General features: G+C 37.7%; 1 protein-coding gene across 1 annotated transcript; it reads left to right on the top strand.

Annotated features, from left to right (window-relative positions):
* The first annotated feature begins 21255 nt into the window (after nt 1–21255).
* NKX2-8 (NK2 homeobox 8) lies at nt 21256–23444 on the top strand. Its single transcript, XM_072641150.1, has 3 exons — nt 21256–21364; nt 21665–21886; nt 22879–23444. The coding sequence occupies exons 1-3, from the start codon at nt 21256–21258 to the stop codon at nt 23442–23444; spliced, it is 897 nt and encodes a 298-aa protein (XP_072497251.1).
* Nucleotides 23445–67054: the final 43610 nt, after the last annotated feature.

Genomic DNA, 67054 nt, shown 5'->3' with positions numbered 1-67054 from the left:
GCTCTTCATTTCATTTTATTTTTTGATCATGGTCTTCAGGTAGTCCCACAATTTTTAAATTCTTTCTGCTAGATCTATTTTCCAAGTCAGTGGTTTTTAATGAGATATTTCACCTTCTCTTTTATTTTTTCATTCTTTTGGTTTTATTTTATTTTTTCTTGATTTTTCACAAAGTCATTAGCTTCCATTTGCTCCATTCTAATATTTAAGGAATTATCTTCTTCAGTGAGCTTTTGGACATTCTTTTCCATTTGGCCAATTCTGATTTTTAAGGCATTGTTCTCCCCATTGGCTTTCTGGATTTCTTTTAATATTTGGGCCTAATGACTAGTCTTTTTCCTTTACTAAGCTCTTGACTCCTTTTTCATAATTTTCTTGCATCACTCTTATTTCTCTTCCCAATTTTTCCTCTACCCTTCTTACTTGATTTTCAAAATCTTTTTTTTAGTTCTTCCATGGCCTGAGACCAATTCCTGTTTTTCTTGGAGGCCTTGAATGTAGGAGCTTTGACTTTGTTGTCTTCTTCTGAGTGTGTATTTTGATCTTCCATGTCACCATAGTAACTTTCTATAGTCAGAGTTTTTTTTCTGTTGTTTGCTCATTTTCCCAGCTTATTACTTGATTTTAACTCTATGCTAAAGTACAGCTTTCCTTCCACAGTGGAGGGTGCATTGTCCCAAAGTTCAGAGCTGTTTTCAAAGACACTTCTAGAGACCTGTAAGTTTTCAATTCTTCCAAGGTGGTATGATTTAAGGAGAAGTGTTTACTACTTTTCTGGCCTGCGAGTGACCACAAGTACTCTTCTCTGCTCTGAAATTGTGAGGAAGGCCCCCACTCCACTCTGACCACAAGCTCTGCTATTCTAGTGCTCCTCTTGGCCCTGGGACTAGATTCCATCTAGGACTGCAACCTATATCTGAAAATGGGCAAAACAACAGAGCCCTGCCTCAATTCTAGTAAAACTACTCCTGTAATCTAGTTTTGACCAGTTGTTTGATCCCTTACTATCTGTGGACTGAGAGCTCCAGAAGCAACTATTGCCACTGCCACTGCTGATTCAGTCACTTTCAGGGTCCTCTCCTGGGTTGCTGTGGCTAGGGATGTGTTGGCATGGCCTGCACTGGTCTATGCTCGTATTTCAGACTGGTACAACAAACTTTTCCTGCCACTATCTTGGGCTGGAAATTTGTTTCACCCCGCATTTTTGTGGGTTATCCTGCTCTAAAATTTGTTTAGAGTCATTTTTTAAAAATATTTGGAGGAGTTTGAAGAGACTGTAGGGGAGTCCCTACCTTTACTCCACCATCTTCAATTTTCACTTTTTCTCCTTTATGGAAGGGGGAAGGCAAGGCAATTGGGGTTAAGCGACTTGTCCAAAGTCACGCAGTTAGTAAGTGTCAAATTTCTGAAGCTGGATTTGAACTCAGATCCTCCTCACTCTAGGGCCAGGGCCTGACTCATTGCATTGACCAGTTCCCCCTACTTTTTTTTTTCAAGAAAGATTCTGGTGGATTTTTTTCTATTTCCACTTTTCTATCTGGCTATAATAGAAAATTCAATTATAGTTTGTTGAAATATTGTTGCTATTGTTGAAATTTTGAAGGATTATACATTACATTATCTTTCCCTTACCTTTTTTTTTGTTTATATCAAAAGATAGGCAGTATATTATATTTTTGCTTTTTTTTTCAGTCTTTCAATTTTGCTTTAGTACTTATTTACCAATAGTCTCACTTGTAGCACATGATCTGAGGTCCCTTAGTCCACCTTCCCTTCACTCTGATGAGCTGGTTCTCCAGGGTTCATCTAGTATTTATTTTAGGGTTATGGAGAGGACCAAAATGACATCACTGTGATAAAGTGAAATTTCAGTGTGTCTGACTGTGTCTGATCAGACCAATACGAGCTCAGTATGCTCTACCACAGGTTAGGCACAGATAGTCCATGTGACTATTTGGGGTGAATATCTCAAATTTGTGCATCCTGTGTTTACTTTGTGCTGTCTCAATTCTCCTTTGCTCAAAGAGCACAGCACCCTTTCTGATGTGGGCATGCCATGCTGAGCAGTCCTGTGCCAGTGTCTCCTATGTTGCACAATCAAATCCAAAGTTCTTGAGAGAGACTTTGAGAGTGTCCTTCTATTGCTTCCTCTGGCTATCATGTGATCACCTGCCCCATGCAAGTTCTCCATAAAAGTCTTTGACAAGTATACATTTTTCATTCAAACAACATGGCCAGCCCATCGGAGTTGTGCTCTCTGAAGCATAGTTTGAATACTTGGCAGTTCAGCTCAAACAAAGACTTCAGTGCCTGGTATTTTATCCTGCTAGGTGATCTTCAGAATCTTCCTAAGACAATACATCCAATGTATCAGGGATCCCAGTGCTGACGTTTCTATTAGGTTCAACTGTCCTGCTGACAATGCTAAGATGTGATGGGAAACTTCAACAATATGGGGGGGGGGGGTAAAGGAAAGAAGAACAAGGCCAGTGTTGCCAGTGAGCAAGGCCACCACCACCACCCCAAGATTCCACAGGAAGAATCTGATAGTTTCTATCTCCATTACTCACTAGGAATCAACATTTTTTTTTTAATTACTTGGACCATGAACCCCAAGATCTAAGCTATTGGGCAAGAACTCACAAGTTTACAAAAATCTCTGGGGAAACTAGAAAGTAGTCTGGTAGAAAGTAGGTAAGCCAAAGGCTTACACTGTATACCAATGTAAGATTAAAATAAGCACATGTTTAAACATAAAGGTTGATTGTTGGGGGTGGAAGCTCAATTCCATGTGGACAGTCTCGGGTGGGTAAAGGTGGGAACTTCTAAATCTTAGAGTTCTCATGAGGCCCCCCAGAAAACAGCAGGGAATCGAGGAGTGAGACCGAGCTATCTCGTGTATTTCCGCCTCTTCCCGTGAGAAACGTGATGGGAGGAGCATCCCCGCCCTCAAGACTGACCCAGATCTGGGCACACCTATTGTTATCTAACAGGCACGGTATTCAGGTGCAAACTATGCAGCCGGAGAGCTTAATTAGGGTCAGGAAAGCCTGAAGGCGCTCTTAGCGCTGGAGGGGTCCTTACAGGACAGAAGGCCTCTCCTCCCTTTTCCTCTCTTCGCTCTCCCCTCCCCCTCTCTCCCCACTTCCACTTCTGCTTCCAATCTCTCACTGTAAGATCTTTGCCTCCTTGGGAGACTTCTCTCTCCCTCCTAAGGAAGAGTTCCCCCTGCACATGTAACCAGGACCCTGAATAAAGCCTAACCCTTGTTCGACTCTGGAAAGTCTCTTCTCTCATACGTTTATCCGGTTTGGCCAACTGAAGACCTGGGACGGGTAAGGTAAGACTCGGGTAGCCCTCAGGCCTCTAGGCCTGGCAGTTGATATCATAGGCAAATTAAGGTAGCATGGGAAAAAAATTACCTTATCTATGGATAAGGGAAGGGTTCATTACCAAACAAGAGACAGAAAAAATGCTAGGAGGTTAACTGGATAATTTTGATTACATTAAATTAAAAGAGATTTGCACAAATGAAATCACTCTAGCCAAAATTAGAAGGAAAGCAGGAAACTGGGGTGTGATGGGTAATAGTTTCTCTGATAAAGGTCTCATTTCTCAAATATACAGGTAACTGATATTTATATTAATATATATAACGTATATTAAATATATATATATATATATGTATTTATAAAACTAAGCGCCATTCCCCAATTGACAAATGGTCAAGAGATATAAACTGGCAGTTTTCAGAAGAAGAAATGAAAGCTATCAATAGTCACATAAAAAAAAAAACTGTCTAAATCCTTGTTGATTAGAGAAATGCAAATTAAAACTATGATATCACTTGATGCCTATCAGACTGACCAATGTGATAGAAAGGGAAAATGGCAAATACTGGAAGGGTATGGGGAAAAAAAAGACTCACTAATAACACTGTTGGTGGTTTGTGGAACTGTGAACTGGTCCAACCATTTGGATAATTTTGAACTGTGCTCAAAGGGCTATAAAACTATGCATGCTCTGTGACCCAGCAACAACACTACTAGGACTTTATGCCAAAGAGATCAAAGAAAAAGGAAAAATACATATGATTTATAGCAGCTCTTTAAAAAAAAATTTGGGTATGTATAATGTAAAAGTGAATGTTGAAAATTAATATATGTGTATATACATATACACACATATTAGTTTTCAACATTCACTTTTATAAGATTCTGAGTTCCAAATTTTTTTCTCCCTCTCTCCCTCCCCTCACCCTTCCCCAAGATGACAAGCAATCTGATGTAGATTATACATGTACACTCATATTAAAAAAAATATTTCCACATTAGTTATGTTGTGAAAAAAGAATCAGAACAAAAGGGAAAAATCATAAGAAAGAAAAAAAAATGAAAATAATATGCTTTGATCTGCATTAAGACTCCATAGTTCTTTGGATGTGGATAGCATCTTTCACCATAATTCTTTTGGAATTAACAGGCCTTCTTTTTTCTTTTTGGTGGCAAAGAACTGGAAATTGAGAGGATGTCAATTGGGGAGTGGCTAAATAAAGGTATGGTATATGAATATGATGGAATATTTTTATGCTATAAGAAACGATAAAGGGGATGATTTCAGAAATACCTGAGAAGACTTATATGAACTGATGCAAAGTAAATAGAGCAGAACCAGAGTAATGTATAAAATAACAATAATACTGTAATGGTAACTAACTATGAAAGACACATTGATCCATGACAAAGAACTCATGATGAAAAATGCCATTCACCTCCAGAGAGAAAACTGATGGACTCTGAGTGCTGATTGAAGCATACTTTTTCCTTTTATTTTTCTTACATTTTTTCACAACATGGCTAATGTTGAAATACATTTTCACATGTATAATGGGTATAGTATTTCATGCTTTCTCAATAGTTGAGGATAGAGGGAAAGAGAAAATTTTAAACTGAAAATTAAAAAAACACAAATTACCTGTATTCTGAACTAGTCTTCTATTTTATAGGTAACTCTAAGGCAAAACTATTTCTTCAGTTAATTCAAATACTTCTTTTCAATTGACTCCAATTTATAAAAGGATATTTCTGACTTAACCTGCAGTGGTTGATTAATTCATTGGAATTTGGTCTCATTTCATCAACATATCTGGGCGTCTTGCATCTGACTTTAAGTAGAGCAAGATGACTTGATTGATTTACTCATTAACTATATTTATAAATTTTGATCTCTCCCTGGTTTAATTTAATTTTCAAGGAATATTTTGAATCTGTTTTCACATTTACTCTGCTAAACTGTTTATCCATCTTCAGATTCTTTCCTCTGGTGCTGTCAGTTTTCTCTCATTTTTCCTCTTGGTGTCTCATTTAATGGATGTGATCATTTTCAAACTTCTGCTTAATTTATTCCAAGAATTTCAATAGAACTAGTAAAGAATCCATATTTTTTGAGGTTTTAGTTGTAGATGATGTGGAGTTATTCTATCATTCTGAGTTTGTGTCTTGAAATATCTCTGGCTCCATAATATTTCTTTATCCTTACTTTTTTTTTTTTTTTCAGTTTTCCAGCCTTATTTCCCAAATGTGGACTTTGGGTCAGGGATAAGCTACGTGAACTTTTAAAAGACCAGACAAGGCTTCTGTTGGTGCCATTCAGTATTACCTGCTATCACTAATGAATAACTACTATGTTCTTCAAGGAATGACACCAGCCAATGCATGGAGTAATCAGCACAGGGTACCTACTCCTGATCTATCTCCTCTGATGAGGGATAATATGCACTGGCATTGCCTGATCCAAAGCAAACCTTGATTGTTTCCCTCTCAAGCCTAGGTCTATAAGCTTCTGATGGTATGCCAGGGTCAGAAAAATATAGCGACAAATTTCAGATATCTTTAGCTAGACCCTATTCGAGGCTCCCATCTTCTTCTCCTGGTGCACATCTCTAGGCAGCATGTTAGCCTGGTCTGTGTGCAGGACTCCTAGACTGTGTTTTTCTGTTTGGACCCCTTCCCTAGTACCTAGAGACTGTTGGACATTGATCTATGTTGACCTGGACTGTCAAGCTGTCAAATGCATTTGCTGTAGTTTCTCCTTGAAATTCTTTATTAATTCTAATTCCAGTTCTCTGCCAGTCTGTCTGTCTCTCTTTCTCCCTCCCTCTCCTGCCCCCTGTCTCTATCCTAGCTTCTCCCTGCCTCCTTTTTAATCCTTATTAAAGTGATTGTGATAGAGCTTGGCTCTATCACTCTCACTCCATCATCTTCAGGATACCCCTTCACATTGTTTCAAAATGTACATGCAACACCTGACATCTGAGTTATTAGAACAGCTCTACATTCTAAGAACATGTTTACACACACACACATATACACACACACACAATTACAGAAATCTGTTTGACCACCACCATCCAAATGTTTATTTGCTGTTTTACTTTAGAATAGACTATTTAAAAAAAATGAGCTCTTGAAAGCTAATAGTAAAAAGCATTTAAAGGAGACAAAAAAACTTTTCATAGGGCTTACATTCCCACTTTGCCTCTTCCTCCCTACCCTGTGTGGATTCTCCTTTCATTGAGGCAGACCGCAACCAATCTATAACTCATTTGAAAAACTGCTTGCAGTTTAGAGCTGTCCCATAGTCACATAGTTATTATGTGATTATAGGTAAGAAGCAACTTTTGAACCTAAGATTTCCTAGCTCTAGTTTCATCACTCTACCAACTACACCATACCATCTCTCATTATTTAGCTTAAAAGTCTTGATGATTTATATTCCAGTTCTATAAACAGCAACAACAACAAAAATCATCATACTTAAAGTAAAATTAGGTAAAAATTTTACACTACTGACTGAGATACTGAACTACTTGGACATTGGAGTTTAAAAGTTCTCATACGTCTATTTCCAGTACTATGATAAATTGGGAAAGGCTGAGTAATTTAAATGAGGTCTTATCAAGCAGGTGACATATGAAAACTAAAATATGACTTCCCAAAATGCTTGTGTAAATAGCCTTGAGCTGATTTGGGGAGGCAAAATGTTAATTTTTAGAGAGAAGGCCATAAACAACTGGATGGACAAATCTGGAAAGTAAAAAAAACAACTAACAACAACACATTATTGTGAGAGGGATTTTTATTTCGTCATTTTAAAACATTAAATCCCTGTAATTATTCATGTTCTCATGGGGAAGTTAAAAATGTCTTAGAATCCTGCTTCTGTAGGACATTATCTTTTTTGGAATATATTTGGAAACCTTGGAAAAATATCCTTATGTGTGATTGGATTTTTTTTTCCTTTTTTTTTCTTATTTGGATCAGGCCATTGTATTTCCTCTTAGATTGTGAGACAAATATAAAAATGAATTGCTCCAGAAATTCTCAACACCTTCCCCTCCCCCTCCATCTTTTAGAAAAAAGCTAAAACCTTTGAGAGAAAAGATAAAACGTAAACTACCCGGTACTCAGCTTTGTCACTTATACATTTGTCTGATGGTTCTGATGGTTGTTTCCATGGTAAGCTCTGGACACACAGGAAACAGGGTGAGGGGAATGTCTATGACCAGAGCACAACTGTTCACCGTGACAACTTTAAATGCCAAGAACCTCCTACTGAACAAATGAGTGAAAAACAGCAAAGTAGGCCTTTTTTATTTACTTTCTTTTGTGTCATGTGTGTATGTGTTGGGGGGATGGTGGCTTGATCTCAAATGTCGATCTAATCAGCGATATCAAGATAGTTACCTTTGCTGTATTAGTTTTTACAAGACAGCCTCTCATAATCTTTTTTTAAAAATAGTAGGAAGTTAAAGGTTTTCTCTTCATAAATATTATATAAATGTCCAATTTTATTTAAAAGTGGGGAAACAGATATTCTGTAATTGAAAATATGAAGAAAGATAGCATAGAGTGGAAATTCTTGAAGAGGTTATATCTAAATATACAATATGCCTTTTAAAATGTAAGAAAATTTAATTCTATTACTATTTTTTAAAATAATATTGCAATAAATGACTATGTAATTATTGCTTTCATATGTGAATACATGGGCAAATGCATAATATAATTAAAGGCCATGGATTTGGATATTTATTAGAGCCATAAGTAATGAAAAATTTTCTCTTTCACTTCTTGTCATTAATTTAAGCTTGAATTTTAATAAATTTTGAAGACCTTATCATTCTGCCATCTAGTTTTAAAAATTCTCTTCCCTCCTCTCCTCTTCTTCTGCTTTTCTCCATTTGTTCCTTCACTCAAACATTTCCATTCCACATTTTCTCATCTTCTTATATCCCTATACAAACTTCTGCCTACACAGTCCCCTTTGCTCCTATTGCATCTTTTAATTCAAATCAGCTAGAAATTTGAACATGCTATTACCTTCCTTCCAGCAAATCTTGGCTAAAGCCTCACTTCTCTTAGAAAGTTGATGCTGAAACAGGTAACGATTCTTTAAAAAAGATTTCTCTTTACTGGTTCCTGTTCCCAAAAATAGAGCCGTAATTTCTCCACATAGTTATTTACTATATCTGATTTAGATGGAGAACTCTCAAGAGAGAAGTACCAACTAAATGGCTTCTAACTGAACTCTCAATTTCATACATGAAAATTCAGATGCTAAGTGACCATTGAACTGAGATCATTGCTTTGATCTTCCCACACAAAATGAACCAAAAATTTAAAAGACATCTGGGCTGCTGTTCAGATAGCATGAGAAAAGAAAGTGATTTGGACTGAATAAATTATCATAATGTATATTTACTTTAAAATATTTGCTATTTATTTGTGGGCAAATATAGGTATTTTGGACAGTAGATTTTTTTTCTTTTTAATGTGTGGCTGCTGAATGATGGTTTTCTGCACCTGACATTCCATGTGGCTTTTTTTTTTAGCCTGGACTCCCTTTGGAAAAGGTAGTGAATAGTAAAAAGAACCAAGAAATCCTACTCTTTTCTATACTACATACATATTGAACAATAAAATAAGTACAAGTTCATAAAGCTATGGCCTGAAAGAAAGAAAAAGTAGGTTATGAAAAAAGAAAAGAAGGAGGGAGAAGAGAGAAGAGAGAAAAAATGGGACAAATGAGATTGTGTGTGTCCCAAAAGTCTTAGTGCATTTTAAAATACTTAAAGCTACATTAAGAATCTTAGAATATTCTGTGTACCTACTAGTGTTATCTTTTTGACAACTGTTAGTTGAACATAGAAGGTGCATAATAAATACACACTGGATTTAATTACACTGAATTTTTTGTCATTGGGTTATTCTCAGAATCAGAGGAAGGATCAAGAAAGTTTGGTGAGCTGATCAGAGAGAAGCCTTTTCATTTAGAAAAGGAAAATTGACTTGTATATCTTGGTGTGCAAAGGCATTATAAATAAAATGATGTATGCAATACTTGGCACCAGCAATAATTTTGATGTAACTTCATTTTGTGATAGCCATAGTCATGTATGTGTGCTTCTATTGATAGTACGTTGATTGAGAAGTCTGACTCTGGGCATATAAACCATATTTAACTGGTTTCTCCACATTTAGTTAGCACCCTTTCAGATGGTAACTAGATTTCAAGCAATACATATATGTTTTATTGCTCTTTTTTTTTATGTTTTAGTTGCATTTTTTTTAATTAGGTGTTACTCCAAGAAAATATGTATAATATTGGCTATTGGCATGGGAAGTCAAGTGTTTCAAGGATCATTTAAGGCCACAATGAAACAGGATTAGAACAGCCGAAAGGGAAGTTGAAAATGAAAAACACCAAAAAGTAAACAAAGAACTTCAGAGGGACTTTCAAGCCATGAGGTGGTTCGCTGTTATTTCCTCTGTAGTATGGTCTAGGTTTCCTGAAGTTGGAAGGACAGAAGGAAGACCAGTACAAAAATCTGCAAACCAATGCTGAGAAGACAAAATTCATTATGGCTAAGACAACACAAAAGCTGGAAAAAATAAAGGTTATGAAAAGGTAATTTTTACCCATAAAATCTGCTTTTTTTTTTTTTTTAAGATTAATCTGTTTATTGACATTTTTTTTTTATTTAGCTTTTAACATTCATTTCCACAAAATTTTGGGTTACAAATTTTCTCCCCTTTTATCCCCTCCCCCCCCAAACGCCAAGCATTCTAATTGCCCCTATGACCAATCTGCTCTCTCTTCTATCATCCCTCTCTGCCCTTGTCTCTGTCTTCTCTTTTGTCCTGTAGGGCCAGATAGCTTTCTATATCCCTTTACCTGTATTTCTTATTTCCTAGTGGTAAGAACATTACAGTTGATCCTAACACTTTGAGTTCCAACTTCTTTAGCTCCCTCCCTCTCCACCCCTTCCCTTTGGAAGGCAAGCAATTCAATATAGGCCAAATCTGTGTAGTTTTGCAAATGACTTCCATAATAGTTGTGTTGTATAGGACTAACTATATTTCCCTCCATCCTATCCTGTCCCCCATTACTTCTATTCTCTTTTGATCCTATCCCTCCCCATGAGTGTTGACCTCAAATTGCACTCTTCTCCCCATGCCCTCCCTTCTATCATCCCCCCCCACTCTGCTTATCCCCTTATCCTCCACTTTCCTGTATTGTAAGATAGGTTTTCATACCAAAATGAGTAGGCATTTTATTCTTTCCTTTAGTGGAATGTGATGAGAGTAGACTTCATGTTTTTCTCTCACCTCCCCTCTTTATCCCTCCACTAATGAGTCTTTTGCTTGCCTCTTTTATGAGAGATAATTTGCCCCATTCAATTCTCCCTTTCTCCTCCCAATATCTTTCTCTCTCACTGCTTGATTTCATTTTTTTTAAGATATGATCCCATCCTCTTCAATTCACTCTGTGCACTCTGTCTCTATGTGTGTGTGCGTGTGTGCATGTGTGTGTGTAATCCCACCCAGTACCCAGATACTGAAATGTTTCAAGAGTTACAAATATTGTCTTTCCATGTAGGAATGTAAACAGTTCAACTTTAGTAAGTCCCTTATGACTTCTCTTTGCTGTTCACCTTTTCATGGTTCTCTTCATTCTTGTGTTTGGAAGTCAAATTTTCTTTTCAGCTCTGGTCTTTTCATCAAGAATGCTTGAAAATCCTCTATTTCATTGAAAGACCAATTTTTCCCCTGAAGTATTATACTCAGTTTTGCTGGGTAGGTGATTCTTGGTTTTAGTCCTAGTTCCTTTGACTTCTGGAATATCCTATTCCATGCCCTTCGATCCCTTAATGTAGAAGCTGCTAGATCTTGTGTTATCCTGATTGTATTTCCACAATACTTGAATTGTTTCTTTCTAGCTGCTTGCAATATTTTCTCTTTCATCTGGGAGTTCTGGAATTTGGCCACAATGTTCCTAGGAGTTTCTCTTTTTGGATCTCTTTCATGCGTTGTTCTGTGGATTCTTTGAATATTTATTTTGCCCTCTGGTTCTAGAATCTCAGGGCAGTTTTCATTGATAATTTCATGAAAGATGATGTCTAGGCTCTTCTTTTGATCATGGCTTTCAGGTAGTCCCATAATTTTTAAATTGTCTCTCCTGGATCTATTTTCAAGGTCAGTTGTTTTTCCAATGAGATATTTCACATTATCTTCCATTTTTCCATTCCTCTGGCTTTGTTCTGTGATTTCTTGCTTTCTCATAAAGTCCTTAGCCTCCATCTGTGCCATTCTAATTTTGAAAGAACTATTTTCTTCAGTGAGCTTTTGAATCTCCTTTTCCATTTGGCTAATTCTGCTTTTGAAAGCATTCTTCTCCTCATTGGCTTTTTGAACCTCTTTTGCCAGTTGAGTTAGGCTAGTTTTCAAGGTGTTAATTTCTTCAACATTTTTTTGGTTCTCCTTTAGCAGGGAACTGATCTGCTTTTCATGCTTCTCTTTCATCCCTCTCATTTCTCTTCCCAGTTTTTCCTCCACCTGTCTAACTTGATTTTCAAAATTCTTTTTGAGCTCTTCCATGGCCTGAGCCCATTGGGTGGGCTGAGATACAGAAGCCTTGATTTCTGTGTCTTTGCCTGATGGTAAGCATTGTTCTTCCTCATCAGAAAGGAAGGGAGGAAATGCCTGTTCACCAAGAAAGTAACCTTCTATAGTCTTATTTCTTTTCCCTTTTCTGGGCATTTTCCCAGCCAGTGACTTGACCTCTGAATATTTTCCTCACACCCACCTCACCTCCTGATCCTCCCAGCCAGTGTTTGGGGTCTGAGATTCAAATGCTGTTTCCAGCCTCAGGGCTTTGGGCGGGGGCAGGGCTGCTATTCAGTGTGAGATTAAATTCAGATGCTCAGGTGAGGGCAGGGCTGCCTCTCAGGCTCAGTTCCCTCAGGGAGTTTATGCACAGACCTTCAACAATGGATCCAGGCTCCTGCCTGCTTGGAGAGCCCTGGTCTGCCGCTGCCCCTCAGCTTCTGTCTCCCGAGGGGGCCCGAGCCATGGGGGCACCCCACTCCCCCCTCGACCTGCCAAAGGGACTCTCTCACCGACCCCCGTCACCTGTGGGTGGAGGTACTTGTGCGGCCGCTGGAGATCCCATCCCTGAAGCCCGCTCGGATCTGTTCCTCTCGGTGCCGCGGCCACGGCAGGGCTGTACTCAGCTCCCAGTCCCGGCGCCCAGTCCACAGCACGAAGGACCTTTTACGAGAGGTTTGCAGGTCTCTCCGGAACAGAAATCTCCCTCGCTCCAATGTTCTGTGGCCTCTGGGTGCAGAATTCGCCGTGAGTTACTTCTTTGTAGTTGTTCTATGGGTTGTGGGTTCGGAGCTATGTGTATGTGCGTCTTTCTACTACGCCATCTTGGCTCCGCCCCAAAATCTGCTTTTTAATGAAAAAAATAACCATTGTCAGAAATCCAGATAAGGCTATGAGATCGGGGCGTGTTTATCAGGCTATATCACATCTGCCATAAAAAGAAGTTTTGAGAAATTTTTATTTCCAAGGCACCTGGAAACATCTCCGTGGAAGAAATGGTGAACTTATATAAACAATATGTTTGTCACATCATACATATCAATATATGCCTGTATGTATATTGTATGTGTATACATGTGTGCATATACATGTCAAACATTTTATATGAAACATCTTAAAATTGGCACAATGTACACAAATACACACGTACATATAGACACACACAAGGTAGCAGTTCTGTGTTTTCTGATGGATCAAGTAATGAGAAATTTTATGTAAATATGTTTTTTTAAACCTTCAAAAACCCTTTAGAAGCTTATGCTATTGCATAGAAATACAATAACATTTATACATGTGCATATATAAATATATACGTAGAAAGAGAGAAAGAGAGAGAGAGAGAGAGAGAGAGAAGAAAGAAAAAAGCAAATTGTTCTGGAATTATAGATATTCCCAAATGGAGATAGAATTCTGTGACATGAACTTGCACCATGCCACACATCACAAAAAGTTCAGAATTTTATGCGATAGAAATAAACATTCTTTTTTTTTTTTAGTGTTTAACAATCACTGCCATACAATTGAGATTTTATCCCCCCCACACCTACCCCCCACTACCCCCCTCCCTCCTCACAGCTGCATACAATTCTGTATAGGTTCTACATATACTTTCCTATTGAGTATATTTTCACTATAGTCATGCTAGGTAGTCAGACTAAATTAAATGAAAGAAATCATATAACAAATCAAAACATGATACACAAAAACATGCACATACACAAACATGATCTGCTACAAGAAATAAACATTCTTAAGTGACTTAGGAACTGATGTGATTTACATTTTATTGAAAAAATATCACGTACCCCATAATCTCCAAATTCTGGGGAGACTGAGTTTGGTGATTCACTTAAACATGTAAATTCTGAGTCTAAAGTTAATTCAATGTCCATCATAAATACAGCCCTTAATACAGAAAACCCCAGGAACAGGGGGCCACCAGGTTGCCTAAGGATGGATGAACTTGCCTAAGCAAGAAAAATGGAGCAGATTAAAGCTTATCTGATGATCAATATTAGGAGTAGTTTGTGCTGGACTTCTAGGCTAGATGAGGTTGAAACAGGGAAGGAAAGAATAGGAGAGGAGAGGAGAGGAGAGGAGAGGAGAGGAGAGGAGGGAAGGGGAGGGGAGGGGAGGAAAGGAAATGGAAGGAGGAAAGGGAAAGAGGAGAGGAAAAGAGAGGAGAGGAGAGGAGAGAGGTGAGGAGAGAGATTAGGAGAGGAAAGGAAAGGAAAAACCAAACCATATGCTATATATAATTTAGGCTGCAATTGCAGGGGGGAGGGTAGATGAGGATGAACTGTTCTTCCGATGTGAGAAAATTGATGAATTAAAGAATATGCATGCAAATCTTGTGAATTCAACATCAAATCATGTCAAACAAGTGATTGCATCAAAAGACTGACCTGTTACATTAAAAGTTTGTCTTTAAGATGTTAAATGCTATAAGGTTTATTGCATAAAATAAATGTATTTATTTTACTTTGTCCCAGTTAATTCAACCCCACTGTATCAAATACAATTATTTCTGAACCTGTTTATTCACAGTTCACATAAGTTTTGTTATATGTTTCACATATGTGTATGTAGAGGCATGGAAAACAGTTTTCCCTTGAATCAAGTAATGAGAATGTCATATATGGAGATAGTTTTAAAAGCCTTCAATAAGATCTTTATAATTTTATACTTTTGCATAGAAACACAATAAAAGCTCAATTCATTGAATAAATGCACCACATGTGGAAGCCTTGGCCTGATTTGTGTTACTTTCACTGTGTATGCCAATATAACCAAGTGAGACAGCAGTCTTGCTTGAACCATGATCAAGTAATTGATTATGCCATTTACTTATTCATGGCACCGGTTTTCAAGAGGAAAGGTAAAGGGACTTGATTTTAAATGCTGCTTTTTCTTCCCATCCTAAGGCTAATCAAGATCATCTACTTCTAAGAACCATTCAAAAAGCCCATTTTATTTCCTTTCACCATTTTAACTAGAACACTGATAGAGTGGGGGGAGCAGTTGCTATGAGGCACAGAAAAATTTCCTGGCAGTTGAGAGCCCTCCATCTATCATGAGGATTTGAAATGCTACTTCTTTTCAATACTGTATAGATTCTGAGGATTTTGTGAAACTCTCATCTAAAATGGAGAGATTTTTAAAGGGTATTCAAGCAGTAAATGCATATTGCAATCATTTAAAAAATCATGGAACCACCATTTGATTTCAAATTTTTCTGTCTCAATTTTTAGACTGAAAGTAATGGTAATAATCCAAAGATAATGTTTTGAAACTGATTAAAGTAGAATATTTTCATAAGTTCAGTGTCCTTGTGATGTCTGAGAGCTAAAATAATACCATTTGAATAGCAAAAATATTATTTTGATGATAATAACTGATACACATAGGGTTGTTTGCAAAACACTTTACATGAATATTTAAAATTGAGTCTTACAAAACCCATGTGGTAGTTACCACAGGTAGTGTCATTTTACATATAAAAAACTGAAGGTTCAAGAGCTTAGGACACTTGGCCATGGTCAGACAGCAAGTCAGAATCAGAGGAAAATTCAAAAAGAGATCTGCCCTCATTGCTAGTGTCACAGGACAGTATGATGTAATACTTCTCATCGTAATGTAACTAATGTTCAAAGATTTTCATTAACTAAAGCTTAGAAGTGCTTTTCATTTTCTCTCCATTTTTGGATAAGAGAAAGAAAAATCAACTAAATTATTCTATGGCTACAAATAAATGAATGAAAATTGCTAGGCACTGGGAATATAAATACAAAATCCCTACCCTCAAGCAGCTTACATTCAAATATGGAGGCAGCATATCCAGTGGAGTGGTAGCCTGGTAATAATGCTTTAATTAGGGTAATTAGAGACAGTGAATAGAAGAAAAGGAAAAATCACAATTGTGCTCTTACTAGAAGCAATGGTAATATTGATTTGAATACAGTTCCCAGAAAGAAATGAGGGAATTAGAGTTAGAATTAGACTTCCTATGGTAAGAGTTCAAAGCTGAATGGCTTAGGTTCTCTAAGAATAGACGTGGTCATTAGAGGTTCAGTCTGGGATATGGAATGACAACGGTAGGGCAAAAGATGGGTGCGGCAAAGAAGAGTATTTTGTGAATTTGGAAAATAGTAATTTAGTGAATATCAAGAAAATAGGTAAAATCTAGAAACAGTATACAAATCAATGTATAGTGATGGGTGATTGTATTATCATATTAGAAATTGTAATTAAATGAACTATTATATTTATTTACATTTATATTAATGTGATCTGTATATCTCTCTCAAAGATAGCCACTATACATGTATGTGCATATGTGTGTAAAAATTCAGACAAATATTAAGTGCACAAAAGACTATATTACATTCTTTGTAAAGCATGCATATATATATGTATACAAGAATATATGCATATGAATGCACACAAAATATAGAGTCTGCTAAATTAATCATCATGTAATCAAGTTATTTGGTATCCTTCGACAACATATGAGAAGAATATATGAGGATAATATATAATAAAGAAAGGATTTTTCTTAAATACACCAAACTTACCTCAGTATGCTTTTCAGTTTTTATGGAAATATTGAAGCAGAATTACATCCAGAATTTTCAGATGTGTCTTAGAGTGGGGAAGGGAGAGGCTAGAAATGAAAGAAGAAAAAAGATATAGATATCTACCTCTGCCAGGCACCTTGCATATTGTGTTCTCTCCTTTCAAAGTAGAAATCAGAGGAACTTAAAAGGAGTAAGAAGAGTGGAGATAGATTGTGCTTATTAATAAGAATTTCAAAAATCAAAAAGTGTGCCTCCAGGAGGCTCATTTTGTGACCAGAACTTCTATGGTTATTATATTTCTGTTCAAAAACAATATATTCTAAGTTAACCCTAAAACCTAGTTATAATTCTGGAGTATAAGGACTAGATGAGGAATATTTCTCCTGCTTTGGGAGCCAAACTTTAAGAGAAAGAGCAAATATTTGATGCTGAAGAGCTCTTAAGAGATGAAGAGTGCCATTTACTTATTTCTGCTTCTCACTGTGGGCTTAGGATGTTAAATAGATTAAAAGGCTAAGAGAGGTCAGTCACTCAAGGGAAAACTTTGTTTTCTCTTCTTCTGATTTGTTTCTCTTCAAAAGTTTATTTTTTCCCCCTTGAAAGATCCTGCTGAAACTTAAGATGTGAAACCCCTTGATGGAGGGCCTGTACTTTCAAGGGTAGATGGGGTCAGTCTTCAGGTGGTAGCAGTGAGGAGTGGTGAGACAGAGACCCAGATTCACCAGGAGGCTTACATATTTCAGATCATGATAGTTAATCATTCCAGCCAGAATTAAAAAAAAAAAAAAAGCTGATGTCATGTAATTTAACCTCATCACTTCAAAATGAGTAAACTGGGACTAGAGAGCTAACTGTTTTGTCCTAGGTCACACAGCTGTCTACTGGAAGAATGTGCACTAGAACTTGTCTCCCAGGCCTGTAGTGCTTAAAGAGTCTGAATTTTGTTTCCTGTTTTAACAATGTTGTCCTATAATATGCCTTAAGTCTTTACTTAGGCATTTGATTTATTTTCCACATATCCTCTAGTGCTGTCTCAGTAAGAGATGGAGAGTAAAAGAAAGATGGACTGTCTTTAATATCACAGTATGGAGGAGTTGTCATCCATGTGACCCTAAGGGATATTTATATCCACCCCCCACAGAATAGCAGCAACAAGACCTGAGAGGGGAGGTTGTGGGGTTAACTTGGACTCTAACTCTCCTTCACGTTCCTCACTTGCCAGCTCTTTCCCGAACCTGGCCTCAGAGAAGACAGCCTAGTCATTTCCATTTAACCTCATTTAAAAAGGCATAACTAATAAATCTGTATGGCCTGGGCCTTCGGGGAGATGGCCAGCAGAGTCGATCTTGGTACAAATCCTATTGAACCCTATTCAAAACCATGACAACACAGGACAAGCTCTGATTTATCCCAGTGAGTTAAAGAGCATTGTAAAGACGTGTCAATCATGCATTATTCTCCATCTGAACAAATGCAAAATCCTGACTGGAACAAATGCTTCCAACAGGTCCAGGGAGTCGAGCTCCATTTCCCCTTTGTCTGAAGCCTAGCAGTTGGCCTGTACTGATTTTCCCCTCTGCCCGACCACCCAGCATGCAAGTAGCAGAGAACCCCTGTCACCAGGCACACTTGGAAGTAGAGGTTGGGTGGTGAGGTTGGGAATGTTGGTGAAGAGGTTTGGGAGGAGGGGAAATACAAAAGGGAGAGGAGAAATGGAGATACTGTAATTGCTCCTTGGGAATTGAAGGGCCACATCTGGAGCTTTGCCCCACTGTGAGCCGGGGGGCAGCCCTTCATTGGGTTCAGCTCCTGTCCTGTTTCAATTATCTGTCCGCTAACCCTCAGGCTTGGGGAGTGTTATTCCAATTGTCATTGCTTTCCTCACTGTGCATTGACAGGATGACTTCCATTCCTCTTTTTCCTCCATAAACCAGTGCCTCCAAACAATCTGGGTAGAAAAGTACTTTAATGACAATAATTCTGCATATTCAAACATGGAGAAGTGTCATTTGGCTACTGTTTGGTACATATTGGATAGAGTACATATTAGATAGTGCTATCAGTATGATAGATGGAAATTTAAATGTAAAAATAATTACCTGCTGCAGGAACTGAGCCTTTCCACCTTTTCCACTCTGCTTTGGACCCAGATGGACATGTACATTAGGTAAAACCTAGGGAAACTTGACTTCTGAAAAGGGAGTTTAGGACTTTTCTCAAAAAATATGTATTTCCTTTTAACAAAAGAAATGTTTAATATACCTGGAACCCAGAAGCATGCATAGATTAAAAAAGCAAACGAACAAACAAAAAACCTTGAGCAACAATAAGAGAGCTGTGAGACTCTCCCAAGACATAAATACTTAAAACATCAAGACAGGATGCAATTTGCAGAACAGCTGAACAGACATTTTATATTTATCATCTAAGCTCTATATTATATTATCAAATCCCTTCAGGTCCATGTTTTCTGGTAAACTTAGCCAGGGTCTGAACTCCTCTCAATGCCATGGAGGGGGAGGCGGGGAAGAAATAAGTTTTTATTAAGCACCTACTATGTGCCAAGCACTGTGCTGAATGCTTTACAACAATCATTTTTGATCCTCACCACAATACTGTAAGATAGGTGCTATTATCTCTATTTTACAATAGAAGAAAACTGAGGCAGAGAGAGGTTAAGTGACTTGCCCAGAGTCACACAGCTAGTTAGTGTCATGTCCTCTCATATGTAGGAACTCCCCCTTGATATCAGGGAACTCAGATGAAGGGACTAGGGATCTCTTGATCTCTCAAATTCACAAGGTTGCCTCCAAGACTAAATGAGCATCCAATTTATATCTTGATACACATTCAGTCACCAGTGTTGAGGGAAGGAAATATAAAGCAGAAAATGTTGGAGAATCAGGGTCCACAAGGCTTGGATTCAACTGGCTCATTGCAAAGCCTGCTCTGACCTCCGTGTGGTAGCCAAAGCATTCTCAGTATTCCAAAGGTGGAATGTCTAACCTGCCTTTCCTCTCAAAGAAAGTTCTAGAGTTACAAACTTCAGCCTAGAGAGTCAAAGAAAAGAATTAGTCACTGTTTTTTTTTTTTTGTTTTTTTTTTTTAAGGTCCACTGAAAAGATCACTCCCCTTAGTTTACAAGTAAATCCTATCTGCTTCAGATAGGATTTTTTACCCTCCTTGCTTCTCCCTACTTTAGCCTTCAAGGAATAAGAGACCATCAGGCCTTTTTTTTACTGTGTCATTCCAAAGCAAGTCTTTTGGAAGTTAGCACTTGTTTTCTTGAATTGCCCAATGAGGACAACTCATTGTAAACTCCATGGGATGTCTCCCTTTATATTAAAAACAAACAAACAAAAAAACAACCACCACTAAAATAATGTAAAGCAAAGGTATCAAACATATTAGCTGCTGGCAACAGGAGACCCATAACACCCCAAGTGCAGCCATAATCAGATTAAAATGTAATAAGGAAATATTAAACAAAATATATAAAATACATTAAAATAGATAACATTAAATTTTAAAACTGAGTCAATCTGGTCTGCAAGGATCCGTGTTTATAGATTCATGCCCTTTCCCTTTTTGATTTAAGTTTGGTGCTGGTGCCTTACAATACCCTCACTTTTCTTTTCCCTAATATGATGCTGCAGGGTCAAGAATTCCAGGATAGTTTCTTCAGGGGAAAGGGGACTTCTGTAGTGCAGCTGCTGCTGAAGTGGGTGGGAACCCGCCTTTCCAGAAGTTAGGCTTGTCTCTTTCCACCTCTTTCACCACAACTCTGCTGCCAAGCAAGTCGAGAAGAGTGGCCCTCTGATGAAAGCTGGGGTATGTGGCAGAGTTGTAGTGCTTTCAAAACAATATTAGCATTCTCCAAATTGATTCAGTTTAGTGTAATCATCAGACCTGACTGGCTCTGGAATCCCTGAGATGGAACACTGTCGTCCTAAAACCCTGGGCTAGGCAACCTGAAATGGGGATATCACACTCACCTCTGTTCCTTTTTTTCTGAAATCCCTAAGGGTGGACAGTGGGGAATCTGTCTAGACAATTTCAGATGCATAGCCATCATCTGAGATGAATAGGGATGTGTGGGGGGAGCAGACAGATAAATGGGTGACCAGTAGATGGTTGGACAGTGAAACTCACCAGTTCAAACAAGAGCATAAGACTGAACCAACTGAATTAGTAGATCAGGAAAGTGGGATTTTGGTCTGGGTTACCCGGATGGTTACCTCAACCACTCTGTACTTTGCTGATGGAGCCCCCAAGACAGGTCTGGAGTTGCTGTGTAGCCATGAGGGGCTTGGCCCTGCCTCTCAACATTTCTGTGAAGCCACAAATATAAATATGAACTGAAATTCAGTTAATAATGAAGGGTCAGAATCTGAGACCATTTCAACTAACGGAAGAAAGATTCTTCATTCGGTGTGGCCTGTATCGGCAGAAACAGAAATGCCAATGTTTTGTGGATGTACAGCTACATCGATGAATGGCAGACTGTTTCCTTAGTGGTGAAGTAGAGTAGGGAGGGGAGAGAAGATGGAGGAGGGCCTTTTAACTTCACCCTTGTAAATCACTTCCCAGATAATTGCGGGGAAACTAACAAACCAGCAAACAACCTCAATGAATAAAGCAAACAGGGAATAAATTCCTGGATCCTCGTAAAACACACCCATTTCACCCTCATAGCCACCCCCACCCTCCTCCAGACTTCAGGAACTCTGATGAGGACCAGACTGTGTCAGTGGAGGAGAAGGAAGGCTGGGGGGATGGGGAATAGAGGAGGTGGGCGGGTGGTGGACCATCGCTTGCCACCCAAGATGTTATTCACTGGTAAGAATCCCCATTATCTGTCCTCACTTTAGGCTAATCAGACAGAATCTCTAAAGCTAAAGCCTGTTTCCTGCTGTCTCTGGGAGGTAACGGGGAGGGGCGGGGTTGAGAAGAGGACTGAGGTGGCACCTTACTGTCTCCTTTTAAGGTTAACCCCCCCCCCCCCCCAATTTAATTCAGGTACTTATGCTATAGACAGAGACAGTTTTCAAAGCAACCAGAGTTGGGAGAACTGTTTATATAAATAGGGATCTTCTTGTAAATGACACTAATATTCCTTTGGTCACTCAACATCAGTAGCCTCCGTGTTTCCAGCTGCCCCACAGCACCCTTTCGCCCACCCTTTGCAGAGCAGTGCAACCATGGGCACATCTGGACGTATTAGCTTCACTGTGCGCAGCCTCCTGGATTTACCAGAACAAGATGCACAACACCTGCGGAGGCGGGACCCAGAACCGCCAACCCATCACCGCCCCGGCCCTTACTCCGAGTGGATGGAGACTGACCGAAGTCACTACCCCTGTGAGTGAGTGGCGATTTCGGCTGGCTCCTTGGGGGATGCGGGGAGGGTAACCTGGGCAGGGGAGGTGTATTCCAGTCTGGGTATTGACGGGGTTCTGTGGAACCCTGAAGGAAAGAGTCTCTAACCCAGAAACACAAAGAGGGTATCCTTTTCCTGGGCAGCTAGAAAGCAATTTCACTGAAGATCCCCATGTGGAGCTTTGCGAAGCCGCTATTCCCAGAATAGTTCTCTTATTTTAATCTCAAACTCCCAAACCAAGAACTCTGTCCTTTCAAACTTAACATCATGTCAGGCAGGGAGAAGAATAATATATTTGTCAGCCCTGCAAAACTGGGGCTGTAGGTCTGAATGTGATTTCCCGATTATTAGAATTTCGTTTCCTGATTATAAACCAGCAATTTTAAAAGTCCAATCTATTCCTTTTATCCATTCACTTCGAATTTTCTTCTTCCTCCCCCCACATCCTGGTTTTAATGTCCATTTTAAACTCTGGAAAAAAACAGCTCGTCTCTCCCCAGGCCAGATCTAGGAAATTATCAGCAGTTGGATTTATGGGCTCAGTCTTCCTCCCTTGCAGACTAGAATTGGGGAAGGATGGGGAATAGGTGAAGTTACAGCAAGATCATCTACCAGTGGCTTCTCAGAGGTACATAATCCAAATTCGGTTAGATGCCAGTAGTTTCTGTAGATATTAGTGAATTTATATGAATATCGACACAGAGCACATTTATTTAGGTCACGAACTGTGTCTTTTATGAGTTCCGAGAGGGCTGGTGCCTTGGCTAGAGCTATAGAACGCGAAACAAAATATTTAAGTCCTGCATTGTTGGGCAGGCTATCCGAAGGGAGAGTATGGAGGGATGGCTGTATCTAATTCAGAAGCCCTTAGACAATCTTTCTAGACCTACGAGGGTAGTTGAGTAGGTTGGTAGGACTCCGCTACTCTGTGCCGCGCCCTCAACGTGGTGCATCTCCTTTGCTGTCCTCTCAGCTTCAGACGAGAGCAGCCCAGAGACCAGCCCTTCGGATTCCGTGCCGCGGCTGCGGGCCCTACCTCCCGTACAGTTGCCTGGCTCTGACCCTGAGAAGAAGAAGAAGAGACGCGTGCTGTTCTCCAAAGCTCAGACTCTGGAGCTGGAGCGGCGCTTCCGGCAGCAGCGTTACCTCTCCGCTCCAGAGAGGGAACAGCTGGCTCGGCTCTTGAGTCTGACGCCTACTCAGGTCAAAATCTGGTTCCAGAATCACCGCTACAAGATGAAGCGTGCCCGGGGTCATGGGCCTCTGGGTCCTGCCTGTGCCGCGGATCTGAGCCCAACTCCTGCGCTGCTACGACGGGTGGTAGTCCCGGTGCTGGTCCGTGACCGAAAGCCTTGCCAAGGTTGCGAACCTAGTCTGGCAGCAGTTCCGGACAAGCCGAGTTTGCCTCAAGCTGCCACTGCCTCCGCTTGCGTCCTCCAGGGCTACCCTTCTTTCCCCACCAGTTCTACGGCTGCACTCAGTCTCTTTCAGGCTGATCAGCACTTAGCGCACCCGACACTTGTCTCTTGGAATTGGTGAAATAAAACTTTCCAGTGCAGAGAGAAAGGGATGTCTTGGGTTTCTCTCCCTACTGATTTCCACCCTTCAAGTGGATTTACTTCAGAGAACCTGCCCCGTTGTCCCAAAGCATATTTAGATTGTAGGGGCATTGGATGACTGTGGCAGCTCTCTGCCCTCCTTACACCTGCCCTTTCTGGGACCCCTAGTTCTCTCCAGGTCACATGCCTAAGTCTCGGAGAAAGCCAGGAATAGAATTCACCAATATTTCCTCTGGCCCTCTCCCCAGCTGCAAATTTATCAGTTAAATGAATTGTTCAAACCATGTTTGTATATTTTTAAATAGTGATGATAAATGATCTATTTTTTAAAGAAATAGATTTTTTTTTTGTAGTAGAATGTGAATAAAATGTATTTGAATGTCTTCTTTTCCCGTTCCTGCAGAACAGAGTAGAGAAGGCCCCATTTTGAAGAGTGTACATTACCCTGCTGCTTGTTTCTCTTGGCTTTTAAAGACTTTGCTCTTTCCCTCCTTTCACTACTCCAAAATGAGTGCAATCGAAATCCACACTCAGCATGAAGGAGATGGTAATGGAGGTGTGGAGAACAGCTAGCTGTTGCTGGAAAGGACCTGGATGTACAAGTCTGTGGGTCCCCTTCCCCCCATTCTGGAAGCTGTAGTTTCTAATTTTAAATTCAACATCACAATCTTGTGTAGAGACATATTTCTCCTGATCCCTCCCTTTTGAAATTTTTAATAAAAACTTTTCTTTGCCCCACATGGTTCCGAAGGATTATAGAATCATAGCTGAAAGGAATATCAGAGGTTGTGTAGTCCACCAAGCTCATTTTACAGACAAGGAAAGGAGTCCAAAGGTTGGATGTAAATTGTTTCTTCATTACCACACTATCTCCTGCCTCCAATCTAAGCAGATCCACATATTTATGCAAAAACATTTAAACTGGAGACCTGAACTTAGAAAGACAAGTTCAAATTTGACTTCAGATTAACTATGTGACCTTGGGCAAGTCAATTAACTTCTATTTGCTTAAGTTTTCTCATCTATAAAATTGGGATAATAATAGCATTTGTTGCAAGGATAAAAACTTTAAAGCTAGCTATATAAATGTTAGACAATGGTGTTGATAATGATAATGACTGGGCTGTGTCCTTGTTCAGAAAGTACAACATTTGACTATTTCATACAAACTGCTTGTGCATCTTGATTCCAGGTAGGTTTTAAAAGTGTTTTTTTTTTTCCTTCCTGATATTTAAATTGACTTAAACAAAGATGTTTTGGATAAGTGGAAAAATATGAAAAGACAAAAGCCTACAGAAATTCCTAGGAGGAAGAGGAGTCATGAGCTCTTGATTAAAAGAACGCAGTTTACATTTAGGTAACTGAGACGATTCTCTGATTCCCACCTCTCATAAGGATGACCTGGACTCAGGAGAAGGATCCAATATCTGTCACCAGTCCTCTCCATTATGATAGAAAAAAAAAAAAAAAGCCTTTTTCCTTTTCACCCGGTCTGCCAGCAGCCCAGCCCACTTGTCAGAAATTACTGTCTCACTAATAGGATCATAAGATCACATATTTACAGCCTGAAAGGACCTTCAATGCTATTGTGTTCAATTCCCATATTTACAGATGAGGAATCGGAGGCACACAGAGGTTCAGTGATGGCAACATCATACAGCTAGCATGTGTAGGAGGCAGGATTTGAGATGCAGTCTTCCTGATTCCAGCCCACTACTCACTACTTTAACTAGCTGTCTTTACAAATTTGAAATCCTGCCTCTTACCGAGCCAGAAAATGGGGAAACTTGAGTTTTGATGCTCTGGGTGGGAATGTTAACCTGATGTGTATTTCAAGACTTTGACTCAGGATCCCAAGAGGACAATCCAAAACATAAAACTGGGGAGCAAGAAAAGTCCAAGTAAATTCAAGGAGGCAGTAGTTTGTAATAGTAGCCATTAGCTTGAACAGATTGTAAGAGAAAATTGAAAAATGTTGGTCCCTATTCAGAGGAAAATGTCCCAGGATTTATCACCTGTGATGGGGGCATGTGGCTAAAGAAGGAAAGGAAAGAGGAGGGAGGGATTCCGATATTTGGGTCTCAGCTGCTGGCCACCTTGTCTTCCATATGGATGGGGTAATCTTAGCAGAATCTAGATCCTTAAACCTCTTTTTGTCTTGGGAGCTGAAAAGTGTATTGTCAAGCCTGAAAAGGACCTGGACAAAATCAGAACTGTTTCAATTCAAGACTGTTTAATCAGTCCCTGGTGACAAAGTAATGGGTGTTAGGCAAAACAATGGTATCTTTTAAAACCTTGTGGCCTTCAGGAAGACAAAGGACCTGAATTTTATGAGTTTACAACTTCAATTAGAATACTGCCATTGTGAGTTGGAGATTATCAAGTTGGTATCATAAAATTCTTTTCCAATAAATGATTGCTGGGGAAGTAGCCCTGACCTTGTAAGACATAAATTGGAACCTAAGAGGTTGCTTTATAAGTTAACCTTAAGTAAAAAGGTTATGGAAGTGTGCATGTGTGGGGGGAGTTCCCTTTAAAAATCACCAGTGATCTTGTCCATTCTTCATATTTTCCAACTTCTAGAAATAGAGTGTTTTCTCTATTCATAAGAACAAAAGTTCAGTTTGCTTCCTGCTATTGTCAATAACAAAGCTTTCCATCATTTTCTGTAGAAGGGCATTGGAATAAAAAACATCTCCCCTATCCAGTTCTTCTTGATACTTTTATTCTGGGAATGACTCATCCTCTCTCCTATCTTTTCTTTTCCTAGAACTCCTGGTAAATTTGGACTGAATGGTAGTTTAATGTATTAGAAATATTATCAAGAAGGCAGAAGAGTATAGACAACAGGAAAAAAAATTCCTTTCCTAATTCACTGAAAAAAATAGTTATTCATTCAACAAATGTTTATTAATCACTATTATGTGCCAGGTACTGTGCTAAGCACTGGAGATATAAAGAAAGATAAAAGACAGTCCTTGAAAAGCTCACAATTTAATGGGAAAGACAATATGTAAGCAATGGTGCATAAACAAGCTGTATGCAGATAAATTGGAAATAATCAAAAAAGAGAAGGCAGTAGAAGTAACAGCACTAAGAAAAGACTTCCCATAGAAGGTAGGATTTTATTTGGGACTTGAGGGAATCCAGAGAAGGCAGGAATTGGTACAAAAATAACTTTTTACTTGTTCTGATTCTGACCCTAATGGAAACTCAGGGATTCATGAATCACTTTTTTTTTTTTTAACTCAAATCCCAAATAGTACTGAATTTGGAGCTGATTGACATAGGTTTTAATCCTCTGCTTACTCCTTCTGTGACTTTAGGTAAGTTTATTTTCCTCTCCTTCAGTTTGTTCAGATCTAAAATGTGAATGTTGAACTTTGATAATCTTTAATATCTCTTCCAGTTCCAAATCAATTATTCTATGAGCCCATGGGTTTGTTTCCTCCTATCCTATGACCAGTCAGTCAACATTTATTGATGTTTCCAGTACTATGCTAAGTGCTGGAGAGAAAACAAAATGCAAAACCAGTCCCTGATCTCTAGAAGATTCTATTGTAATCTGGAAAACAGCTATGCATATAATTAGATATATGTAAGATAAATACAGTGTAGAAGGAAAGTCATTTGAGGGGGGAGAAAATACAAGCTGAGGGGACAGCACAAGACTGGAAAAGGGCTCCTGTAAAGGATGTCATTTCAGCTGAACCTAGAAGAAAGCTAGGGATTCTAAGAGGTGGAGATGAGGAAGGAAAGCATTTCAGGAATGAATGAAGGATAGTCAAAATAAAAGCAGAGACAGAAAGTGTGTTGTTATCTGTGAGAGCAAGTGAAATGGATGGTAGAGTGTGTGGAGTGCAAGAAAACTAGTAGGGCAGGCAGTAAGGAGATTATGAAGATCTTTAAATATTAACTTATATTTGATTCTGGAGGTTATGGGCAGCCACCAGAGTTTATTAAGTTATTGAGGAGGGGGGGAAGGTGACATAGGCAGACTTTAGGAAAACCATTCTGAATACATGGGTTCTATGGGAGTCTTGAAGTAAAGAGACTAACAAGAGCAGAAGATATAGGGGGCTGAACTAGTGTGGTGCTTATGTGAATGGAAAGAAGTGAAAGAGAAAGATTACAAATGTAAAACTGCAAGATTTGGTATTGGATTGGATATGTGATTCTCACATCACCTGACGGTGTGGAATCCAGGATGGTACTACCATTTTGGACCTAAATGACCGGGAGAACAGTGAGCTCAACAGTAGTAGGGAAGTTGAGAAAAGAAGAGGGTTTGAGAGTAAAGAAAATGAACTCAGTTTTGGATACTCTGAGTTTGAAATGCCAAAGTTATAGCAAGTTAACATTCAAAAGTCAGTTAGTAAAGCAGATCTGGAGTTCAAGAGAGAGACTATGACTGTATGTATGTGTGTATATATATATACATACATACACACACACACACATATATAATATATATATTATATATATATATATATAGGTTCAGAAATGGTGTGCATAGAGATAATAACTGAATCCATAAGGAACATATCAGTTCACCAAATGAGATAGTATGAGGATGTTTTTAAGCTGTCTGTAAATTTGCTTTAAAAAAATATTCTGATAACTGTAAAATTGATAACCAATAATTGAGTTCCTTTGCAAACTTATGCATTTTATGCATTTAAAAATATTATTATGATAAGGGGACTATAGGCTTCATGAGACTGCCAAAGGAGTATATAAAAGAAAATAGGTCAAGAACCCCTAGTGAAGAGAAACAAGAGAAAAGACCCAAGGTAGAATTTGGGGAGACAACCATAATTAGCTGATGTGACATGAATAAAGAACCAACAATGGAAACTGAGAAGTGATCATCTAGATAGGAGGACAATCAGAGAGAACAGTGTCACAAAAAACCAAAGAGGAAATAGTATCCAGAAGGTGAAAGTGATCATTAGTGTTAAGTGCTGCAGAGAGGTTAAGAAGGATAAAGACTGAGAAAAGGCTGTTAGATTTGGTGGTTAAAAGATCATTGGTAACTTCAAAGAGAGTAGTTTCAGTCGAATGATAAAGTCACAAACCAGATTGCATATTACTTAGGAGAGAGGGGAAAAGAGATAAGAAGTGGAGGCTTTCTCAAGAACTTTGTGTTAAAGAAGGGGTAGAGAGACATAGGATGATAGATGTTGAGGGTAGTGGGATCTAATAAGGATTTTTAAAGGCTGAGGAATATTTAGATCTCTTTGTGGATAGCAGTTCAGTATATATACATATATACATGTATATATGTATATATTTGGGGAGAGAGAGAGAGAAAGAATGATAGTGCAGGAAATCTATAACAGAAGATAAGGGGATGATGGGTCTAAGAGGACATGTAGAATAGTTGGTCTTGCCAAGAAGAAGGCATATTTTTCCAATTGGAGACTGGAGGAGAAAAGGAGATAGAGGGAGTGAGATGAGAAAGGGAGAAGGGAGAGTTCATGACAAATGGTGTTAATTTTTTTCAATGAAACATGAGCTCAAAGGATGAGAATGGGAGACTGAATAGAGAAGACAAGGTTTGGAACAGACTGTAGTGAATATATCAATTAGGAAAGAACAGAATAATTGCCTTGCTGAAGTGAGGGTCCTGTTGATTTTGGAGAACATAAATTTGTCAGCATATTCTGCGGTTTCCTCTAGCTCTGATCAGTAGCTCATGACAGAGGCGAATAGTGGGAGGTGAAAGAGTTGTGTGGTGGGAATGATCTGGTGTTGTCGTTTGGCAAGGTGTGATTGGTGAAAGGACAAAGTGAAAAAGATTTTAGAGTGAAAGGTAGTGTAGAGTTAGGTGGTTTACCATGAAGTAAAGATAGGAAAGTGGAGCCAGTACAGAGACAATGGCCTGGAAAAGTATTGAAGAGTAAAAGAAATGGAGGTCAAGGCGAGAATGAAGATAGGCTTATACATCATAAGTAAGTGGAAAGATGGAAGGATAAAAGGTTATGATCATATAAAGGAATTTCAGAGTTCAAGAACATGGAAGTGGAACATATATAAATGATGAGAAGATGTATGAAATGTAGTTGAAAAAGAGTAGGGGAACAGGTATGGAAATTGAGTAGACTGAGGAAGGAAGTTAAGTATTTGTGAGTACTTATCTATCCTTCTATCTATATTGAAGTCATCTAGTATGAGGGCTAAAGAGGAGGGTGAATAAAAAAATTTAGAATGTCACTGGAGTCATTGAATAAAGGAAAATAGCCTGGGGCTTGATAGATAATGGCCACCAAAATCTACATTGAAAAATAAATAAACATGAATAATATGAACCGTGAAAAAGGAAAGGCTGCTGAATAATGGTGATTTAGAAGTGGTTTGGGGATTAAGCAGCATCCTGAGTCTTCTATCATTATCAGAATTGGAGTGGATGTGATGGTGAAAGTATAGCCAGTACTGGAAAATGTGATGGGAAGCAATGTCATTAGAATATAACCTGTTCTTACTGTTAGAAGATGGAAAGAGTGAAAACAGAACAGGCTTTAGATGAAAGGAAGTTTATGAATTTTTGTGCAGGCTTTCCAGAGGGTAGAGAGGAAGGAGCAGGTGGATCTGCAGTGTGAAACTTTAGGGAGTACGGTTTAGGTGGATGGGGAATAATGAATGGGGAGTAGATGGTTGGAAACTAGATTTATGTCAGAATCCCAGGGATAGGGAAAGTGAAAATCAGCTAAACATTGAGAAATAAGTTCGGACAGAGTGGTTAGAGGGAGTGCTGTTTGAGAAACATGATTAAAAGGTTTAAGTTTGTGGCAAGTGGTGATGTTGCATTCTGGGAGGCCTCAGAAGACCTCTCTTAGAGCAGGAAGGACTAGGAGAAAAAGAGAATTAGATCATGAGGTGGTGATGCATTTGCATAGAGAAGGCCTTTAAAAGTAAGAAGCAGATCTGTTCTTGTTCTCTACTCCTACCTTACCAACATGGCCCTAGGACAGGACCTGAAGTCTAAAGTATGAAGGAGGAAAAAGAGAGTCCCCTGTCACATCAATGACAAACATTTATTAAGTTCCTACTATGTGACACTGTGTATATGCTCCAAGGGATACAAGAAGAGACCAAACAAAAACCCTTTTCTCAAGGAATTTCCAATCTAAGGAGGAAGATACCACGCCAACAAATGCATGCAAAGTTAGATATATCCTAGATAAATAGGAAATTATTAATAGAGGGAAGGCACTGGAATTAAGAGGGTTTGGGGAAGGTTTTCTGTACAAGGTGGGGTTTTAGATGGAAGTTAAAGGAAGCCAGGGAAGTTAATACTTGGAGTAGAAGAGAGAAAGTATTCCAGGTGTAGGGGATGGCCAAGAAAGAATGCCTGGAGCTGAGAGTATTTTTTTCAGGGCACTGAATGCTGAGTGGAACAGTGTGTGTTAGGGAGTGAGGTGTAAGAATTCTTAACAAAGACCTTTAAGTGTTGGAGATTTCTCTTACTCTTTTGACTGTAAAGCATCTCTAGGCTGAAGTAGCAGCTGACTCAAAAGACAACTCAAGCAATTACTTCCTTTACTACTAATTCACTGCGAGACTCAAATCCCTGTTCTTTCTAATTTTACTTATGAGAAGTCTGAGAAGAGATAAATTCATGTTTTTGGTAGTCCTAAGGGACAGTTACTTGGATGCTAGTAATAACTAAAGAGACAAAAGGATCAGAGAATTATTTATTTGGAGCTCTAAGGTACCTAAGAATAAATCTAGTCCAATATCTTCATTTTACAAGTGAGGAAAATGAGGCCCAGGGAGTTTAAGAGACACACTCAGGGTCACATAGCTATCCTGAGTGAAGATTCTAATTCAGATCTTCATGCTTTTAAGTCTAGTGTTCTATTCATTCAAACAGAGCTGCTGGAAAAATTCAGTTTATTTCTGTAAAATGGAAATATTGCACATTTAGCATGCTTTACACAGAGAAGATTTATTAAAATACAGATGTCATTCTAGTATACTGCATTGTCTTGTTAATACATAGTCAAACAACAAATCTGTTAAGTATCTATTAAGCTGGACATTGTGGAAACACAAATATGAAAAATAGTAGACTGACATTAGGGACTATCCACTTGGAAAGACAAAATATACGGAGATGAAGTAATAATAAACTACCTAGTTTTCTAACTAGGTGGTAAATTAGGAACAGACACTAACTAGTACAGAATTCTAGAGAAAGGAAAGAAGTAACAAGTGGTTTGGGGTCACCAGAAAAGGGTAATGACATATCATTTCAAAGAAAAATTTCCCTTCAAAATAAATTTCATTTCTTTTGTGTCTGCTGTATCAGTTAGTTTAATTTTCATGATTAGCATTTTCTTCATCACTTTCTTAAGCCCAGAATCAACAGCAGCAAAACAAACATAATCTCAGCCCAGTTGATTTATATTTGCTGATAGTAAATGCTCACACTAAAAATCTAACAACTGGTTCTTTGCACTAGTCACTAATAGGAATGTTCACCAACTTGTCCTTTCCTTCATCCCTTTCTTCCCCTCCCCCAAATACCCTGCTGCCGGACACCAACCCTGTGTTTCTTCTGTGTTTGTTTAGGTGCATTCTTCTCCAGCTGCTGATGAAACACGACTGTTGTCCATAGGTCACAATATTCTTCTTTGATAATCATTCTACCATTATTTTTCCACAAAAACATCTGCTGTTACTGCCTTGACACCAATTGTCAACTCTGGTTTTCTCACTAGAGCCTCATAGATCATGTTGCTGTTGTGTTTTGGAGGTTCATTCAAGCTTTTCTCGTCTTCCCTGTTCCCCCACCTCCCCTGAGCCTTACGTGCTCTGACATTCTTGACCTTTATCTCATTCATGCCCTTTCTTTCTCTCTCTATTTGACCCCTATTTTTTCATTACATCAAATAGTATTTTCTTTATATTTTCCCTCTCTTCTTTCTACCATTGCAAATATATTCACTTCAGCTCATTTAAGTCTCTTGCTATTGAGGATTGCAACTTTCATTTTTCCCCATTGTGGTTCAAAGAATATTACATCTCTTTAGCACAGCTATTATTTGACCACAGCAACTTAGTGTCTTAGCAACATATGGTTGGTGGAGGAAATTATTCAGCCATTATAACTTTGTCTTCTAACAAGTATGTTTGTGATTCTTAGTATTTTCTTGACACAACATGTCTTCTAAATCAAAATACTAAATTCAGCATATTTAATTAGATGGATAGATACAAAGATATATATATTGTCTCTTCTTATTAAAACAGGAGCACCTTGAAAGTAGCAACTGTCTTACTTTCCTATTTGTGTCTCAGTACGGAGCTGGTCACATACTATTTAATAAATATTCATTCATAACTTCATTTAGATAGAGATATAAAGCCAGAGACACTATTATATATAAAAGAAAACCTAGTCTTAGAATCAAGACCACTTGGGTTCAATTTCCACTTCTGATATATTGGAGATATATACACACATGCATATATGTGCATGCATGTATATACACATATATATCAGTGTCCTAGGCAACACTCTGAATTGGTGGAAGTAGTGTCCTCATAGAGAATTCTATTCTCTCGTCAACTCTTGAAAACTATAGAATGAAGAGAAAAAATGGTGACCTATGGTGTTAGAAGGAGTTTCTTCTCTTGGGAGTTCCTTTCATCAATTAAATCATTGTTAAGTTAAATCTATATGTTGTATATAATGTATAGAAAATACGGTTGGTGAGTTTTTTGTTTGTCTATTTTGAGGACCTATGATTTCATTGATGTGGGAAGCTCTTGATGAGGAACTTTCTCTGCTAATGCAGGTTGGCATCTTCTTTGCTACTTAATCTTAGCTCTTTAAAAACTAAGCCTCCTGGGCACTGAAAGATTCAATGACTTTGCCCAGTACTCAAGTTCCAGGTGATTCCGTTTTCCCTAAACTTGGCTTGTTTCTCATCTCTTTTGGTAGTTTGCTTTCAGTGGGCTAGATTTGTTTTAGATATGTATGGGGTGTTGAGAGGTCTGTCTCTGATGTGATGGCTACTGAGCCCTTTTTAGAGATGCTCATCCACCTTTGGTGACCTGCCACTCAGTTTTCACTTGTGGCTCCAAAAAGCTGTAGTTTACCCAGTGGCCACATGCTGGTAAAACCATCTACACAGATGAGAGAAACCAGGTTGAGGGTAATGATGAGCCTCAAACCTATTGGTAAGCTGGGGGATATCCTTCCCAAGCATGTGAAGACTTGCCTGAAGAGAATAGATGAATGTGAAAATTTTCTTTCAACATCCATAAAGACAGCTGATGCCAGAGCTATGGAGCACTTCGAATTTGGTCAGATAGTGAAGACACCAAGGTCATCTACTGCATCTCTATCCATAGCCAGTCATCTTGACTTTTGTCTTACCACTGGACACAGATGATTCTTGAAGAAAGAGGGAAACTGCAGATTTCATGCAACTCTGCTTCATTTCAATTCATGCATGAATGAAAAGGTATCATCAATACCATTTTACTATTAAATAATTTTATAATAATTACATGATTTTATAATTTTAATAATAGATTATTTTATTGTTTTGATATGTTGTAATTTTACTATCTTACTATTTTACCTACCTTAAAACCTTGTGGTGATAGCCTAGTGACAAAGCAGCAGATGTGGATACATTGGGAACTATAGGCACAATCCTGCACACAGGCCCAAGACAATAGAGTTCCAGACCATAGAGGCACCTTCTCACTGGACTGAAGCAGCAGTGGGATTTGGTAGCCCCTTGGGTTTCTGAGTAGCCTTATTAAGGACTATGCTGCTCACTCCCTGGCATGAGGAAAGGGCTAGAAAAGGTGTCCTAAAGATTGTCTGCTTCACCTAATCCTGGCCTGCTTACCATAGCAGGTGGGGATCTCACCTTATGGTCAAAGCACAGTAGCATATACAAATACTTGCAAAATTAATTCCACTGAAGAACTGGATAATAGCATGGTGGAAACTCCACATAGATCAATGCCTGACACTGTACTCAAGAATAAAGTCCTAATCGGTACACAATCTAGGTATAAAGGCTGATACTATAAACAAATGATGGGAGTAAAGAATAGTTTATTTTTCTGATTTATAGAGAATGGAGAAATTTATGATGAAATAATAGATAAAGACCATTATGAAATGCAAAATGGATAATTTTGATTATATTAAGTTGAAAAGTTTTTGCACAAAGGAAATCAATGCAACCAAGGTTAGGAGGGAAGCAGAAAACTGGGAAAGATTTTTTACAAGTAGTGTCTGTGATAAAGGCCTCATTTCTGAAATATATAGAGAACTGAGTCAAGTTTACAAAACTACAAGTCATTCCCCAATTGATAAACCATCACAGGATATGAACAGGGAGTTTTCAGAGGAAGAAATTAACCTCTCTATAGTCATATGAAAAACTGCTCTAAATCACTAGTGATTAGAGAGATGCAAATCAAAACAACTCTGAGGTACCATATCACACTTATCACATTGGCCAACATGACAGAACAGGAAGATGATAAATGTTGGAGATGTGGGACAGCTGGAACACTAACTCATTATTGGTGGAGCTGTGAGCTGCTCCAACCCTTCTGGAGAGCAACTTGGAACTATGCCCAAAGGGCTACAAAAATATGCATAGCCTTTGACCTAGCAATATTGCTTCTATGGCTATTTCCCAAAGAGATCATAAAAATGGGAAAAGTTCTTACATGTACAAAAGTATTTATACCAGCTCTTTTTGTGGTGACCAATCAAGGGAATACCCATCAATTGATGAATGCCTGAACAAGTTGTGTTATATGAATGTAAATGGAATATTATTGTGCTAGAAGAACTGATGAACAGGTGGACTTCAGAAAAACCTGGAAATACTTATATGAACTGATGATGAGTGAAAGGAGCAGAACCAGAAGAACACTATGCACAGTAACAGTCACAGGGTGCAAGGACAGTTTCTGATAGACTTAGTCCTTCACAGCAATGCAATGACCTAAAACATTCCTAAAGGATTCAATGCAAAATGCCATCCACATCCAGAGAAAAAACTATAGAATCAGAACTAAGAAAGAAGCAGATTATTATCTGTTGTGTTATGTTTTGTTTTGTTTTTTCTCATGGTTTCTTCCATTTGTTTTAATCCTTCTTTGCAACACGACTAATATGAAAACCTGTTTAATAAGAATGTATGTGTAGAACCCATGTAAGACTGCATGCCATCTTGGAGAGAGAAGGAAGAGAAAAGGGGAGAAAATTTTACACTTATGGAAGTGATGGTTGAAAATTGAAAACAAGTAAATTAATTTAAGAAAGAAAAAATAATAATAATTTCACTCACCATTGGTACATGGAATGTGTGCATCCTTATGGACTACAAGAAATCTGGTAGACCTGAAAGATGAACTACTCTTGTTGCAAGAGAACATAGCAGACATTGCATCCAAATAGCCATCCTGAGGCTAATAAAATTTAGCATGCCAAAGCTGGAGCTGGATTAAGTTTTTTTAGAGTGTCTGCAGTGATGAGAAGCACCAGGAAGCTGACATAGTTTGCTCCATCAAGACTAATCTATTCAACGGACTTGTATGTCTCTGACAGACTCATGATGATGCAATTGCCACTAGTGTGAAAGTGTCATGCCGCTACCATCAATGCATATTTCCCATCATGACAAACCCTGATAGCATCAAATAAAAATTTTGTAAAGACCCAATGTGCTGAAAGAAGACAAACTTGTAATTCCAGGTGGCTAATGGAAGAGTAGGCACAGACTATCAGATATGACAGGGAAACCTTGAGAAGAATGGAGTCACAAATAACCACAGCAACACTCACTTACTATTGAAGACTTTTGTGTCTCATAACCTTCTTACCATCGAAACTGTTTTTCATTTACCTAAATGCAATAAAACTTCAAGGATGTACCTTTGCAGCAAACATTGACATGTCATAGACTTTGTAGTTCTAAAGAGAAGCGACTGGCAGGGTGTGAGAGTGACAAAAGTGATGGGTGGCACAGAGTGCTGTACTGATCATAGACTTATTCTCTCCAAGTTAAACATTTTCATTCAATAAAAGCAGGAGCCCCAAGGGATGAAGACTATCAGAAGACTCAATGTGAACAGATTAGAGTGCTTCCATGTATGTGAACAGTTTGTCACTGACTTGGAGGGAAAGCTGACCCAATATAGAGTGGAGCAGAAAAGGAGTATTCACTTTTCAGAGATTTAGCATATAGGCACTGCATTTATTCATCTGGGACAGAACACTTGCAAATATCAGTTTAGTTTAATTTAGTTTAGTGAAAATGATGAAGAAATTCAAAAGCTACTAAATGAAAAATGAGAACTCTACAGAGATGGTTCATCTCTAAAAATGCTGCATTTAATTCCATCAAAAGGAAAGTGAAACAAAATTTAAAGAGATGCAGGAATCTTGGTTCAGTAAGCAGACTGATGGAATTCAGTTTTATGCTCATAGTAACAATCCAAAATGTTTTTTTTAAACAATACCTTAAGGATATTTATGGGTAAAAAACAAATTTTAGTGCATGTCTACTACTCAGTGCTGACAGAAACGCACTGATGGTCAGTGACAAAGATATGATCCTGGAGAGAGGGCCTGAGCACTTCTATAGCATTCTGAAGAAACCATCATCAACTAATGCTGAAGCCACTGACCATTTACTTGAGGTTGAAATGAATCCCTTTCTAGCTGAACTTCCAACTGAAGAAAAGGTTTTGAATGCCAGTAGATTCTTTTCATGTGGCAAAGTGCCTGATGCTGATTCCTTTCCAGCAGAGAGCAACAAGGCAGGGGATCCACTGCTCATATGAAAGATGGACTAAAATTTTCCAGGTTATATGGCAGGATGAGGTAATGCCCTCAGAACATCAAATATGTCTTTATTGTCCATCTATATAAAGGAAAAGAAATAAGTATTCCTGTGACAACCACAGGGGAAATTTCTCTTAGTCACTATTGGTAAGATTCTTGCTAGAGTTCCTCAATCCACTGATATGTCACCTGAAAGATGGTCATCTACCCAAAAGCCTGTGTGGCTTCAGGAAGGTCACATGAATGGTCAACACAGTGTTTGTTGCCTGATAACTCCAGAAGAAATGCCGGGAGCAGAATGAAGGTCTATACTAAACACAATCTTACCAAGGCCTTTGATACTGTCACTCCCAAGGGTCTGTGGAAGATTATGGTAAAATTAGGTTGCCCAGAGAAATTCATCAAAATTGTATGCCAGTTTCATGATGGCATGCTCACATGGATTCTGAAAAATGGACAGTACACTTGTGCTTCCCCAGTCCCTAATGGAGTAAAGCAGGGCTGTGTGCTTGCTTCCACACCTTTTTAGCATACTTTTAAGCAATGCCCTCAGACGCCTTCAGCCAAAGCAAAAACAGCATCAAAGTCAACTACTATATTGGTGGTAAATTATTTAACTTGAAAAAGTTATGAGCCAAGACTAAGTAGAGGGAGATTTGGTGTGTGACTTTTTGTTCCCACATGGATGTTCACTAATAGCCTCTAAGGCTGTGGTGCATCAAAGTATGGATCAATTCTCTACTGCTTGTGTTAATTTTAGCCTCATGATTAACATCAAGAAAGCACAGATTATAGACCAGCCTGCATCACACCACCCATATGTGGAACCATGAATTACAACAAATAGAAAAATTTTTAATGTTGTGGATAAGTTCATTTATCTTGGCAATATACTTCTCAGGCATATCCATATATATGATGAGGTTGACATACATATGGCTAGTGCTAGCTCAGCATTTGGGAGGCCCCTGAAGAATGTGTGGTAAGAAGAGGTTTTAGGCCACATACCAAACAGAAGATCTACAGAGTCATTTTGCTGATATGTGAAATCTGGTTATTATACCAGTGCCATGCCAGGAAGCTGAATCAGTTCTATTTGAATTGTCTTAGGAAGATTCTAAAGATCACCTGGGAAGGTAAGGTACCAGATGCTTAGGTCTTTCCCTCACCTAAACTGTCAAGCATTGAAACTCTACTGTAGAGAGTGCAACATGGGTTGGCTGTGTTGCTCAAATGTCAAAAGTACATTTGCCTAAAAGAGTCAGAAGAAGCAATATACAGATACTCTCATGGTCTCTCTGAAGAACTTTGGCATCAATTGTGAGGCATGGGAGACCCCAGTACAAAAGTATTTAATATGATGTGCCAGCATCAAAGAAAGCACTGTGCTCTACGAGCAAAGCAGAATTGTAGAAACCCAAAAGAAATGTGTGATATATTTCTCCCAAATGATCATATCTATCTGTGCCTGACCAGTGGTAGAGCTTTCCAAGCTTGTATTGGTACACTGACCCCAGCATCATGATATAATTTTGGTCCTCTTCAAGCACAAAGAAAAAAACATACACAACAACAATTTTATATTAAATTAAAAATTGACTTCCTCTTCTAGCTTTTTTTGATAGATCTGAAAGAGACAACTCTGGCCACTACTAAAGTTATTTAATTCTGCAAACTTGACGTAGTTTGACTATATCTGAGATGAGAAAATGTTTGAAAAAAAGGAAATGAGGCTCACACAAAACTATATTTTTTCTTTGTTTTCTGACCATTTTGTCATTAGGATATCGTAAGAAAGATTGTCCCTATTGAATTCAAGCTATTAATAGCTAGATGAAAAAAATATTCCAGACAGTTAATAATTAGGAAATGAAAGTTAAAATATTCTAAAAACTAAAGCAACTTCATGCCCATTAGACTGGCAAAGTTGATAAAAGTGAAAAATGATAATGTTGGAGGAGCTGCTAGAAAACAGGAACACAGTGCACTGTTAGCAAAAGTAGTGAACTGGTCTGGCTATTTTGCAAAACAATTTAGAACTTTGTCATTATTATTGCTCCATCCTTCAGTCATGTCTAACTCTTTTTGACCCCATGGACTAAAGCACTGTAGACACTTCATTCCTTCACTCTCTCTCAAAGTCTGTCCAACTTTATGTGTGTTGTTTCCATGTTATTACCTGTCCATCTCATATTCTGCTATCCCCTTTTCCTTTTGCCTTCAATCTTTCTCAACATCAGGGTCTTTTCCAATGAGTCCTGTCTTCTCATTATTGTGGCCAAAGTATTTAAGCTTCAGCTTCAGTAGTTGACCTTCCAGTGAAATATTGAAGTAAATTAAGTAAGTATTGATTGATTTTGTCTACTCACCATCCAAGTGACTCAACTCTCATCAAAATTTGAAATCAATCTAAATTATACTTTTCCTTTGATCCATCTAACTACTATATGCCAAAGAAATCAAAGAAAGAGAAAAGGTCCCATACAATATGCATAAAATATAGAATTTTTTTTTGGTTTTGGCAAATAACTTCAAACTAATGTGGAAATACATTTTACATGATTGCACATATATACCCTATATCAAACTGCTTACAATTTGAGGAAGAGTGAACAACTCTGAGGTACCACCTCATACCTATCAGATTGTCGAATATGACAGAAAAGAAAAATGGCATGTTTCAGGGGTTGCTCAGGGAAAATTGAGACATTAATGCACTATTAATGGAGTTGTAAACTGATTCAGCCATGTTGGGAAACAATTTGTAACTGTGCACAAAGGGCAATCAAACTATGCACACCTTTTGATGTAGTAATATAACCACTAGGCCTGTATCCCAAAGAGATTTTTTTTAAAAAAGGAAAAGGACCTTTTTTTTTTTTTTTTTTTTTTTTTTACTAAAATATTGATAGAAGTTCTTTTTATGGTGTCAAAGAGTTGGAAATTAAGGGGATACTTATCAATTGGGGAATAGCTGAATAAGTTGTGGAAGACTATTGTGCTATATGAAATGATAGTTTCAGAAAAACCTAGAAGAGGAGAGGGAGCCAAGATGGAGGAGTAGAAAGAAGCACATATACTAGCTCTTACCCCACAGCCCATAAAATACCTGTAAAGAAGAACTCTCAACAAATTCTAGAGTAGCAGAAGCCATAGAACAACAGAGTAGAGGAGATTTCTAGCCCAGAGAGACCTGTAAGACTGACAAGAAAGGTCTGTTGCACACTGGACATGGAGCAGAGCCCAGCCCTGCCTTGGCCATGTGGCACCAAGAGGAGCAGATCCCAGCAGGCTTCAGGGACAGAATCTCCAGCAGCAGTGCAGATCCCTCAACCCACAGGCACCAAAGATCAGTGAGAGGTTCTTTTCGGCTGGCCAAGAAGGGAGTAGGATGTCCCCATAATTCAGACCTCCTCAGGTGGCAGTAGGAGAGGCAGCAGCAGTGGACCGGGCTCCCAAAGCAGGCAGTAGCACACATCCATTGTTGAAGGTCTCGTCATAAACCGCCCCCCCCCCCCCCCCCCCCCCGAGGGAACTGAACCCTGTGTGGTGGCCCTGCCCCCACCTGAGCAGCTGATCTTAATCTCATACTGAATAGCAACCCTGCCCCTGCCTAAAACCCCTGAGGCTTTGGAGCAGCTCATCTGAATCTCAGCCCCCAGGGCTGGCTTGGCAGAACTGGAGGGTGAGGTGGTTGTGGAGAGGAAACTCAGAAGTCAAGTAACTGGATGGGAAAATGCCCAAAAAAGGGAAAAAAAATAAGACCATAGAAGGTTACTTTCTTGGTGAACAGGTGTCTCCCCCATCCTTTTGGATGAGGAAGAACAAGGCATACTGTCAGAGGAAGTCAAGGCCTCTGCCTCCAGGGCCTCCAAAGGGAACTTAAATTGGGCTCAGGCAATAGAAGACCTTAAAAAAACAAGTCAGCAGCTTACTAAAGGAGAAGTAAAAAAATGCTGAGGAAAATAATAGCTTTAAAAAGAGGCTAACTCATTGGAAAAAGAGGTCCAGAAAGCCAATGAGGAGAAGGAGGTTTTAAAAAAGCAGAATTAGCCAAATGGAGGAGAAGGTTCAAAAGCTCATTGAACAAAATAATTCGTTGAGAGAGAGAATTGAGTTCAGGGAAATGAATGATGATGAGAGAAACCAAGAAGTTAGTAAAAAAACCCAAAAATTTGAAAAAATAGATGATGTGAAATATCTCATTGGAAAAACAACTGACCTGGAAAATAGATCCAGGAGAAACAATTAAAAAATTGTGGGACTAACTGAAAGTCAGGATCAAAAAAAGAGCCTAGACATTATCTTCCATGAAATTATCAAGGAAAACTGCCCTGATGTTCTAGAATCAGAGGGCAAAATAAATATTGAAAGAATGCACTGATCACCTCCTGAAAGAGAGCAGAACAGAGAAACTCCTAGGAATATTGCGGCCAAATTTCAGAGTTCCCAGATCAAAGAGAAAATACTGAAAGCAGCTAGAAAGAAATAATTTGAGTACTGTGAAAATACAATCAGGATAACACAGTATCTGGCACCTTCAACATTCACAGAAAAACCTAGAAGAGCATACATGAAATGATCCAAAGTGAAGTGAGCAGAACTAAGAGAACATTATACGCAGTAACAGCAATGTTGTGCAATGATCAACTACGAATGAGTTAATTATTCTCAGTAATACAACAAGCCAAGACAATTCCAAATTATGAAAAATGCATTTTCAGAGGAAAAAGAAAAACTAATGGAGCTTGTGTGCAAATTGGAGCACAACATTTTTCACATTCTTCATTTTTTTCCATTTTTTTGACCTATGTTTTTTTCACAACATGACCAATATGGAATTGTGTCTTGAATGACTATATATGTACAACCTATATCAAATTGCTTTCCATTTCAAAGAGGGGGAAAAGGAAGGCAAAAGGGAGAGAATTTGCAACTCAAAATTATTTTTTTAATATTTTTTAAATGAATGTTAAAAATTGTTTTACGCAATTCAGAAAAAAAATATTATTAGGAAAAAATGATGTTAGATAGTCTAAGAGAGAATAGAGAGGAGGTAGAATACTGGATGCATGATGATTCCCTCCGTGCCAAGGCATAGAGGCATGAGATGGAATCTTGTGTATGGAGAACAGCAAAGATGTGATTTGGACTAGAATATAAAGTGCACTAGGGGCCTCTCTTCCTTTGAGCTTCATTGAATCCAAATTTATTTCCCCATTAAATTCTGATAGCTGTTATTTATCAAATGTCCATGCATTCCTTTTGTTTCCTCAATGAGTTCAGTGCTTGGATCAGTCTTTCTTTTTTTCTTCCCAACTCTTGCCCTCATTTTTAGTGACTTCAACAACATATTAATATTTTCTCAAATGTCCCAGCTTCCTATTCTTCATCCTATTCACTTACTTTCAGCTACATTCTCTTCCATTGCCTCTTTCCAACACTTGATAAACTAGTTCCTCTCTACAGCATCCTCTTCTTCAGTCCATTTTTCTTTTAAACTATCACCAATCATGGCTTGGCAAGTCTCATGCTTGGATTATTCCCACTGTCTCCTAGCTCTAATCCTATTCATTTGCTGCTAAATTGAAGTGGGGAAAAATCACAAAACCACACTGACTGCCCCCCCCCTCAATTTTGTTGTTATATAATCTCTACTGTGTCCTTAGTGAAGCAAGGACATTTTTTCCACATTTATTAACTTATTTGTTTTCAGTTTTCAATAATCACTTCCATAACTTCCAAACTTTCTCCCTCTCCCTCCCCAAAATTTCATGCAATCTTGTATGGGCTCTACAAATATATTCCTATTAAACAAATTTTCACACTAGTCATGTTGCATAGAAGAATTGAAATGAATGGAAGAAACCATGAGAAAACAAAACAAAACACAACAAAAGAAAAAATAGTTTGTTTCATTTTGTATTCTGATTCTGTAATTCTCTCTGAATATGGATGGCATTTGGCATCATGAGTTCTTTGGAAATGTTTTAGGTCCTTGCATTGCTATGAAGGACTAAGTCTACCAAAAACAGTCCTCAAACTGTTACTGTGTAAAGTGTTCTTGTGGTTCTGCTCACTTTACTTAGCATCAGTTCATGTAAGTCTTTCCAGGTTTTTCTGAAGTCCACCTGTTCTTTATTTCTTATAGCACAGTAGTATTCCCATTATATACGTATGCCACAGCTTCTTTAGTCATTCCCCAATTAATAGGCCTCCACTTGATTTCCAGTTCTTGACCACCATAAAAAGAGTTGCTATAAATATCTTTGTAGATATGAGCTTTTTCCTATTTTTATGATCTCTTTAGGATACAGCTCTAGAAGTGGTATTGTTAGGTCAAAGGTATGCACATTTTATAGCCCTCAGGAAATATTTTTACACTCCATAATCACATCCTCCTCACTATAGCATCTTTTCCAAATCTTCTTTTCATCCTTCCTCGAACATTCCATGGCCTGCAAAATTCTTGAAAATTCACAAAATTCGGGTCATTCACATTTACTCCATTCCTTATCTGGCAACATCTAGATGCCTTCTCCTATCATCTCTTTCACCCAATTCGCAGGAAGAGCTGGCTCTTCTTAGAGACTTTCTTAGAAAACCTTTGATAAAGGTTTCTAGATTTTAAACTTCCGCATATGTAAGCGATCCCGTTACATCCTGTCTCCTTCAGCAGAATGTCCCTTTTATCCTACCTTCTTGTTATAGTTCAGTTACATTTCCATTATGTCCAACTCTTTGTGACTTCATTTGGAATTTTCTTGGCAAGAATACTAGAGTGATTTGCCATTTCCTTCTTCAGTTCATTTTAGAGATGAGGAAACCAAGGCAAACAGGGTTAAATGACTTGCCCAGGGTCACACACCTAGTAAGAATTTGAGTACAGTATTCAACTCAGGAACATAGGTCTTCCTGTCTCCAGGCCCAGTAGGTTATCTACTGTACCATCTAGCTACCTGAAATACAAATATACTGCTGGAGGAAAGAATTAAAAAGCAATAATGTTAAAAGAACTTATGATTTCAATATAAGCCAAACACACTGATTTAAAAGACACAGTGCACAGAGATAATTCAAGGAGTTTAGACTTGAGCTAAAAAAAGAAGCTTGCTTTAATTTATAATGCAAGAAACTTGGTTCCCACCAACACCATCTGGATCCTGTCTGAGTTTCCGTAAGCCTTGGGGCCATACCATCTCCTGCTTATGCCTGGACTGAGGCAAGCTTTCAGATGTTTCCCTGTCAGTGCAACACAGAAATAACCTAGCTGCCAATGTTAAAGGTTTTCATTCTTTACTAAAACATGCCTTATGGGTAGTACAATATCAATTTCTTTTAACTTTTTCAAGTTACTGTAATAGCCCAAGAAGATATAACACAGAAAGAAAACAGTGGCAAAACATTATATGGAGCTATAATTGGGTTCCTGTTTACCCCTGGCACTCACTACATAGATTTTGCAATTCTCCATCAAAAGAAAACCAATATAAAAATAGCAGTCCTTTTAATCTTTTGTAGCTAGTTTGATGAGAAATTGCCTCCCTGTAATTCTTAAACAATTACTTCAGCATAACCTATAACTGGAACAAAATAATTTTCTTTCCGAGTTTTTTATCTCATTTATGTTCCTGAGTGGGTGGAGTAGTGTGAATGGGAGATGAAAATTTAGAAAGGTGTTAAGAGATTGTAAGGAAGTAAAGAGGGAAGGAGTAAGACCACATTTGAACAAAGGAGCAATTTGTCCTTACTTGTATTTGTGATAAATTTCTATAGTCACATTACAATTTAACACATGTTCAAATACAAGGAAGAGAAAAAAAATAATGAAATGTATAACTGTAGCAAAAGTCAGGAATACTAAATTAACATTGATTCTTAACAAGAAGCAATCCTTATATGTCCAATGACTATCTGGGCCAATTATCTCACCAGTTAAAAATTGTGAGCACATTATATTTTATTATTATTTCTCTCAGAAGTATTTAAATTCAGATTATCTCATGCATTATTTTTTTTTCTTTCAAGATAGATGGGAAATTAAGATACAGCAGGAGGAGTGAAGAAAGCCAGTTCAACAGATTTTCTGATTTGCAAAATTTGATAGCATGTTACTGGCTTTCTATTCTGCAAAAAGTTTCATTATACTTTGAGGGTTCTGATAAATAATGTGTCACTCCTAAGTGACTGATAAATAAGGCAACAACTTTTTAAACAAATTGCATATTTACTGTTTATATGAAGTTCTATTATATGAAGTATTATATGAAGTTCTATTTCAGTAGTTTTATTTGAGTTTTCTTTTTCTGCTTCCCCATGTAAATCTCTACTATACAAAATGACCTTTATATAACCTTTAAAAATGAAACAAAATAAAAAAAATAAAAAAAAACAATGGAATGAATATTCAAAATGAGAAAAGTAGTGAGCTTCAAAAATTCAATAAAATATATAAATCCAAAAAAATATGATTACACATTGATAAAGGACTGCAAAGTTCTCCTGTTGGCAGCATATAATAGAGATTTGAGAACTGTCAATCCAGAATTTGTAGTTCAGAGGGACAAACATTCTCTCTTAGTTCTGAAAATACACATGCATATGCTCAGACATATATGTACATATAAATACATGTACATACATATTATATTTTTCTACTTAGAAGATTGAATACTGCACTTTTTTTGTCTTTTTTTGCCTACTTTTAAGCAGGATTTTCTTGAAGCATTTATAATAGTATTTTTATATTAAGCATTTACTATGGGAATCTTAATTTTTATCTCCACCTAAGATGCAATTACAAAAATCTGCTCTGCATTGTGGTTGATGCTGTTATTATCATTTCTAATTTGAAATGATGGGACTGATCAAAAGGTGAGTGACTGATTAAATATTGGCATTATGGAGCAACATTGTGGTCCTCCCCCCAACATTGTTAGTATAGAAATAGTTTCACCCTGTGAGCATTGATATATATAAGGGCAAACTAACACATGGAGTAAATCATGCATATGGGAAAGAGAGTGTTTTGAAAGGTTTGAAAGCTATTGCAAGAAGGTTGTGGAGAGAAGAATAGTTAATTTGGGAATGGGACTAACAAAATGCACTATAAGTACAATTCAGCCCAGAACTTCAAAGTTGTGTGGTCCATGTAGACAACTAATTGTGGACATTGACAGAAGTAGAGTCAGTGAAATCAAAAATAGAGGTTGATGTCAGATTGTAATGAGTACCCCTGGCTTAAAATATGATAAATTCATAGTTCATGCCACAATTGGGTAGCTCAGAGACTGGATGTGGAACCCCCTATTTTTCAAAAACATATGAAACATGAGTGATATGGAAAATAAATCTAGTGATGTCAATTTGGATTTCCATTGGGATGTTCCATATACAGCTGAGTATGGATCACCTACTGAAACATAAAATAAGATACAAAATAGGATAATTTTGCTAAGAACAAGAACCTTCAATCAGGAATTCACAAGAAACCTTTCAAGGGAGAGTACCATGGGCAGCAATGATCTCAAGAGAAAGCATTGGATGAACGGAATAGCAATTATGATAGACTAATACACAAATACTATCAACTATGGAAGAACATAGAGACAGATTTCTATTATAACTGTGAATAAAAAGGCCACACATAAGCTATATGCAGGTGAGCAGAGATGCTACCTTCATTACAGCACAAGCTGAGGACTATAAGACCAGTTGTGGGAAAAGAAACTAGGACCAGAGACCTATTTGATCCCTACTAAAAGCAAAAATGTTCTTATCTGCAATCCCTAAGAGTATAAGGGTCATAACAATAATGTTCATTATCCCATTCATGTGCTAGAGCTCCTTGCTTTGAAATGGATGATTATTGAGAAATTCAAAAACAATGTGTGCAAAGAAAAATTATGGATTGATAATGGCCCACTGACACTCTTACCAGCAACAAATTGAATTCTGATTCTCAGAGATACATAGCAGCACTATTAATTCAGCATAATAATTGGCAAGGAAAAAATAATGGAGACACAAAAACCTTGTCTAGAATTATACAAGACACCAAAATTATAATGATACTTGGGGAAGGAGTGAAAGTTATCTGCAAAACCTGAGGACCTGTATTACAAACCTGGAAGTACAGCTGAAAGTTAGGCATTTCCACCAGATAGCATTCTAGAAGCATATGGCAACCATATTCCACTGAACCATTCATCCTTGCCTCAGTTGTCTGTGGATAATTGGTGAAGTAAACCAATGGCAGAAAAAGTAAAATAAAAACAGTTACATCAAAGGACTAAAATGCCAATCCTGTAAAGTTACTTTACTGTTGAGACTATTAAGGAATTTAGAGCTATGTAACAGAGCACTATACAACACTGTCATTAATCTCACACATGATATTAGCAAGTAGTTAGTACTTCCCAGGGCATATTATTCCCTGGCCTAGAAAGTACTTAATGATGGTTTTGGAAATATGGGTTGTGAAAAGACCATACAGCTACTAAGATAAATTTTACTGACCCGAAGGCCACAGATATCACCAAGAGGGAAGAGACATGCTCAGTATGTATGAAGAAAAGCACTATTAATTCATGCTGCATATTTCCATCTAACTTAATCAGCAATTATTAAGCACTTATGATGTATCAAGGACTATACCAAGTTCTGAGGATGCAATTAATAAAAAGAAAGACAGTTTTTTGTTCTGAAAGAGCTTATAATCTCAAAGGCAAGACAATACATAAAGGGAGCTAGGTAAGAGGGAGTGGTTGGGAGACCAGGACACAAGAGGATTACCAGTTGGGGCATCTTGCTCAGTGGAGTTGAAACCAGGCATGGTAACAGAAGCAAAGTGGAGTACATTTGAAAATACAAGTACTAACAAACCTTTAGAACTCATGAAATTAATTTTATCTCTAGAAGAAGACAGCAAGAACATCAGTTATGCACTGTTGGTAACATCACTTTATGAGGTTTGCATGAGAAGCCCACCCAGGAATAAGAAAGCTTCCAAGGTAACTAAAATATTGTGTGAAAAGGCTTTCTTCATATATGGATTTCCTAGTAGGAAAGTTTTCAACTAAGGCAGAGACTTTGAATGTATACTGCTTATGGAAGCATTAACTTTAGATGTAATTAATAAATTTACAACAATTCCTTACCATCCTAAAAGGAACCACAGTTTGGACATGCATTGATGAACATGTTAGGTTCACTGACAACAAAAACAAAAGCTCTTTGAATTGAGCAAGTAGCCTTATTGGTGACACTAAAAAATTCTACCAGCAATGATGCCTCTGGCCTTACAATGTATTTGTTGATATTTGGGCATGAATTATTCCTAGCCAGTAATTTGATAAAAATACATAAATCAACACCAGAGGGCACCACATGAAACTGGGATGCTATTATATTGCCAATAAACTAGAAAGAAAGCTAAAAGTTGTGACAAGTTTTGCCAGAATTTTCTTCTTCAGGATTTGAAAATATTGCTCATTTGGTCCAGGAGACTCAAACTAATGAAGGCTTTCCATCTCCTTCCAATCTCTTTACCTGTCATGGGTATGAAGTCCTTATTAGTCAATTTTATTTTGATATTTATAATGTAAAGTTCATTCTCCTTTGTAGAGAAGACAAAGATAAGAATTAATTAATTGTTTTCTTATTTTCAATTAACATTCTGCATGCCACCCAATACAAGCAAAGCTCCTACTTCTTCTAACTTTCATTTACTTCCAATGTAAGAAAAAGAAGCCTACCATTTCCTTTTTACATTAACTTTCCTTAACAATCTAAGTTCTTTCTGAGTTTTAATTAACAAATTCTATTTTAATAGGCCTATGCCATGTTTTTATATTTATCTATTATTACTTGGCCTTGCTTCCATCTTCTATACATTTCATTTCTAAAAAATATAACTGATTAATTTATTTTTAGTTTTCAACATTCATTTCCATAAGATTTCAAGTTTTGGGTGGAGCCAAGATGGGGGGTAGAAGGATGGACCTGTAGAAGCTCTTCCCCCATAGCCCATAAAATACCTGTCAAATTCTAAATTCTAAACAAATTCTAGAGCATCAGAAGCCTCAAAACAACAGAGCAAAAGAAATTTCCTAGGCTGACAGGAAAGGTCTATGACACCAGCTCAGAGAGGAGTGCAGCCCAACCTTGGGGGCACTACATTAAACTGAGAGTTCTGGAGCAGGTTGCAGGGCATGGAATCATGAGCAACAGCTGCAGTTCCCAGATTTCTTAACCCACAAATGCCAAAGACAGCTTCAAAGGTCAGTAAGTAAGCTCTTTCACCTGGGTAGGAGGGGAGCATGGTCTGGCCCCAGCCTTGACCCCAGGGCCACAGTACCCACTGTGGCAGCAGTGTCCACTTTCAGAACCCCCTGCCTAAAGACCCGGGAGAATGGAGCAGCTGGTCTGGATCTCAGTTCTGAGTGGCGGTCCTGGGGTGTGGAAAAGTATTGGGATGGTAGAACTCATGGGGATCCTACTCACAGATCCTGGGCAGATAAGAATGCTTGTGGCTGCTCACAGAACAGAGAGAAGGCCAGGAGAGGATTAAACTCCTCTCCCTTGATTGTGCCACCTTGGAGGAACTGAGAATTTACAGGTCTGTAGAGTATACCCTCCACCTGAGAAAGGACTAAAAGTCAAGTAACTGACTAAGAAAATGCCCAAAACAGGGAAAAATAAAACTATAGAAGGTTACTTTCTTGGTGAACAGGTATTTTCTTCCATCCTTTCAGATTAAGAAGAACAAAGCATACCATCAGAGGAAGACATCAAAGTCAAGGCTTCTACATCCAAAACCTCGAAAAAATATGCAATGGTCTCAGGCCATGGAAGAGCTCAAAAAGAATTTTGAAAATCAAGTAAGAGAGGTAGAGGAAAAATTGGGAAGAGAAATGAGAGCAGCACAAGAAAATTATGAAAAGGAAGTCAACAGCTTGCTAAAGGAGACCCAGAAATGATGAAAAAAGTAACATCTTTAAAAATGGACTAACCCAAATGGCAAAAGAAGTTCAAAAAGCCAAGAATACAGAACTGACCACATAGAAAAGGTGACTCAAAAGGTTACTGAAGAAAATAGTCCTTTAAAAATTAGAATGGAGCAGATGGAAGCTAATGACTTTATGAGAAACCAAGAAATTACAAAACAAAACCAATAGAATGAAAAAATAGAAGACAATGTGAAATATCTCATTGGAAAAATGACTGACCTGGAAAATAGACACAGGAGAGATAATTTAAAAATTATTGGTCTACTTGAAAACCATCATCAAAAAAAGAGCCTAGACACCATCTTCCAAGACATTATCAAGGAAAACTGCCCTGATATTCTAGACCCAGAGGGTAAAATAGAAATAGAAAAAATTCACTGATAACCTCCTGAAAGACATATCAAGAGGAAAACTCCTAGGAATATTGTAGCCAAATTCCAGAGCTCTCAGGTCAAGGAGAAAATATTTCAAGCAGCCACAAAAAAAGAATTCAAGTATTGTGGAAATACAATCAGGATAACACAGGATTTAGCAGCTTCTACACTAAGGGATCAAAGGACTTGGAATATGATATTCCAGAGGTCAAAGGAGATAAGATTAAAACCAAGAATCACCTACCCATCAAAACTGAGTATAATACTTCAGGGGGAAAAATGGTCATTCAATAAAATAGAGGACTTTCAAGTAATCTTGATGTAATCTTGATATCAGAGCTGAATAGAACATTTGACTTTCATATACAAAAATCAAGAGAAACATGAAAAGTAAACAGGAAAGAGAACACAGTGAGCTGAATACGAAGGGAGAATACCTAAAAAATATAATTTACTGTTGAATGGAATGTACTAGGAGTAAGAGAAAGGGAGAGATAGATTGTAGCAAATGATCTCACATAAAAGAGGGAAGAAAGAACTTTTACAATGGACGGGAAGAGGGAGGATGAAAGGAATTAATTGAGCCTTACTCTCATGGGATTTGGCTTAAAGAGGGAATAACACACATTTAATTCGATTTGGAAATCAATTTTACCTTTCAGGAAGGCAAGGGGGAATTGGATAGGAGAGGGAAGATAATAGAAGGGACAGCAAATTGAGAAAAGGGATAATCAGAAGCAAACACTATTTTGGGAGAACAGATCAAGGAAAAGAATGGAATGAATGAAGGGCAGGATAGGACAGAGGGAAATGTGGTTAGCCTTTTACAGCATAACTATTACGGAAATGCTTTGCATTGTTACACATGTATGACCTATATTGAATTGCTTGTTTTCCCAACGAGGGTGGGTAGGAAGGGAGGGAGAGAATACAGAACTCAAAGCTTTAATAATGAATGTTAAAATTTGTTTTAGCATGTAATTGGAAATTAAACTATACAGGCAGTGGAGTATAGACATCTATTTTGTCCTACAGGAAAATAGAGGGGAAGGGGGATGGAAGAAGGGTGGGTAATAGAAGGGAGGACAGATTGAAGGAACAGATGGATGGGGTGCATGCTGTCCTGAGGTGGAGTGTGGGGAGAGATGGAGAGAAAATTTTGAATTCAAATTCTTGTGGAAATAAATGTTAAGAACTGAAAAATAAATTATATATAAAAAATTTCAAATTTTGAATTTTCTCCCCCTTCTCCACTCTCCCCATGACAGTATGCAATTTGACATAGCCTCCACCTATACATTCATATTAAATATATTTTCACATTAGTAATGATGTAAGGAAAAATTAGAACTAAATGGTGGAACCATGAGAAAGAAGAAAGGAGAGCAAAAAGTATGCTTCCATCTACGTACAGATTCCAAAGTTCTTTCTCTGGGTGTAGATAACATTTTCCATCATGAGTCTTTTGGAGTCATGTTGGACTCTTATATTGCTGAGAAGAGCTAAGTCTATCAAGGTCAGTCATTGCAAACGTTACTGGTACTGTGTACAATGTTCTCCCAGTTCTGTTCATCTCACTCAATATCAGTTCACATAAGTATTTCCAAGTCTTTCTGAAGTCTTCCTGCTCATCATTTCTTGTATCAAAATAGTATTCCATTACTTTCCTATACCACAACTTGTTCAGGCATTCCCCAATTGACAGACATTCCCTCAATTTCCAATTCTTTGTCACCACAGAAAGAGCTACTATAAATGCTTTTGTACATGTATGTCCTTTTCCCTTTTTTATGATCTCTGTGATACAGACCTAGAAATGATATTGCAGGGTCAAAGGGTATGCACAATTTTTTCTATTTCCTTTCTTCAGCTGAAGCATAATATATTCTATTCCAACCTTTTACCTTAACTCTGTGTGTATCCCTCTGCTTCAAATGTGTTTCTTATAAACAACATATTGTAGGATTATGGTTCTTAATTCACTCTACTATTCACTTTCTTTTTATGGGACAGTCACCCCATTCACATTCACAGTTATTACTATCTCTGTCTTGCCATCCTATTTCTCCCTCCCCATTTATGCTTTTCTCTCTCCTTCCTCCTTTTCCCTTCTTACTAGAGTTTTACTTTAGACCACTGCTTCCCTCAGTCTGCCTTCTCTTCTATCACCTCTCTTCTTTTTCCTTCCCCTTTTACCCTTACTACTTCTTCCCTTCCTTCTATCCATACCCTCCCTTTTCATTCTCTTTTCACCTCCTAGTTCCTATAGAAAAATTAGATTTCTATACCTAACTGATAGTTAGCCAAATCTGATGAAAGTAAGGATCAAACAATGCTCATATCCCTCCTTTTTTCCCTCTACTATAATAGATTTTTGTGCCTTTTTGTCTGATGTAATTTACTCTTGTGTGCCATCTCCTTTCCTTTTCTCCCAGAACAATCCCTTTTCACCACTTAATTAGATTTTATATCATCACATCAAAGTCAACTTATACCCATGCCCTCTTTCTATTTATACCTCTTTAGATAGCATAATAACAATACAGTTCTCAAGTTCTCACTTTGTACTCTTCTACAAATGTAATTTTCTCATGTGTGGATGTAGACAGTTTGCCCTTATTAATAACATATTATTGTTGTTTACTTTCCTGTTTACCTTTCCATGTCTTCCTTGGATCTTGCATTTGAAGATCAAATATTTTGTTGCACTCCAGTGTTTTCATCAGGAAAGGTGGGAAGTTCCCTATTTCACTGAATGTCCATCTCCTCTCCTGAAAGTTTATGGTCAGTTTCACTGGGTAGTTGATCCTTGGTTGTAATCTAAACTCCTTGGCCTTACCGAATATCATATTCCATGCTCTTAAATCTTTTAATGTAGAAGGTGCAAGGTCCTTCATAATCCTGAGTGTGGTTCCTTGATATTTAAATTGTTTCCTTCTAGCTACTTGCAGCATTTTCTCTTTGACCTGGCAATTTTGGAATTTGCTACAATATTCTTTGGTGTTTTCAATGTGAGATCTCTTTCAGGAGGCTATCAGTGGATTCTTTTGATGACTGTTTGACTCTCTGGTTCTAGGACCTCAGGCAGTTTTCCTTGATAGTTTCCTACATACAGAGTCATACAGAGAAACAGAGAAAAATAAACTCAAAAACAGTGAAACAGAAACAGATAGACATGGAGATACAGAGACAGAGCGAGAGAAAGAAAAGCAGAAACAGAAACAAGTTGGTAGAGAGGCAAAGAGACAGAGTTTCAGTATATGCCTAGATAACTGAAGTCTCGATCACCACTGTATCATGTCTGTGTTCCAAGCTTTTGATTTGAGTTCCAAACTCCTCCTCTCTGTTATTTCTTCTATCTAGATGCTCTATCATAATTGCACTCTCTTACTCTTGGATTTTCTTGTACAAGTATGCTTTCTAAATATATAACTCCAAGCTACTCCTTTGTAATGGCTTATTTGATCTGCTTTTCTAAAGGAAAGACAACTTCAAAAGGGTCAACAATGTTACTTTAATCACAGATAAGTAGAAAATACAAGCAGAGAAATTAGCACAGAGATTCAACAGCGAGGGCTCCAACTATCTGAACAAAGTAATGCAGCCATCCACATACATCACCAAACCGGAAGAGCACCAACATCTGAGAGGTTCAGAGGCAGAGTCCTATCCAGTGAATCAAAAAGTCCTTCTCATGAATGAAACTCCAAAGTAAAATGTCAGCCTCCCACAATATATAACAAAGACTTGGCCCCTGATTATCTCAGAGCCAGTAGGCATGAAACCTATATGACTCAGCACAGTTGTGAATTATCAGGGTTCAAAGGAGATTAATTCTTCAAATGTTCGCAATTTATCTGAGCCTAGGAAATTGAACTCCAGAAAAAAAAAATCTCACTTTGCTTTTGCCCCTTTTATTTATTTTTTTCCTTTGAGTAAAGAATACCCATTAAGAGTGATATTCTAGTCATCAGAATCATCCCACCAAGTTTGAATGGTATCTAAGAGGTACATTTTGCATACTTGCACTAGGACCTTTAGTTCCTTCATTTTCGATAAATTAGTCATGTATGGACACTTCAGGCTTTGGGTTTTATTATTTGACTTTTTTCATGGATTTCATGCCTGTTAATGAATTTGGATGATTCAGCTTCTATGATACTTTGTGACTATTCTCTGTAGTATTTATCTTGGAGGATATACATAGAAATTCTTTCTCTACTCCAAATTTTTAATTTAAAGCCTTTTTAAAAATTATATTTCTAAGGAAGTTGACAAATATATTCTTGTCAACCTTTGCTAATTATGCTCCATCTCTGACCTGGAATCTATCATCCATCTTTTGTTAACCTTGTTGCAGAAATCCAAATCCATATTTACCATGTAAGATACCTCCATGTGAGCCAACTATGCATGATCCTAATGAAATTGTTTCTGTTGTGCATACCTTTCCTTCAAGGGCAACAATAAAAAAAATAGCCTATAGATCCTTGGCCAATATTTCATAGCCACTGGCCACACATTTTTAGATTCTTTCTGGAGGCATTGTACCCATTGAAATAATCAACAGTATGTATTTGTCATATGTTTTGATAGGTCTTATTAGATTTGATAAGGACTCTTCTTCCATAAGGCTTTGCTTGTTTTGGACATATGCCCAAGATAAACCCTAGATCTCTTTGTTATTTTAGGTTGACAAATAGCTATTCCTATTCCTTTTTTCTCCTCTAATCCTCACTGGGTAGAAGGATGGCCTTGTCTTACCTCTGCCTTTTCCCCAACTTGGTCTATCTTCATAATCTGAGGCAGCCAGGTACCAACTGCAAGATTTATGGTGATTTAAAGGACCTTTTCACCAGCTCTGCAACTATATCCTAAACTCCTCCAGGCATTCTTTTTGGTCCTTCTGCTAATCTTTGCAGACTAGGAATCTCACCTGATGGTGAGGAGTTAATAAATATTTATGTGCCAGGTAGTGTGCTAAGTCCTAAGAGCGTGAAACTATATCTACTCAGAAGGCACTTGCATTCTAATGGATGGGACAATAAATTCATATATAAGTATATACAAAAGAAACAGAAAGGGAAAAAATATGAAGTATTTGAATGCAAGATAATTTTAGGGGGGGAAGGCACTGGCAATTGGAGGATCAGAAAAGGTCTCATGCCCAAAATAATCTCTGAATTGCATCTAAAAAGAAAAAAACATGATTCTATAAGGTGCATTGAAACATTCTGTGAGTCAATATTTCTGTGGATGGAATAAAACAGAGGTCACTTGTGTGTGAATATAGAAGGCAAGAAATAAAGGAGAGCTAAAAAAAGAAATAAAGGTGAGCTGGAGATGCTCACCAACCCATCCTGGAAGTTAATACTGAGAACAGATAGTAATTTTCCTAATCTCTCAATAATAATGAGGACTGTAGGAAAATATGATAAAAACAATGAAAAAGAGGTAGTAGAATGAGGGATAGTGGAAAGCAAATTTCACTCTAAAAAAGGAAATGAAAGAACTTTCCTATTTGTGGCAAAGAGGTCCATGTCTATGGTAAGAAGCAAAGGATTTTATACTGAGTTTCATTTGGGTGAAATAGATACAAAAAAAACCCCAAAAAACAAAACTAGCATACCTAAAAGTGTTACATTTTCCATGATTTCATCATATCCTAAGTTAAAGGATGTATGTGTCCCAGGAAGCAATCAGAAATTGGGAGTAGGGTGGGAAAGGAGTAAAGAATCAGAGAGGGAGGATAATCTGGATTTAGGAGTGGTGGAAGATAGGTGAATCTGTGAAGTGAGGGTATATGTACTTTTAGGTTATAAAATGCTCTCACAAACAACCTCTGCCCCCTACATGCACAGCTCCATATATTAATTGTTTCTTTATACATTTTTTTCTCACTGGGTTCAAGGGCAGTCAATTTTATGCTCTGGGATGTTTTTATTATTTAACATATCACACAGAAAAACTTCTCTCTCAAATCAGCTCATTCTCCACTCTGAGTAAACTACAGAAATCTCTTCTACTATGAGATCGTTTTCCCTTTCCATTTCAAACCACAAATTTGTAGGCTTAGATAAAAATCATGTAATGAACAAGTTTAAATAAACACAAATTATAGAAACTGTGATGATGGCTGCACTCATGGTCATATCTGCTCTCTGGAAAGCAGGGAAAAGAATTGCTGTTGACTGGTCTTTCATCTCACCAAGTGTTATCAGTTTTCTGTACTGGCCCAGCATGGTCCCATACCTAGTCCATTCCTCTGCTATAAATCAGTCTCTTCTCCTCAAACACTCTGTTTCACATGATGATCATTTGTTCATATAATTAGATGATTTATCTGTCATTCTTATAACTGTAATTACATATGTATGTATATATATAAAAATACATGCCTACATACATATATACATGCATATAAATATATGCCAGTTGCTTATATATCTTGGATATCTAAAGTTTATCCGAGAAAACTGCTGCCAAGTTTTTCCCCAATGAACTATTTCCCTCTGAACTTTCATTGCATTGATTGTCCAAAAGCCTTTCAAAGTTATATAATCAAAATTACCCATTTTTTCTTCTAAGATCCTCTACAATCTATGTCCACGAACTTTCTTCATCTATGACTTAGGAAAGATGTTTTCTTTCATGTTCCTCTAATTTGTTTACGACATGACTTTCAAAAGCCTATTTTGAAGTAGAATGTGAGATCTTGATCTTAGCTTTGTTTTAGCTATAGTGACTTTCAGTATTACTAGCAGTTTTTCTTGAATAGTAAGTTAGTGATAATTGCTGGTCTTTGGATTAGCAGAAAACAATTGTACCATGTTCATTTCCTTCTGTATATTGTATACCTAAAATGTTCCACTGTTTGTCCCTTCTATTTTTTTAAATAATACCAAATAGTATTTTTGAGATTTTCAATTAATATTTTGGAATTTTCAATAAACTTTTGATGCATCGTTTGGGCCTCTTTATTCGATATCATTTTAATTTCATTATGGTTGGTATAAGATGTGTTGGATATTTCTCTTCTCTGTATTTTTTTGTATAGTATTCATGTCCTAATATATGGTTAATTTTTTTTAAAATGCCACGTATAGCTAAGAGATAAAAATATCCTTCCAGTATTTACCAGAGTTCTATCACTTACCTTTTCTAAAATTTGATTGTTCTATTATTTAATTTTGTTTACTTTTTTGTTTAGATTTGTCGAGATATAAAAAGAGGACATTGAGATCCCAAAATAGTATAGATTTTATTATTGGCTTCCACAGATTAGCTAACTTTTCCTTTAAGCACTTAGATGTTATACCATTCTGTGAATGTATGTACCTATATTCACAAATACCCACATAAAATATTGATAGTAATTCATTGTCAATGGTACATTAAAATCTAATGAGACCTCCCTGTTTGTCTCTTTTAATCAATTATATTTTCACTATTTCTTTGCCTTATTGAAGATCATGATTACTATCCCAGTTGTTCTGAATTCCCTTGAAGCATATGACATATTGCTCAAACCCCTTATTTCACCAGTTTATGAATCTTTTTGTTTTAAATGTGGTTATTATAAGCAGCATAGTGTTGAATTTTACTTTCCAATCCATTCTACTATTCTCCCCAGTTGTATAGTTGGGTTTATCTCATCCACATTTACAGTTATAATTATTGTATTTTCTTCCATTCTATGCTTTTGGATCATTTGCTCTCTTTGCCTCAGATCTACTTTCTACACTGAGGAACAATGTGCTCAACAAGTGATGTATATTCTCAACTCCACTTCTGTTCTTTTCACCCAGGCCTTTGTGACAGTTTAACCTTTAATTTCTTTCCATTTTTAATAAAAATAACAACATTTTTAATTCAGTGTGTTTGCAAACCTCTCCATGCATCCTGCCATTCTCTTAAATCCTACCTTCCTTCCCCCTGTCCCACCTTATTCCTTCATGAATTTAATGCATTTCTACATCAAACTCAATTACTTTTATATGTGCACATGGGTATAAAACCATTTGTCTAGTTTACATGAAAATAAGATTTATGTGTAACCTACTCCCCAACCTCTTCCTTATTCCATGTTTTACATTTTTGTTCTCATGGTCTCTGGTTATATAAGCTAACAATCTCCACCCCTAAAAACAAAAGAAAAATATTCCCCTGCCCTCAAATAGCTTATATTCTAATTTTAGAAAAATACACAAAAGGGAACTGAAAAGCAGATTAAGGCAGAGATGAAATTCTTGGGCACAAGAACATAATTTTGAAGTCCAGAAAGTCAGGAGCAGGGATCCGAGAAAGGATATGAAGGTAGGGTGGCCTACCAGGGGTGGGGAACCTGTGGCCTTGAGGCTACATATGGCCCTGTAGGTCCTCAAGTTTGGCGCTTTGACTAAATCCAAACTTCACAGAACAAATCCCCTTTATAAAAGGATTTGTTCTGTAAAACTTGACCTCAGCCAAAAGGCTGCACCCAAGAACGTAGAAGGTCACATGTAGCCTCGAGACTGCAGGTTCCCCACTCCTGTAAGCCATCCTCAAAATGGAGACCACAGTAAAAATTCAATTTGAGAAACAGTACAGTCCTTATAGAGAGTTGTCACAAGATGAAGGGCCCCTAAGCCCAAATGAAAGTTCTAGTATAAGAGAGTATCCCTGGCATGAATTTTTTAATAGAGAAATTCAAGAACTAAGCCAGAAGAGAATCATAGATGTACAGTTAGAAGAGATCCTAGAGACAAATCAATTTAATTCCATTTTTATGGTGAGGGAAACCAAGAGAAGTGATATGCCCAACATTACACCAATAGCAAATGAAAAGACAAGAATTTGAACCAAAGCCCTCTTTTTTCAAATAGAGCACTATATCCACTACAAAACATTGACTCTCAAGATTTTTATATTTTTCCCTTTCAAAAAGAAGCTATATTTATATCATTCACCTGATATAATACAAAGATTGGATTCAGATTTAGAAATAACACTGAATTATCTTTGTAAACTCCAGTTCTTTGGCTAATTCTCTAGACTATTTCTTGATATATTTTAGTTGAGTTAAATAAAACATTTAGTGTGAACCAGTTGTTTCTTTACATCTTTTCTCTTCCCCCTTTCTTATTATGAATGGCTATGTCTCCAAGAAGGGGTCATGATGCTCATTCAGGACTCAGATCCCACCAATATCAAATGGCTCAGTTTTCTAATGTTAAAGTATAGAGCAGATCTTATGGCAAAACAGTGGATACTAAGTATCAGTGAGTCTTACTCAGGCTAGCAAGTATACTTAAAGGTACCAGATTTCTCTTAGTGAGACAGTGCATATTTTGGAAAAGGAGACACTGTTTCAAAGGAGATAGAGTGAAAGAAAAGGCCCAACTTTTGAATGAATAATGAAAGTTATGAAACCAAAGATATGGGGAAAACCAGTTGAACTGTCTCCCTTGATTCCTGGGGCCTGCAATTCCAGAGATAATGTGTATACTTCTCCAGTAAGAACTTTATCTCCTTGGCTGAGCTGATCTCAGAGATCTGTAGCCTGTCTGCAGTCAACAGAACCCTCCCATCTTCACATGTCGGAGCCACCATGTGTGAGTGTATCTCCATTCATGTCAGCCAGGCTGGAGTGCAGATAGGCAATGCTTTCTGGGAATTATATTGCTTAGAGCTTAGTATTCAACCCAATGGTACCATGTCCAGTGACAGGACCTTGGGGGTGGTAATAACTCCTTCAATAGCTTCTTCAGTGAAGAATGGAGCATGTCCCCAGAGCATGTCTACTTTGTAGACTTGGAGCTTGCAGTAATACCTGGGTTTCATACTAACATCTATAAACAGCTATTCTATCCTGAGTAGCTGATCTTTGGAAAGGAGGATGCTACTAATAACTATACCCAGGACAATTACCCAGTTGGGAAGGAAATCATTGATCTGGCATTGGAGCACATCTGAAAGCTATTGGACCAATGCACAGGGTTACAGGGATTCCTGATATTTCAGAGCTTTGAGAGATGCACAGGTTTAGTTTTCACCTCTCTGCTGATGGAGAGACTCTCTGGTAACTATAGCAAGAAGTTCAACCTGAGGTTTGCCATCTACTCAGCCTCACAGATATCCACAGCTCTACTAGAGCCCTACAACTCTATTCTAACCACTCAAACCACACTGGAGCACTCAGACAATGAAGTAATGTATGACCTTTACCACTACAACCTGGACATTGAGCACCTTACATACATCAACCTCAATTGGCCCATTGGCCAGATAATGTCCACAGATCATGCCACAGTCAAGACCAAGGGAACCATTCATTTTGTAGAGTGGTGTTCCAATGGTTTTAAGGTTGGTATCAATTTCCAGCCCCCAACTGTAGTACACGGTGGAAACCTGGCTAAAACACAGAAGACAGTATGCATTCTAAGAAATGCTCTCTGGTGTTTTTAATAGATGTAGGTATCATATTTTGTCAACAGCTTTTTCTGCATCTATTGAGAAAATCATAGAATTTATTTTAGTTTTGTTGTTGATATCATCAATTATGCTGACCACTTTCCTAATATTGAATCAGTCCTGCATTCCTGGTCAAAATCCTACCTGGTCATAGGTACAACTTATCCTCATGATAAGTTGCTGTAATCTCTTTGTTAATATTTTATTCAAAATTTTTAGACATATTCTTTATGGAAATTGGTTCATAATTTTTTCTCTGTTTTGGCTCTTCTTGGTTTAGGTATTAGAGCCACATTTGTTCCATAAAAAGAATTTGGAGGACTCCTTCTTTGCCTGTTTTCCTAAACAGTTTATATAATATTGAAATTAATTGTTCTTTAAATGTTTGGTGGAATTCATTTATAAATCCATCTTGCCTTGGAAATTTTTTCTTAAATAGTTCATTGACAGATTGTTCAATGCTTTTTTCTGAAATGGAGTTAAGTATTTTATTTCTTCTTCTGTTAATCTAGGCAATTTATATATTTGTATGTATTCATCCATTTAAATACAATTGCCAGATTTATAGGCATACAGATGGGCTACTAATTATTGTTTTCATTTCTTCATCACTGATAATGAATTCACCTCTTTAATTTTTGGTCCTGGTGATTTAGTTTTCTTTTTTAATCAAATTGTCCAAAGGTTTATCTGTTTTATTGTTTGTTTTTTTTCATAAAATGAGCACTTAGTTTTATTTATTAGTACAATAGTATAATTAATTTCAATTTTGTTATTCTGTTTTTCAGCATTGTTAATTTGGTATTTAATTGAGGATTTTAAAATTTGTTCTTTATCTACTCTTTTTTACTTTTCTTTTTTCTTTTTTAAAAATAGCTTTATTTATTTATTTTTAGATTTGGACATTCATTTCGACATTCATTTCCACAAAATTTTGAGTTCTAATTTTTCTCCCCATCTCTCCCCTACCCCCACCCCATAATACCTTGCATTCTGATTATCACTTCTCTCATTGTACCTTCCCTTCTATCACACTCCACCCTTCCCTTATCCCCTACTTTTCTCTTTGGCTCCACACTTGCTAAAAGCTTTTAGGCTTCCTCAATCCTACTTAATCTTCAGCCACACAGTTTGCATCTCAATACCGTGCTGTTAGGTAACTAGGTGTGCTCCAATCCGGGACGACCTCGAGGGCAGGGAGACTCCACCCATCAGGTATCTCCGGGGGAGAGGCGGAAATACCCGAGCTAGCCGAGCTAGCTCGGTCTGACCTTCTCGAACCCCCGCTGTTCATGGAGGGCCTCGTAAGACTCTAAGATTTAGAAGTCCCACTTTTACCTGCCCGAGACTGTCCACAAGGAATTGAGCTTCCAGTCCCAACACTCCACCCTTCCCTTATCCCCATCTTCTCTCTTTTCTGGTAGGAAAAGATAAATCTCTATATCCCATTACCTGTATTTCTTAATTCTCAGTTATATGCAATAACAATTCTCAACATTCCTTTCTAATACTTTGAATTCCAACTTATCTCTCTCCCTCTCTCCACACCCATCCCTACTGAGAAGTCAAGCAATTCAATACAGGCACTATATGTGTTATTTTGCAAAAGACTTCCATAATAGGCATGTTGTGTAAGACTAATTATGTTGCCTTCTATTCTAACTTGTCCCCGATTTTTTTCTATTTTCTCATTTGAACTTGGCCCTTCCCAAAAGTGTTTACTTCTAGTTACTCCCTGCTCCCATTTGCCCTCCCTTTTATCATCCCCCTCAGCCCACTTGTCCCCTTCTCGCCTACTTTCCTGTAGTGTAAGATAGATTTTCATACCAAATTTAGTGAACATGTTATTCCCTCCTTAAGCCGTATGTGAAGAGAGTAAGTTTCACTTTTCCCCTCTCACCTCCTCCCTTTTCTCCTCCATTGAGAAAGATTTTTCTTGTCTCTTTTATGAGTTATAATTTGCCCCATTCCATTACGCCTTTCTCCTTCCAATATTTTCCTCTCTCACCCCTTAATTTCAATTTATTTTTTTGTGGATATTATCTCTTCTAATTCAATTCAACCTGTACTCTCTGTATGTATATATATATATATATATATATATATATATATATATATATATATATATATATATATATATATATATATATATATATACACATATGTATATACATATGTATATATATACACATATGTATATACATATGTATATATATATGTGTATATATATGTGTATATCTATCTATCTATCTATCTATCTATCTATCTATCTATCTATCTATCTATATATATATATATATATATCTGTGTGTGTGTATGTAATCTCTCCATCTACCCAAATACTGAGAAAAGTCTCGAGAGTTACAAAAATTATCTTTCAATGTAGGAATGTAAACAATTCAACTTGTGGGTTAAGGGATCTGGGACCCTCCCTGCTGGGGATTCTTCCTCAGAGGTCGGTTCAGGTCCTGTTCCTGTGTTATGCAGCCATGGCTGGGCTCCACTCTGCTCAGTGTTCCATGGGAGAGAACTTCCTGTAGGTCTTCCAGGTTACCTTTGGTTGGAATTCTCTTTCATTCTGTTGTTCTGTGCTTTCTGCTGCTCTAGAATTTGTTTAGAGTCTTTTATTATATTTTCCCAAATGGGCAAGAGGGGAGAAGGGTCCCCCCCTAGGGCTGGCCCAGGTGATGGTGGGGCTGGTGGTGGCCATGGTGATAGCAGTGGTGGCAGCAGCTGCAGCATCCATCTGTGCAGCACTTGGCCTAAAGCCCCTGGGGGAATTGAGTTGCTGATCTGAACCTCAGCAGTGAGCATGGTCCTGGGGTGAGGAGGAGCACTAGGAGCCTCCTTTTGACAAAGGATTTAGAAGTCAAGTAACTGGCTAGGAAAATGCCCAACAACAGGAAAAAAAATAAGACCATAGAAGATTACTTTCTTGGTGAACAGGTATTTCCTTCCATCCTTTCAACTAAGGAAGAACAATGCATACTGTCAGAGGAAGTCAAGGCTTCTGCATCTAGTACCTCCAAAATGAATATGCAATGGGCTCAGGCCATGGAACAGCTTGAAAAGCAAGTCAACAGCTTGCTAAAGGAGACCCAAAAAATGCTGAAGAAACTAACACCTTAGTGTTAGAAAAAGAAATCCAAAAAGCCAGCGAGGAGAAGAAGGCTTTAAAAAAGCAGAAATAGCTAAATGGAAAAGGAGGTTCAAAAGCTCACTGAACAAAATAGCTCTTCAAAAATGAAAGTGGAGTTCAGGGAAGTAAATGACTATATGCTAAACCAGGAAATTACAAAATGAAACCAAAAGAATGAAAAAATAGAAGACAATGTGAAATATCTCATTGGAAAAATAACTGACCTGGAAAATAGATCCAGGAGAGACAATTTAAAAATTATGGGACTTCTTGAAAGTCAAGATCAAAAAAGAAGCTAGACATTATCTTTCATGAAATTATCGAGGAAAACTGCCCTGATATTCTAAAACCAGAGGGTAAAATGAATATTGAAAGAATCCACCAATCATCTCCTGAAAAAAAACCCAAAAAGACAAACTCCTGGGAATATTGTGGCCAAATTTCAGAGTTCCCAGGTCGAGGAGAAAACATTGCAAGTAGCTAGAAAGAAACTATTTGAGTATTGTGGAAATACAATCAGGATAACACCAGATCTGGAGGCTTCTACATTAAGGGACCAAAGGACTTGCAACAGGATATTCCAGAAGTCAAAGGAACTGGGATTAAAACCAAGAATCACCTACCTAGCAAAACTAAGTATAATATTTCCGGGGGGGAAATGGTCATTCAATGATATAGAAGACTTTCAAGAATTCTTGATGAAAAGACCAGAGCTGAATAGAAAATTTGACTTTCAACACAAGAATCAAGAGAAGCATGAAAAGGTAGACAGGAAGCAGAAATCATAAAGGACTTTCTAAAGCCGAACTGTTTGCATTCCTACATGTAAAGACAATATTTGTAACTCTTGAAACTTTTCTCAGTATTTGGGTAGTTGGAGGGATTATACACACACACACACACACACACACACACACACACACACAGAGAGAGAGAGAGAGAGAGAGAGAGAGAGAGAGAGAGAGAGTACAGGTTGAGTTGAATCAGCAGGGATGATACCTATAAAAAATAAAATTGAAGGGTGAGAGAGGAAAATATTGGAACGAGAAAGGGAGAAATGGAATGGGGCAAATTATAACTCATAAAAGAGACAAGAGAAATCTTTTTCAATGGAAGATAAAAGGGAGGAGGTGAGAGGGGAAAAGTGAAGCTTACTCTCTTCACATACGGCTTAAGGAGGGAATAACATGGCCATTAAATTTGGCATGAAAATCTGTCTTACACTACAGCAAAGTAGAAGAGAAGGGGACAAGTGATGTGAGGGGGATGATAGAAGGGAGGGCAAATGGGAGAAGGAAGTAGTTAGAAGTAAATACTTTGGGAAGGGACAAGGTCAAATGAGAGAATAGAATAAAGGGGGTGCAGGATAGGGTGGAGGAAACTATATTTAGTCTTACACAACATGACTATTATAGAAGTCTTTTGCAAAACGACATATATATATGTATATATATGTATATGTATATGTATATATACATATACATATATACATATATATACATATACATATATATACATATACATATACGTATATATATATACACACATATATATATACATACATATATATATATATACATATAGCCTGTATGGAATTGCTTACATTTTCAGTGGGGATGGGTGGGGATGGGTGGGGAGGGAGGAAGGGAGAGAAATTGGAATTCAAAGTATTAGAAATGAATGTTGAGAACTGTTATAGCATACAACTGGGAAATAAGAAATACAGGTATTTTGGTATAGAAATCTATCTTGCCCTCCAAGGAAAGAGAGAAGATGGGGATAAGGGAAGGGTGGAGTGTGATAGAAGGGAAGGTACAATGAGAGAAGTGATAATCAGAATGCAAGGTGTTATGGAGTGGGGGTAAGGGAGAGATGGGGAGAAAAATTAGAACTCAAAATTTTGTGGAAATGAATGTTGAAATCTAGAAATAAATAAATAAAACATAAAACTTAACTTCTCACTGTTTTATCTTACCCTTTAAAATGATAAGTTGAAGAGAAGCTGCTAACCGGCCTCCAGAGAGGGAGTTTCTTCAGTATCCTGTTATGAACCCAGCCCACAGGAAATGGAATTTTGGCTGTGGTAGGGAAGAAAAGGCAACACTAATTGCAATAGACCCTTTCCTAGAGACTATGGATGCAGTCACTTGACCTTTAAGAATGAAGAGAATCTTGGGGATAGTGGTGGGGGGCTGATAGTTGACTGTTATTTCATTAGATTTGTGAGATGGTTTGAGAGAACTAAGTTTAAACTGCCATTTTCTGAGGAACATTCTTGAAAGTTAACTGTTATCTGTGAGAAGTCAGAGAGAGAGTTAAGAAAGAGTTTAGTTGTTATTCTTGTAACATATTCTAATGGAGTGTATCAATTGTGATTTATGAGGAATCTTTGAGAGGTTGCTGTTGTTTGGGGGATAACTTGAAGACACCATGAAAGAACAGAATTTAACTTTTATTTTCCAAGAAATAGTCTTAAGAGAAATTCCTGAGAGGTTTTATTATTATCCCAAGAGTGCTATATTTTTTTTCAGTTGAGGGAGAGTCAAGCACTAATAAACACCAGTAAGAATATCATATTCCATATGTTTTTCTCCTATTTTTTGAAGAGCACAGAGGTACCACTTGCTGTAACTTTTATGTACTGCTGATAAATTACAAATATTTATTTATGACTTTTTATTGTTTTTTGCTATTACACCGAATTATATGAATAATAACATTGATGTGCTTTAAATTTATGAGGCAAGTGGTTTAGACATTAAGAGTAAGAGAGAGAAG

Source organism: Notamacropus eugenii, chromosome 1, assembly GCF_028372415.1.
Source record: "Notamacropus eugenii isolate mMacEug1 chromosome 1, mMacEug1.pri_v2, whole genome shotgun sequence".
NCBI classification, from domain to species: Eukaryota; Metazoa; Chordata; class Mammalia; order Diprotodontia; family Macropodidae; genus Notamacropus; species Notamacropus eugenii.
Note: the sequence above shows the minus strand (reverse complement) of the source record. Positions and strands in the feature narration are given on the sequence as shown.

Excerpts from the sequence above, each read along its gene's own strand:
- NKX2-8 (XM_072641150.1), top strand. The coding sequence starts at position 21,256 with ATGAGGACCAGACTGTGTCAGTGGAGGAGAAGGAAGGCTGGGGGGATG. Across the intron at positions 21,365-21,664 it reads ACCCAAGATGTTATTCACTG|CCTCCGTGTTTCCAGCTGCC; the intron begins GTAAGAATCCCC and ends CAACATCAGTAG. Across the intron at positions 21,887-22,878 it reads TGACCGAAGTCACTACCCCT|CTTCAGACGAGAGCAGCCCA; the intron begins GTGAGTGAGTGG and ends CTGTCCTCTCAG.